This window comes from Lygodium microphyllum, chromosome 15, assembly GCF_053477565.2.
Source record: "Lygodium microphyllum isolate KBCC chromosome 15, Lygodium_microphyllum_v1.1.10, whole genome shotgun sequence".
Classification (NCBI taxonomy): Eukaryota; Viridiplantae; Streptophyta; class Polypodiopsida; order Schizaeales; family Lygodiaceae; genus Lygodium; species Lygodium microphyllum.
The window spans coordinates 83,024,442-83,096,530 of NC_141149.1; the positions used below are offsets into that span (position 1 = coordinate 83,024,442).

The 72,089-nt window shown below is 39.1% G+C and overlaps 1 protein-coding gene across 2 annotated transcripts; it reads left to right on the forward strand.

The window, feature by feature from the left end:
* Window positions 1–35,504: 35,504 nt before the first annotated feature.
* LOC148024720 (caffeoylshikimate esterase-like) lies at window positions 35,505–46,805 on the forward strand. 2 transcript variants are annotated; one of them, XM_087693746.1, is made up of 3 exons: window positions 35,505–36,346; window positions 36,605–36,757; window positions 46,640–46,805. In XM_087693746.1, the coding sequence occupies exons 1-3, from the start codon at window positions 35,542–35,544 to the stop codon at window positions 46,648–46,650; spliced, it is 969 nt and encodes a 322-aa protein (XP_087549872.1). In that variant the 5' UTR covers window positions 35,505–35,541; the 3' UTR covers window positions 46,651–46,805. The 2 variants fall into 2 exon arrangements, with proteins under 2 accessions (XP_087549872.1, XP_087549871.1); XM_087693745.1 differs by lacking the exon at window positions 46,640–46,805 and adding an exon at window positions 40,413–40,790.
* The last annotated feature ends 25,284 nt before the right edge of the window (window positions 46,806–72,089 follow it).

Consider the following 72,089-nt stretch of genomic DNA (forward strand, 5'->3'; position numbering starts at 1 on the left):
TGTTGCTTAATCATAACAAATATGTAGATCTCCAATTGGATTTTGTGCTAACTTTCACTATATAATGCCACTCTTAAATAATTGGAGAGCTTCATTAGGGTTGTCTAATAGAATCTTTGTGTTTTATTTTCTACCATGTGTACAATCCCTATTAAGTTGGCGAAGATAGCCTCTTTTATAGACTTGCATATGAGACACTCCAATGGCCGTATATTTGTTGATAATCCAAATGTTATCTTTCAAGTAGACTTCAAGTTGGTGAAGATAGCTTCTTTTGCAAACTTGCATATGAGACACTCCAATGGCGGTATATTTGTTGATGCTCTAGATGTTATCTTTCATGTAGACTTGCTTTTACCTTTTGTTAGGCCACTTCAAGTACAAAAAGTGTGAATTGGTGACTAGTTTCTGTTAGATGTGTGCTCAACTTGGCCACTTCTACCCGGTGGTCCTTAACTTTATCTTGAATCTTGTTTATGGTAGCCTCTTGCTCGTTGAGCTGATCTTGGAGCTTCTTAAGTGCTAAGTCATGCTCCTTTAATTAAGTGTGAAGTTATTGCATATGTTTTTCTTGAAGTTCTTTAAGCAGCATGTGACACTCCTTTAGTTGGCTTTAGAGATCCTTAAGAACTGAGTCGCACTCCTTTAGTTGATTCTGAAACTCATGCTCTTGCTTCTCTTATAGTTCCTTAAGTGCTTTATCGTATTCCTTTAGTTGAGCTTGGAGATCCTCAACCTAATTTTCATATTCTACTAAGAGGTTTTGTATTCATCTTATAGCCTTTCTAACCTACCTTGGAGCTCTTGATCAACCTTGAGTGCATTTTCCTTATCTTCTTTAATCTCTTCACAAAGCCACTCTAGGGGTCCTACTCTTCTTGTTGTGCTCTACCCCTTAGAAGATTCTTGTGCATTTTTTTGAGTTATCTCTTGGACGAGGGCTCTCTTCTGGATTAGTAACGGTGACTTCAAGCATGGGTCTTGTTTTGTTAACTCATTGATTTGCATCACTTGCATGGTTCCTATTTGAGCCTTCAACTCACTGAGGGTTGTTGCATTAGTGGTTGGTTCTTCTGTCTCCTTCTGCTTCCCCTTACTAGTGCTACTTTCTCCTTTTTAGGCTATGAGCTTTGCTATCTGTTATGCAATGGTTTGGTCCTTGCTACTTATGGATTCTTCTATAGATGCTCTAATGGTCCTCTTGTACTCTTACTATGTCTACTTGATTTTGGTCTCTAATATTCTCCATTCCTTCTTTGACATCTTCTTACTAGCATGGTGGTAAGATCTCATGGAGGGGCATTCCTACAATGACAGCAATGACTTGAGTGAGTGTGTTGCAATAATTGATGATCCTATGCTTGGCATCCATGCAATTAAGCTTTACTTTAGAGTCCTTTGGAATGACGTATTGCACCTTGGCTAGGGATTCAATGACACATTCCAACCATAGAGAACTTTAAGTCATGCTTAATTTGGTTTTTTGTCAATATATCCTCCAAGAGCTATTTAGGGATTTTGGTTGGGTTGGTTGAGGTTTTGTTGTAGGTAAAGAGATCAAGCAACTACATTACCATCAACTGTTCTTCTCATATTACTCTCAAGAGAACTATTGATCTCAAGAGAATTATTGCACTTAGAAGAAATCCTTCATTGGCCACTATCTTTACCAAGGCTCCATCAATTCTCATCATTGAAGTTTCATCCCATTTAATGTACTTTCCTATTCCAATCTTGATGCCCAAGGTCTCTTCTACTAACTTCAGGGTGAAATCAATGCATGCCTCTTGTTCAGTACTATAATTCTCATAAGCTTTTAGGTTGTACATGAATTTACTTGATTTAGTGACTCAGTTGTAATTTTAAATCAGTCCAGTGTAGGTTAAGAAGTGGATGTAGGTTGATGTGGCTTTGATGTAGTCTAGTGCAAGTCATGAGGTGGATGTAGGTTGATGCGGCTTTGATGTAGTCACCAAGGCTACAATTGGCTATAAGTTCCTTGGCAATCTGATATTTCTCAACCAAGTTCTCAAGGTTGGTCAGAACATAAATTAGTGCATGTCCCACAAACCACGTCTCTAAATTCATTTCACATCTCTACTAGGTAGAGAACACTAGATTATCCTAATTTAGTGGGTCTTTGATAGGTACATGCTACAATGTGGCTAAGAGGAATGGTACTTGTGCGGTTGCAATGTGTAAAATGAAGGAGTATCCATTAGACATATTTATAACTAAAAAATTAAACATTTAATTTACTTATCTCTTCCTTTACTCGTTTTTACCTTTACCACACAATTGTTACTTCGATTGAAGGTCAGGGTTGCCATGATGGGCATTTTTTCATGTGGAGGAGCTGATGGTCACTTCTCTTACATGGAGGAGTTGAAAGAATTGGAGAATGCTTGAAGCTCTCCTCTCCCCCTGTAAAAAGAATGCAAACTTCCAAGCTTGGGAACTTGCTACAATGTGTTAGGGATTTTTGAGGGTTTGGTCAACAATTAATTATAGTTTTGTTGATATTTATAGTAGTATGGTTTTGTTTATGTACATCCATCAATCTTAGAAATCTAGATTGTATTTAAGCTCGGCAAGAGAGTCCAAATTTATTGGTTGAACCATTAAGATGCACAAATATGAAGTAATCTCACTAAGTAGAGAGGGTTTATTGAGGAGACTAACAACGTGAAGTTCCTCTTCAATTAGTGTCTTGACTAGTAGTAGGCGATGTAGCAACTCCTTTGATGCATTGAGATTGTGGAATTCAAGGATAGACCAGAGGATCTAGAGTCATAATATGTGGGGTTTCTCTTTAGCAAGCACACTATACAATGTTGTTCGGCCAAGGGGAAGAGGCAGCTACCTTGAGTGTCCATGTCATGGTGCAATTGATACCAACTCCATGTGAAACAATCGGGAGAGATAGCTAGTAGTTTGAGTGTTGCCACTTGGAATGGGTCTTTAAGTTGCATAATTGTTACTTATGTCACGAGGATTTCACATTTTTGTAGCTGTGCTTTAGAGAGTTATTGTGAAAATTTCTCTTGAATTAGGATGCTTTACAATATGAATGCTCTTTCTCTTCCTATGTGGGATGCCATTAGGAGGGGAGCATAACCATGTGAGCATCAGTTGAATCATGGGATGGAGTTGAGAGAAAAGAAGAGATTTTAGGATGATCATAGACAAGATAAGCCATAAGTTTGAGAAAGCAAAGAAATCTTCACACGTTGCATAGAGCTTGCTTCTTCAAATAGGCACATAAGTACATTGGATACATTGTATTGAGTCATCTATGGCTTACCATCTCAAATCCTTATCCATCTAAATCAACATCCTCACCTCTCCACACTCTAAGGTTTAATTCATATTGTGTTGCATACAATTGAAGGCATCACTCTTATATACATACATACAAATATTTCAAGACCCCCCTTGGTGCCTTATTCGGCTACTATAAGGTGGTCAAGTAGTTACATGGGTTATATTGAATGATTGATTGTCTCCCCTCATTAGGTACATTCTATGGCTCTTGCTAGTGGGCGGTCAAGCTCTTTATCTTCAAGTCTTCTTCTTCTTGACTTCAAAAAAGGTATCCTTTTGCCTTTTTGTCTTGGTTTTTTTCCTCCATGAAATTTTATTGCCTTATGAATCTGCATGCATCTTCTTGATGTCCAAACTTCTTATAGTGACTACATTTGGGTGAGTGTTTCAATCTATATTCTATGTTGATGTGTCATTTCCTTCCATAGCAGTAGCATTCCTTGTGATCCTTCCTTGTAAAGAATATAGCATCCTTGCTGTTGATGAGTCAACCTTCCCTTTAAGTTCCTTCTCTTTCAAAAGAATTAAAGATATGCACCCTTCATGGTTAAGTGATTCATGGGTAAGATTTGAATTTTTCAAATATGCATATTCTTTTGGTAGACTTACAAGTAGCATTGCTATTGTGTCCTTTTCAGGGGTTGTGACTTTGATTTCTTCAAGTTGGTTGATTAAAGCCTCTGAATGTTGATACATGTTTTGTAAGTCTTCCCACTCTTCCTTTCATGTTCATTTTATATTAATGTGATGGATAAGGCATTGAGCAATATATAAACCAACTAGATCAAGTGCTTGTTCATCCTTCTCTATCCATTCTCACAATTAATTGTGGTGGTGGGTCATCTTGGACTATAGTCCATAGTTTTTTATGCATGAGTAGAAATTGCATCTGAGTTGCCCAAGCATGATACTTCTCCCTTTTGTAATTTGGGCTATTATTTGAGCTTGAAGATGATTAATACATAAAATACATGCTTTGTGGAGCGCTCACACAAGGCATGGGGGGAAATTGCACCCAATTGGTCTCTTGTTCATGTCGTGCATGCTTTCTACCTTGAGTTTTGTGCAAAAAGTAGAGTTCTTTTGTTCTTGGGGACCTTCCGGCATTCACTATGCACGCTTACGGCATCTGATCTGTGCACCAGTGGTATTAGAGCGAAGCTGAGATCGAGAGCTTCCAATCGCTACCCATCTTGCGCGAAGGCGAAGCTCCTGGAACGATCGAGCTCTACAGCCAGTTTCATCGCGAACGGTCAATACGGGTGGATTCCTGGCAATCAAGAACCTCTTTCTATAGCCTTTGATCGCGAAGGACCGGCCTGAGGAAGTGGAGGACCACTCCTACAACTCTTCTTCCAAGTCGTTTTTCCACAGTCAACACAGATAAGCTCCATATCTTTCAAAAAGCTTAAAAGATTAAAATTAAAGGATAGAAAGCTTAGTATTAAGCTTAAAGAAGCTTAAAAATAAAAATCGTCAACAAACAGCAAGAGGACGTGCTGGGCGGTGATAAATCCGCCGAGGACATGAATATGTCCTAAAAAATCGACGATAGGCTAAGAAGCTTAAAGCTTCTTAGTAATCCAAGTTTACTAAGGCTCTCTAACTCCTCAATTTCAAACTTACTTACTCTACAAGTCCTGTAAGTCACCAAAGATCAAAACTGACTTATCTCAACAACTCCCATAAGGATTGTTCCTGCGCAGAAGCACAGAACTACAAAGTTGTTTCCTGGAAGACTCTGTTCACATATGCAAATTTGCTGAACCAATTTCAGCACACGCAGAAGGTCATACACAGTTTCAAAGAAGACTACAAATCCCGCAACCGCAAAGGACGAAGATCGTGAAAGCCAAACAAAAATCTATAAGCCTTGTATACCCGACTTTGAGCTACGCTCATCCCGGTAATTGGATTTTAAGAGTGTGAGGTCTTTTGGATTTTTACAAGATGACGGAACAAAACATGGACGATTTAATGGCTGAAGATGATCTTCCTGAACCTACGATGGAATAAAAATTGGATTTAATTATGATGCAGCTTGATGACGAACGAAGAGCCCGACAAGCTTTGCAAGTTCAATTGGCCAATTTGCAATGATCGACCACCGACAAAGATGGACCACAACCCGAAGATCTTATCCGACGAACCATCGATGTGACTCTCGAAGCTCAATCCATCCGCAAAGAAATAAAGATAAGTAAAAGAAATTTCAAATTCTGTACTTTCAATGGAACTTGAGATGGAAAGACTGTCCTTGCATTTATCAATCAGTTTGATGATTACTTTCATGAAGAGACATACGTTGAAAAATACAAAATTAAATGTGTCACTAATCACTTAGTTGATCGAGCATCTCTTTGGTGGACCATAGTTCGTAAGAGCATAGATTGTCCCACTACCTGGGAGAGTTTCAAAAAGAAGTTTATGCAGAATTTCCTTCCTCCTCAATTCCATGAAAAAGCCATAAAGCAATGGGATCTTCTTCAGCAAAGAGATCGTGAGCCTATTTCCCAATACACTGAACATTTTTGGAATGCCCTACTGCAACTCCGAATGCTTGAAGACGTATCTAAAGCGACTCACAAGCGCAAGTTTATGTCTGGATTACTTGGGCATTATTACGCTAAAGTTAATATGTTCAAGCCTACAACCCTTGAAGTTGCAATTTCTTTGGCTCATGACATTGAAGACAAGATTCGAGGAAGAGACAAGCGTCCACAACAATTTCAAGCAAATGGTAACTATGGCTCTAAGCAATTCAATTCAAATTTTAGAAGATTCAATCAAAGTCATTTTCCTTATTATCTTTTCGTAAGTCTTGGACAAAACCACATGCTTTGCCATCAAATACCAATCAAAACCCTAAGCCATCCTCACAGCCAAATCCCAATATTCCTAGACTTTCTACCATTGCCAACAATGTATCTAAAGCCAAACCTATAGTGTGTTACAAATGCCATCAACCTGGACATCTAGCAGCCAATTGCCAATTGAAGAAACCACCTGTCCATATCAATTATCTTGGAGCAATGGAAGATGAAGAACGTGAGGAAATGCTTGACTTTACGGAAGATGAGGACGACATTGCTACTCCTTTAGATATTTTATCAGGTATGCCAACTCCACATTCTTTGTTGACAATGAAATGTTTAGTGCATGGAAAAGAAAATATTATTTCGCATGATGATGGAAGTACACATGATTTTATTTCTGCAAAGTTAGTGAAAGAATTGAAATTAAAAACTATTTCTACGCATTATTGCATTAAAGTAGCATTCTTAGGCAGAAGATATAATGGAACACAAGAGGTGCATGACTTAGAAATTAAAATTGGTGAATACATTGAACGAAGGAATTTCCTAGTTGTACCTTTACAGTCCAGTGATATTATCCTAGGTATGCCTTGGCATCATCAGCATAATCCTGACATAGATTATTCCATGCATTTAATTAAAATTCATTTTCAAGGAAAACAAATTACATTGCATGGTATGCACGCATCTAATAATTTTCCACTGCTTACTCATACTCAAGCTAAACGTGCATTACGTAAAAGTAGTAAATCTTATCTAATTTGGGTGAATGAACTTCAAGCTAAAGAAAAACATATGCACCCTAGGCATAAAGAATTCCTTGCATAATTTAAAGATTGTTTTGCATAAGATTTACCACCTGGACTACCTCCTTCACGTCCTGAAGATCACAAAATAGATTTAATTCTTGGTACACAACCACCATGTAAAGCACCATATAGGCATAACCAGATTGAACAGAAAGAAATTCAAAATCAAGTAGATGATTTATTAAATCGAGGATTAATTAGACCTAGTGAGTTGTTTCAAACAGAAATTGAATATCTAGGTCATATTGTGTCATCAGAAGGTATTAAGGTTGACCCTAAGAAGATAGAAGCAATATTAAACTGGCCCATACCTAAAAATGTGCATGAGTTACGTTCTTTTCTAGGTCTTGCTAGTTTCTACAAGAAGTTTGTGCGAAATTTTTCATTACTTGCTTTGCCTTTGACTAAACTTTTAAAGAAAGATATTGTTTATCATTGGTCTGATAATCAACAAAAATCTTTTGATTTATTAAAACATGCATTAACCCATGCTCCTGTATTACAACTACCTGATTTCAATAGACCATTCTTTTTAGTAGTTACTGATGCTAGCGGATTTGGAATAGGAGCCATACTTATGCAAGATAATCATCCCATAGCCTATTCTAGCTGTAAACTGAAACCATCCGAACTTAAATATTCTACATATGATAAAGAATTGTTAGATGTAGTACAAGCATTAAGACAATGGAAACATTACTTAATGGGTTCTGAGTTTATGATTAAGACTAACCAACAAAGCATTAGACATCTCCTTAGTCAACCCCAAATCTCTGACCGATATATCAAATGGGCAGCTTTCATTCAAAGTTTTCATCCCCTTATCCAATATCAACCAGGAAAAGAGAATGTAGTAGCCGATGCTTTAAGTAGAAGACCAACTATTCATAATACCTCTGTCATATCATTTGATTCCCTTATCCCTATGAAAGATACTTATCATCAGGACATTACTTTTCAAGCTGATTGGAATAAATTAGTTGGAAATAACTGGATTCCTATGATGGATTCATGTTTTATGAAAAGAGATTATGTGTTACAGTTCCATTTAGATCTTTTGTTTTGAATGAGATTCATTGTCCTCCATATCAAGGTCATAGAGGTATTATCTCTACTTTGCGTACATTGACTGAAGATTTTTATTGGCCACATATGGACACTGATGTATCTAACTTTGTTTCTGAATGCTTAGTTTGTCAAAGAGTTAAGAGACATCATGGTAAACAATATGGTTTACTAATGCCTTTATCTATTCCATCAAGACCATGGGAACAGATTTCTATGGATTTTATTACGAGTTTACCTAACACTAAAGCTAACCATGATATGATTTGGACTATTGTAAACAGATTTAGCAAACAAGCATATTTCATTCCATGCAAGAAAGCTTTAACAGCATCTCAAGCAGCTCCGTTGTTTTTGAAAACTGTTTTCACTGATCATACTTTACCAAAAGTTATTATTTTTGATCGTGATTCTAGATTCTATAATAATTTTTGGATTACTTTGTTTGCTAACTTAGGAACAAAAATTGATTTCTCATCTTTATTTCATCTTGAAACTAATGGTCAAACAGAAGCTACTAACAGTACTATCTTAGATCTTTTACGTGCTTATACTATTTCAAAACCACAGACATGGGATACACATCTACATTTACTTCAGTTTGCATATAACAATACACCACACACAGCTACAAAGAAAGCACCGTTTGAAGTCATTTATGGTTATAGACTGTCTACACCTGTTGCATCTTTATCAAATAAGATTCAGAGCTGATAATATTGCTACCATGCACGCTACTATTTTTGATGAAGTTAAAGATATGATTGCCAAAGCCCAGCAATCATATACAAAGCAAGCCAATAAGAAAAGACAGGCCATGAATTTCAAAGTTGATGACTATGTTTGGTTAAGAATAGAAAAACGTAGATTACAAAGTGTAGATAAACACTCAGTTGTGAAATTAGCACCTAGATTCTATGGACCATTTAAGATCATTCACAAAATCAATGACAATGCATTTAAGTTAGAACTACCACCACATTGGAAAATTCACAACACCTTTCACATTAGTTTATTATGACCCTTTAGAGGCCAATTACATGTACACCCTGTTTATGAAAACCCAACTTTGTTAGATGAAGAGATTGAAATCCTTGAACCTGAAGCTATCATAGATACTGACTTTATGACCACTAGAACTGGCCGTAGATATTCTAGATATTTGATCAAGTTTTAAAACCATCTTGTTGAAGAGGCTCAATGGATGCATGCTAGAGACCTAAATGTTTTCCCCACTCTGTTAGCTCCACATTGAGCTAATAGCAATTGAGGACAATTGCTATCCCACCCTGGGGGTATGATGCCAGGAGGCATATTACATGGTGGATTCCGTGAGGTTTTATGGTGGATTCCGTAAACTTTGTTTACTAGGGCTCATACAGAAAGTGGATTCTTTGTACGAGAAGTCGATGGGGACACCTATCCTTTTCGGGCATTTCGTTAATTTAGCGTGTACATGGGTGATTCCATAGCGGGTTATTCCGCAAAATACATATTAAATTAATAAACGTTTATGAGTTTAGAGTGCACACTCGTGATAAATTAAGGTTAGGATTGATTTCTAACCAATTGATTTATTTATGTAGCTGAAGACTGCTAGGTATTCACTTTTGTCAGTTTAATTGTATTATTTTACTGACGATTGTGAATGCTTCAATTGATGTGTAGAGATAGCAGCAGTGGTGGAGGAAAGCATTGGAGGATAGCGTGTATTCGAGTTATCACTTATATTTTGATGGGCGCATACCTTAGGCATGGCGCCTATATTTTGTCGCGCCTATTTATTAAGGCGTTGGATATTTATTTATTATTTTTATATGCGCATGGGCACACGATTATGATATTTGTATTTGGACATTGTATTGGGTATGTCTGACTTCTTGGGTGCCCACCCATTAGCTTTATTTCTATTTGGCACTAAAGCAAACTCAAAAGCCAAAAGCGTGCTATTTTATAATTTGGGCTATTATTTGAGCTTGAAGATGATTAATACATAAAATACATGCTTTGTGGAGCGCTCACACAAGGTATGGGGGAAGATTGCACCCAATTGGTCTCTTGTTCATGTCGTGCATGCTTTCTACCTTGAGTTTTGTGCAAAAAGTAGAGTTCTTTTGTTCTTGGGGACCTTCCGGCGTTCACTACACGCGCTTACGGCATCCGATCTGTGCACCACTCCCACCCTTGGATTTTTCAATGCCAAATGAAATGTTGGAAGCTTTGATGGGACCTAAAAAAGGGTGACACTAGCAATAGCACTAGCCGGTCGGCGGACCTCTAACATGCACAAGACAACCCCATGGCCTCGCAGCCAAGAGTGTCTACAGGACATCGTGTTTATAGTCCAACCCTTAACCTTATCAGACTCCTTAGAGGGAGACCCTACACATTTTGGTGTAATTCGCCATGTAGAACAACATAGGAGGCACCCCTCGGTTGATTGACGCAGACCCACAACTGTGACCCTCTTACACCTTAGGGATTGGCCCCTCGATGCGTCGCTAACACATATAACACATATGAAACAAATTTCACTCTTGGTACCAATATTATATTGTTCCAGGAATATACCAGTCCTCACTTACTTGTTCCCTTGGACCCACCATCTAGACCTACAGCTTGGGTGCTTTACTCTCTCCAGCGTGGGTCATTTATACTTCAACCAAGTGCTATGCACGCCAGGAATAGATCCCATGTGTATAATTCATGCAATGGTGAATGCCTTATTGTGCACAAACAATTATGATTTAAAATCAGCCTATGTGTCGTGCAAAAACAACCCTTTCAATGAATTTTCGCTAATACGCAATGCTTCGTTGTAGGAACCTAGCACCAAGGCTAACCTTGTGTTGCAAGATCCATTATTTCTAAATAAACCGCATCCTAAATGTTATGCATAAAGAAAAAAATCAGACTTTTTATTATTTCAGCGTTTAAACTATGGTATAACATCATCCTCCCCCTCACCATTTAGATTTTGCTGCGTTGCATAGGTATAGAGGGTTTTTAATGTCATTTTTTGTATGCAAAAGTAATAAATGTGCACTTTAACACAAAGGACAAGGCCATACTGAGGCTTAACCTCATGCTTCAACCCCGTCAAACATTCACATAAATAGATCTTATTTTTCCATTTTTTTCCAATGCAAGAAACCCTTTTTTCTCTATTTTTTATTTTTTCTATTGATTTTTAATAGAAAATAGGTATTTTTGGTTTTTTTTCTGATGGCTGATCATTTGAACTGAAACTCAACATTTTCCCGTATTTTATCCCATGTCCATTCATTTTTCCCCATTTAAAATCAAACGATCAATTTTCATCAAAATTAGTATTTTTTCAGGTTTTCAGAATTAATAATTGTTGTAAATCAATATGGATTCTTCATAACAGTGATTGCAGCCCTCAAACATAATGCAAGGAACATTCAAATAAAATTTCAGCCCATGTGCACACCATTTAGACCATGAATGATAAAAAACAAGCAAAATTCTTTCATAAAATAGAGCATACCGCCTTTTTTGCATGTTTCGGGTTTCTTGAATAATTAATTGAGACTGTGTACCGACCCACCAGCCATGGATTTCAGCATAGATCTTTAGCCTTCAACCTCCTCAGCCTCTTGGAACAATCCGGTGCCTCCCGGACAAGCATCCATCTCCCGATTCTCTTCTTGATTCTTGCCACATGAAGTGCTTCTATGTAGGAGAGAGATGGAGAAGAGAGAAATACTAGTTTTTAATCTCTTTGCTCAGTGCATCAATTCTTGATCAGATTTTGGCGATGGAGGGCAAAGAATAGAGGCATCTTAGGTCCAAGAGGATTCTCTCTCTCTCTCTCTCTCTCTCTCTCTCTCTCTCTCTCTCTCTCTCTCTCTCTCTCTCTCTCTCTCTCTCTTTGTAGATTAGAAAATGGCCAATCATTGCCAAGATGGGAAGAACAAAAAAAAATGCACCCCCCTCCCCATGGCATTTCATTTCTTGTCATTAAGCTCAAGATTAAGCAAGCTTAAGCTTTAAAGCATAAAGTATCTAGTTCATAGCTTGTGCTTTCACACTTCCAGTAAGTGGTTTTTCTAGTTTTGAGGGGGCAAATGATGTCAGAATTGAGATCCGTTTGGACGGATGGTTCCATGAAGTTGAAATCTACAAAGCTGGGCCCCTTCACAGTCTTCCTAGCTTCCAGATCCAGTAGCCGCTTCACAACTCCGAACCTTGTGGGGATTAAATGGGGGATCAAACAACCTCGGAATGAAGACTCGAGACTTGCATTGGATTCCTAACGTCTTTTTGCATCTAGGAAAACTCAAGCTCGGCCATCCACCACCGTTTGATTTTTCATGCAAATAAGCACTAGCACTCTAGGGACTTGCCGCTTAAAATCGTACTGATTGCAACCGCCACCTTCGATGAAGTCTATTTTTCCCTTGAAATTCAAAATTTTCGACTATTTTTAAGCACTTCTCGGCATAAAAAATCATCTGTCAAGCTTCAGCCACAATTTTTACAAAGAGATCTTACTAGTGACTCACCAGCAATGCCTAACATTGATATTAAAAAAGAGAGAGGATATTTTTGGAGATTACAAAAGATTTTGATCAATGAGAAAACCCACACACAAACATCCACTTATACATTGGCAACTTTTAGAGTATGAAAAACTTTTTTCATGACCAATTGGAATGGGAAATGTGAAGAGGGCTTGTACCACACTGATTTTAAATAGTAATAGTGTGAATTCAACTTACAAATATTCAATTCTAGAATGCTCAATGTGAACAAGGCACAATAATAACTAGTTTATTGAGTGAGGTGGGAAAAGGGCTTGAATACTTATAACCTTTAACCTTTAAAGATAAGAAGATAAGAAAAAGAAGGAAATAGTCATGAAGTAGCCCCCCTTATCAAAAATTGGTGCAAATTATGTGGATCTTGTATGTGTGACAATGACATCAATTCTAACGAGGATGTCTTCTTGCAACAAGTTGAGGATCTTCAAGGCTTCAAGCCAAGGCACAACCTATATCTCGTCTTCTTTGTGTATGATAGAGGAAGCAAGCCTCATGCTTGTCTCCTCAAGTTGCCCCCTTGCTAGTGAGAGAACAAAAGAGATTCAAGGAGGATCATAGAGAAGATAAGCCATAATTTTGAGAAAGCAAAGTAAGCTTCACTATTTGCATAGAGCCTACCTCTTTAAATAGGCACATGAGTACATTGGATACAATCCTCTTTTACTTGCCACCTCAGATCCTTATCCATCTAACTCAACATCCTCATCTCTCCACACTCTAAGGTTGCATATAAATAAGGCACCACTCTTATATACACACATAAAAATGTTTCAACAAGAGTTTCATGAATGTGCCAAAAGTGGAGTCTAGTTGTAAAAGGTACTTGTATGCTTAGTCAGTTGATCGATTCTTTTGTCATCTTGTAGATTAAATGGTAGCATTGGGGCATTTTTAAATGGCTCAAAGGAAGTGATTGGCATGCATTGATCCTAAAGGGAGGCTTGTTGAGGTTAGTCCTGATGAAAATTGGCCAAGTTCAATGGTATCATTTGGTTAAAGGTTGTCAAGTTGTGAGGGTTGGTAGCTACCATTAGTTGTGCTTCTAGGGATTCAAAGTTTAATATGGTTGATTCTTGGGAGGTAACTGTAAGGTTGGGGCATTTGGGTCACTAAACCAAGGTGGGCCTAGAGTAAGAATTCAACATAGTATGTGTGGATGTCTTGGGGTGTGTTTGGGTTGATGGTTTTTGCAGCAGGAATGGCGTAGTGTGATCTGCCTATGATCTCTTGTTAGGAGGAGTAGTGGTTTGGGGCTGCTACTACTACGTTTCTATCTTTGAGGGTTGGTGTTGGCCAGTGTAAAATTCGACAAAGGCTTAGTGATATGATGGCAAGGGCAATGTTTTCTTGGGGAGCTAGACATATTTACAACATTGATAGTATCCTTGGGTGCATAAGAGCCTTGGGGATCCATCAAGGTGTGATGTGTGGCCTATAACAATGCCATCTGTGTGTTTGGATTTTTTGTCAAGAAGAAGGACATTGTTTGATTAGAGATAGATCCTATGTGAGATATATTGGACTTTGGTCTCTACCACTGGAGTTGAGGTAGTGAGGTGAGGTGCTCATAGGTTGGCTCTTTTAAAGTCTATGCAATTACAATTGTGGGGGTGGGGGGGTGTGGAGGTTATGGTGTAGCATCCCTTTTGGGAAAGGGTGTAAAATCAATCCCCTATGGTTGAAAGTTGAGATAACTCTAGCTACTAGAAATTTCATATATATGTGTATATATATATGATTGTTAATGTAGGTTATGTGGCAATCTATGATGAATTTAAATGAGCACCCTAATATGATGTGGATTCCCACTCTTTCCATGCCATAAGAACATAGAAGGAGATAAGAAAAGTGTAAGTTTGGCTTTCATAGGGTTATAGCTTTATATTGGTGGACTATAATGTTGGTTTGCCTAACTCTTACTAGTAATAGTATGGAAGGTTGTTGTAATCAGCAACATCATCAATGAGTACATTGAATGTAAGCTTATTGGCAATAGACAATCTGCTTTGAAGATAAGCGGGTGGAATGATGAAGTCATTCTCTCCTCCCAGATTACTAATAGTGGTAGCTATAACATTAAAGGTTCTTGATAAAAGGATAATCACATGCTAGTTGGTGAACCATGTATATTTTTCGTTCATCCCATGTTTTCTCAATCACTACGATGGCTCATATGGAGTGAGTCTCTTTCATGGGTGGCATGTACAAATAATGGATGAGATGGTAATGCTATTTAACACAATTGCCATTGAAATGGCCAATGCTCTACCCATCCAAAGTTTTTAACTCCACATTATTAGTTTTGTTGATGATGCAAATGTGATAGGAGCTGAGGCCTCAAAGTTTAAATTTTTTCTTATGAACTTTGATCAAATATACCAACACAAGGTCAACTTTCTCAAAGGATCACTACTTGATGTGCTTATTAAATCAGACATTTTGTCTAGCTCTTTGAGTTAAGAGGGCACATGAGTTGCAAGGAGGTGCATTTCTATGAGGCATTCAAGTTTAGCGAGTTGTATGGCTAAGATTTAGTGCATTTTCAATGCTCTTGAATTGCGATATGAAGACTTGGCATAAGAAAATTGATTGGCATAATCACATCGATCCCATATGTTAGCTTGAAGGGAGTTTGCCCCATAGCTATCTTGTATAATATGCAATAAGTCCATAGTGCTACCATGAGATCATGATCCTAGTTTTAACTTTAAGGTTGAGACAATTGTGGTTAAGACACTAACGAGATTTTTATTAGTTGCCTTTGCTTGATTGTTTACTTGAGGGTAGTAAGAGCTAGACTTTTGATATAGGAAAAGAAACAAGGATAGTAGATGTCTTATAACCTTGTTTAAGAAGTGGATTCCTTGGTTACTAACAATCTCAATGGGATAGCCAAATTGTGAGATGACTTTCTCCCATATAAGAACTTTGTCGTAGTTCTATCATCGAGTGTCCTAGCCTCTACCAACTTAGTCATCTAGTCTATGGTGACAATAATGTAGCATGCGTGAGAATATTGGGTAGCATGACTCATTGGTCCCATGAAGTCTATTCCCCACTTTTCAAAGGGTTGGCACATGACAATAGAGTTCCATTTTGTCCTTCTTAATGGAGAGCTTGGTATGTTGGCACTCATCATAATGTTTGATAAAATTGGCCGCATCTTTGAAGAGATTTGGCCACCACAATTGGGAGTATGAAACCTTCCTTGTTGTGACATTTTCATCACCACACCCTAGGTGATATACTTGACTAGTAGTTATCTGATAGGATTGGATCTAGGAGATAGATGAGTCATACATTTTCAATAGATGGAATCCCAAACTCCTCATTTAAGCTCTGCTCAGTGCCATTTGAATCAACATCAACATGAGAGAAACCTGATCACTTGCACTTGGTTGTAGCCTACAAGACCATTCAAAAAGCTATAAGCTTCTTTTCCTATCATGTGGTCAATCATGTAATCTGTGTAAGGTAGTGGATAATAGTCTCATTTGGTGGTAGGGTTTAGCTTCTTGTAGTTGATGGATACTCGGATCTTGCCATTCTTCTTGAATACCATAATGATGGGGTGATACCCAGTCTCATAAATGAATTTGAATTTTTTCAATTTCTCAATCTCTTCTTACACATGGTGCATCTAGTGGCATAGCAAGGATTTATTAGTAGGGAGGTTGGCATCGAATTTCAATGGAATGGTATGTGTTAAGACTTAAGGTGGAATGCCCTTGAGGTTAGAGTAATTCCAAATGAATACATTGTGATAGTCTTTGAATTAGACTGATTAATTGTTGCTTGTCTATTACATTAATGTCCTTGGCTATGTATAATGGTCTAGGGGTTTCTCTTTGTTCAGCAAGGTTAACCTCTTTGACCTTTGTTGGGCCCTCAATGGGCTTGCTAGTTTGTCCTTATCTTTTTGCATCAAGAAATACAATAACTTAATCTTCCTTTTTTTATCGGGTGAATCACTTTGAGATATCCTATGGATTCTTTAGGCTCTTGATTCTAATTCATTCTTACGTTCGATGTTTTTAGGATGCTTGCGCATGAGACAATTTGGTAATTTTGCCTTAGTCTTGTGAGGGTTAGAGAGTGGCAGTGATTTAGGGTCTAAATCATCACCCCCATCTATCTTTGAGTGTGTAGACTCTATTGGTGGGACATCAATTTTTTCTTCAATGTCAATCCCTTGGCACTCTCACATTAGGGTGATGAAGAGACTGTTGTGGTAATCAAACATGACCTTATGAAGGTGCATCCATTGTCATGTGGGGCTAGCAAAGTAATTCTTTGAAGATTAAGAGGTTTTCTTTGGGTTTGTTATGGAAGCAAGGCCTCCACTGGTGTAACAACTTGTGCAATTCAAGTCTACTTATTGGAATGCAAAAACTATTGCGAAAGACTTGTGGTAGAGTCAGGGGCCATCATGAAGAGAGGCATTGAGATGCATTCTAAAGGTTGATCATTTGGACCACAAGGTCTCATGCTCCTCATTGACATAGATCTTTGTGAGCTTCTCTGTATTCAAGTTCCCATGTGAATTGCAACTCTAGAGTGGCAAGTATATGCATCCAATTTTTCTCATCTTTGGGGCGTGGAATGTAGCTTGTGAAAGCTTGTTGGATAGGAGGGTAGCTAGTATCTCTATCAGGACCTAAAATGGATGTGGCACAAGCTCTATGTGGCACTAGCTCAGCCTCTACTACACACCCAAGCTTTTATAAGATCCAAGATACATGCTCGACTTTCTTATATACTTAAAATATATATGGTGAATATTATGCTGGCACAGAGAGAGACATATGAGAGAAAATAAAGATGTAAAGAGAGAGAGAGAGAGAGAGAGAGAGAGAGAGAGAGAGAGAGAGAGAGAGAGAGAGAGAGAGAGAGAGAGAGAGAGAGAGAGAGAGAGAGAGAGAGAGAGAGAGAGAGAGAGAGAGAGATTCACAACACACTAGGGGCTGGAAGATGGGCCAATCCCCCCCCTTGTGGAGTTACATTATTGACAAGGAGCAAGCTTCTCCATCATACATAAACTAGTTCTTACTTGTAGATCTTGGAAACAAGATCACGGTTCCTTGCATGGTATACAACTAGCTAACACTTGCACAACTTGGAAGTTGGCACCTTTTGATCCTTCTTGAGTCTCCTTCTCTCCTACACAATATGTGTAAGGCTCTCCTCTTGGAGCTTGATTTCAGCAGAGCTTCTGCAGCACTTGCACCTTTTGTTCTCCTCTTGGAATTTGATTTTAGTAGAGCTTTTGCAGCTCTTGCACTTTCTCTTCTCCTCTTGGATGCATGCAAAGTGATGCTTCCTTCACCTCTCCCAAACCCAAGGAGAGCCTCCTCTTTTATATGCTTTCAAGAGCTTCTCTTCTTGGAGAGAGACTTGAGTGCCAAGGCTGGAGAGGTTGATCTTTATGTAAGGTATGGCTATTCCAGGACCTACTTTGCATCACCAATTTCGAGATATCTCTCTATGCGTTGCTCAGATGAAAAAATGTCCAACATGAAAGTTGTAGATCTTGTTGTTTCCGATAACCTCCGTGATGTCGTGATGTTATGAGGACACTGTGTGAAAAAGTATAGAATGCATCATCATCCGACTTCTCTATTGATCTAGAGAGTCAATGTGATCTGAGCCATTAGTATTAGTGTGAGTTGCATGGATTATCCGAAAATACTAAATTTTTGGATAATTTTAGTCTATTTTTGATATTATTTATTGTAAAAATCTGAAAAAGTTAGAAAAAGCTTCTAGATTTGGATGGTATGCAAAAAGCTAGTTGCTTTTTCAGCCAATTAGGAGATTTTTCATAAAAAAGACAGATTCACGAAATTGCGCGTCTCGATCGCTGTAAACAGGCTGAAAACTGCAGATTGAACTGAAAGAAGAATGAGTGATATGGGAGATCCGTGATCAAGTGTCTTGCAGTTTTACCCCCCTTTTGGAGCCAACGAAGCCATCAGATTTGGGTCCCGGGCAGCAGAGAAAGAGCTAATTTTTTCGATTCACGTTTTTGGTCTACGAAGGAGCTCCAGGAGAACTAATGCTTGGAGATTGCTTCTAAGTAGTGCAAAGATTCCATGTTCTTTCAATACATATTGAATCAATTCATTGTGATTTGTTTTTGTCATGTTTACCACTTGGGTATTCTCTATCTTCTCTTTCATCTCCTATCTCTACTTCTGATCCCCGGTGGATTCGACCTTTCGGCAAAAACCCCTCCGACATTGGTGAACCCGACGTGAAAAGTCGACACAGAAGAAGGAAATATAAGATGGGAGTTCGAATACATTCTCTAGTGATGTTTTGCAATAGTTGGTGCAAAATATGAATATGCTTATGCAGGTACAACAATAACAACATGTGATGCAAGCTTCAGCTCAAACAGAAAGTGTTGTGATGAATGCTTTGCAAGCAGTTGAGCGTGAGGTGAAGTTATTCAATGGCAGGAATGTATCTGCATATGTACATACCTATGCTCAAAAGATGGAATTATTTGGAGTGGCTCAATCTGCATGGAGCCGGTATTTTGTACATGTTACTGTTCATGAACTGAAAGCATGGATTTCTGAATTATACTTGCAAGATGCAGACTGGGTAGCCTTCAAGAAGACACTTAGGGAAGAATTTTACATTGAGGATACCAGTTTGATTACGTGCAAGACTTTTCAAGAGTGGGTTTTACAACCCAATAAGGGTCTTGTAGCTACGGAATTGTTAAGAGAATTTGAAAGTCGATTTGAGCAGTTGGATCTTGCAGAATAGCAAGCTCTTACAAGTTAGAAAATTGAATTGTTTCTATAGGCAGCTGATCCTAAGCTTCAAGAGAAGCTTGATGATTTGCTTGAGGATCAGACTACAGAGACATGTTTGAAAACAGAGTGGAGACATATCAAGGAAGTTGTTACTGCACTTGTGAAGAAGCATAGAAGAAGAGAAAGATTGCATGTCTCTAGCTTGCCCACTGTTACGAGCAAGACAGTTGATGTATCTAGTAAGCCACCTTCTTCTGTGGCTAACCCTATGGCTATACGAGCTATTGTTCCCTCTGTTAGGGAAGATGTCTTGGATGAATTAGTCAAAGGGATACGAGATCTTCAATTGAAGGTTGCAAAATTGGATGAAAAAGGACAAGAGGAAAGGGGACGGGCAACAGCCCCTAAGCCTGGAAAAAGATGTATGTGGTGTGACAGTTTACAGTACGAGAGAAAATATTGTGCTGCCTATCAGGAGGCCTTGGCACGACAACTTATCTTTTGGAAAGATGGCAAGATCCATGCAGAAGAAATGGGATTGCCTCTTGCTTTGAATTTTGGAAAGGGAGGTATGCAGAAATTGTTGGAAGACTTGGCTGTCCGAAATGCTTATGCGGCAATACATGCTTCTACTTTTGTTCTATAGTTGGATAGAATGCATGGCCAAGTGATGGTTGGTCCAAAGGCTGAAATATGGACACATGCTTTACATGCACCTGAAAAGAGAAAGGTCACTGATAGTGAAATGCCTCATGCAGGGCAAGACATTCGTGGCATAACGGGTTGGGAATCACTGGTAGATGCATGTTCAGTGTATGCATATTTAGCAAAGGTACAAAACACGGATGTACTTGTGGAAGAAAAACGAAAAAGAGATGAAGATATTGCAGGAACATCTAAAAGAATGGCAAAAAGAAGTATGGATCAACCTAAAGTTGCAAATCAGCCACCTCTCGAGCATGTTATGGAAGAGGTCAGCCAGAAGCAAAAACAGAATAACAAACAAGAGGGCAAAAAGAAGGGCAAGCAGCCAGGATATAAGTTCCAATCTGACATTGAGACAACCACAGATCTTAAGAAGGTTCTTGAAGAACGGATCTTAAATAGTCGGGTGGAATTTACCTTGGGAGAGGTACTTGGCATTGCCAAGCGAGAATTTCATGATGAGATCATTGACATAATTAAAAGGAAGCGTCAGTTTCTTGGTGATACCACTAGTGCATTGCTGCAATTTGAAGGGGAAACTGGTTTGTTGGGTATTCGGGCTGAATATGAGCATGAAGTAAGTAGAGGATTGTCTATACAGGATGCTACTAATCAATGGACAACGTGTGGAAAAGAGAAGAAAGTGGCTGAAAATGCATTGTCTTGTAGCAGTATGCATGGTGGAATAAGGCAAATATAACAATATGGAGAAGAGACTCTAGGATTTATTCCTTGAAGTCACTACATAAGAAATCATTGGGCTAGATCTACCACTGAAACGGTAGTGAAAATAGGGGAACGTGAAACTCCTTGTGTTGCTTTACTTGACCATGGGTCTGAGATAAATGTCATTAAGCATGGATTGTATGAAAATGGTACATGGCCTGTAGACATTGATCATGGTTGGCGAATGAGGGCTGCAAATAATTTATCAAGGGAGCTCTATGCTACATGTCCTAATGTAAAAGTGACAATTGGTGATGTACATGAAGAACACCACTTCTTTGTGCAAGATAATTCCTCATATGCATTGATTTTGGGACAGCCCTATATTACAAGTGTGCGTATGGAAACAAAGGTGCTTGATGATGGATCTGCTTATGTAAGAGTCAAAAGCAAAGATGGGAGAAAAACAGTCCAATATCTTACTATTTGTGTTAATCATCCTAGAAATCGTGATACGCTTTGAGAGTCTCCTTTGGTTCTAAATGCAAGGGAATTCAAAGACCTAGATTTTCATTAAGTACTGTTGTAATGCGGGGCTACAGTAGTGCTGCTCAATGGGTGTACTCGCCTCTTGATGAAATGAAGCATGTATTTACTATTGGTAATTCTCAGTTTTTAGCAAACAGTTCATGTTGGTTTAAGCTTATGGAAGCTATGTGTAGGGATGAACTCATATCTATGAAACGGGCTACTAAGAAATTGAGAGCATTGTGGTTGTTAGCTGAAAATGATGGCATTTCAGGCATCTTTTATGGGCTGAATATTACTGACACTATGGCTGAAATTTCAGCAACTATACATGCAAAAAATGAGGCTAAAAACAGAGTGTTGTCAGTATGTTCTTTGGATATGTATGATGTTATAGTATTGTTTGCTCAGCAGGAAGGATTACAATGGGCTGAAGCACTTGTGGAGACAAAGTATAAGACAGTTGACAAAAAGGTGAAACCAATTGCTTTGCCACTTCCACCAGAGAGTGAGGGTATTTATGAAAAAGTGTCAAGGCAGCCAAGCTTACGGGATCCTAAAGATATAGGTCATCAATTTACATCTGAAACATTACAGGAATTGAAAGTTGGTGCAAAAGGGTTTCTTTTGCCTGCTGAGAGAGACTGTTTTATGTGGATGTTGGCTAGACATGGGAAGGCATTTGCATTTCAGCCAAGTGAAATAGGTTGTGTGGATCCAAATGTTGTCTCTCCTATGGTCATATTTACTGTGCCACATGTACCATGGAACTTGAGGCCTATTCCAGTGCCTAAAGCTTACTTGCCAAAGCTGATGGATTTGCTAAATGAAAAGATTCGCATGAAGATCTTGGAGCCTTCTTCAGCCCCGTACTCAAATCGTTGGTTTATTGTGCCCAAAAAGAATGGGGCTTTGAGATTTATTCAAGACATGCAACCGGTCAATAAAGTGACCATAAGAAATGTGGGTGCAGGTCTTGTGGTTGATGAATTTGCAGAGGCTTTTGCAGGCAGAGCGATCTATTCTTTGGGTGATCTTTACTCGGGTTATGATCAGTTTTAGCTTGCAATTGAAAGCAGGGATATCACAACCATGAAGACTCCTTTGGGGTTAGTACGGATGTGTACTCTCCCATAGGGTGCAACAAACTCAGTGGCACAGTGGGTTGTTTTTAGACATCGTCTTTCTATCATGAGATATTTTAAAAATAGATTCACCATGTCTATTTTAAGAAAAATAACTTTTTAAACTATACTCTTAACTTGTGGTCATGCAACCACCTTGAGCCATAGATAAGGAGAATTCATTAGATTGCCTTGGGCCTCAATCTTAAGATTGAATTCCACACAAAAGCTTGTGTCATTTTAGACCTTAGAAAGAGAAAATCACTTCTCTCCTCACTTCCAGAGGATCACATCTCTTGTCTTTCTTAGTGAGAGAATTACCTCTCTCGTCTTTCCTAATGAAAGAAAATACATAGAACCTTGGCTTGTGAGGGACAGGATAACCCCAAATGAATGCAATGCTCATTACACACAAGTAAACATTCCCAGGCGTCCCTAGTGTCGTGATACTATGAGGACATAGTGTGAAAAAGTATGGAATGCATCATCATCCGACTTCTTTATTGATCTAGAGAGTCAATGTGATCTAAGCCATTAGTACTAGTGTGAGTTGCATGGATTATCCAAAAATACTAGATTTTTGGATAATTTTAGCCTATTTTTTATATTATTTATTGTAAAAATCTGAAAAAGTTAGAAAAAAACTTCTAGATTAGGATGGCATGCAAAAAGCTAGTTGCTTTTTCAGCCAATTAGGGGATTTTCACAAGAGGGATAGATTGACGAAATCGCACGCGTCGCAATCACTGTAAACAGGTTGAAAACTGCAGATTGAATTGAAAGAAGAAGAAGGAGTGATCTGGGAGATCTATGATCACGTGTCCTGCAGCTTTACCCCCCTTTCGGAGCCAACAGATCCATTGGATTTAGGTTCCGAGTAGGAGAGAAGGAGCTGTAATTTTTATGCACATTTTATTATACGAAGAAGCTCCAGGAGATCTAATGCCTAGAGATTACTTCTGAGTAGTGCGAAGATTCTAGGTTCTTTCAATACATATTGATTCAATTCATTGTGTTTTGTCTTTGTAGTGTTTACCACTTGGGTATTCTCTATGGTTCTCCTTGGATGTGACTGGTATAGATTTGCCACCCTCTTGTGACAGTGTCGTATCCACTCTTGATTGGTCCATGGGAGTTCCATTGTCGGTGGATTGAGTGTTGCAAGCAGCCATTGATGGTAACAACTACTTTGATTTTTCAGAGCACATAGATGTGTCTGAGGTTTCACCGCTATTAGGAGAGGCATCAATTGGTTCAGTGGTGGATGGACTCGATGCTTTATTCCTCAGCTCTCCAGCGCTCTTTATCTCAATGTTCTTTGGGTCCATAACCACCTGCAACTACTGTTGTTTTCATTGTTTTCTCCTCTTTTTCTTGGTCAGTGAAGGTGTATCTCTCATCGACTCAGGACCCTAGACTAGGTCAATCGTTGATGTGCTTGGTTGGGCCTCAACATTCTCTTTCTCTAGCCAGGTTGTGAGGGTACAACTACCTCCCTTTTTGGAGAGTCTAGCTCTTCAGCCAATTCCCTTATGTTTAACTCCTCCAGCCTAGGCTTTATGCATTTTGGAAGTGCTGGAGTTGTCAAGGAAGTTGGTTGCGACACCTCCTCCACAGGTAAACTACCTAGGATACATTCCACAAGGGGCATTGTCACGGCTAAGGGCTGTGATTGTTGTGATCCCTGATTGGAAGTAGTAGCGGCTAGTCCAGTGGGCTGGCTACTCTTAGTGGATTGCGGTGTCAGGTCCCTAGGGCGATCAGAAGTGGTCGTGTCTTTTGTTGCCCTTTGAGCACTCACTTGTGTAGATCGAGCATGAGTCGATCTAGTCACATTAGGTTACACAGGCATATCCTTGGGTCGAGAGCTACGGCTAGTGTCATGTCTCACCTCTTGGAAATTTGGAAGCTTAGATGGAGATAGAGATTGGGAGTGAGCAGCTGCCCTTGACGACTACTGCTGTGCTTCCTGTGTCCATTTGGAAAAAGAGGGTGTAGGAGATCTAGGACTCTTAGGTGGACTTGGCACTGGCTGAATGATTTGCTCAAGGCTTTTAGACGGTTGTGCCATTTGCTTTGTTGAGCGATCAGCCTTGCCATGAGCAATGTTGTGCCTCTGCTCATTATCCTCTTGAGAAGTCAAAAGCTCCTTAAGCACTAGTGGTCTTTGTGCACGCTCAGTGGTTACATATGACACCTGCTTATTACACATGCTAGGTTGAAGCTCTTTCTTTCGAACACTCATGTTTGGTTTCTTGCCTCGAGACCTGGAGTTTCTCTTAGATTTCCTCCTGTGATTCTTTGCTTTTGATGCAATCTGGACTTCAGTTGATAGAGGTGGTTTAGCAGGGGGTTTTGGTATCCAAATCCATCGGTTACCTGCGTAATACCCTTGAGCACGTAGCAGCGCTTTGGATATCCATCGCGGCGTTGTGATGACCCTCCATCGATGCCTTTGTCTATAAGTCTTGGGCTTCTTTTGGGGTCTTCTACAATGTTTGTAAGTCCAAAGCCCGTCCTTGGCATTGTCTCTTGACCTTCTTGTTTCAGGCATTGCCTCACTCACTAGTTCTCGTTGTTCGACCTGTGCTTGTATCAGTTTTTCCAACAAGTCCTTGCTCTCGTTAGTAGGCTTGATTGTTATGTCAGCACCTTTCTTGCCTTTCCCTCGAGGTTCGATGAGGTCACCCTTGCTAAAGGTTGTGACTATCCTCACACTCGATAGCGTCAGGTGTATCCTCTATGCTACATAGTCAACCTCACACTTGGTCGCCCTTTTGAAGGGTCTTCCTAGGAGGGTTTCTTTCTTGCAGCTAGCACTATTTGGAGGAACATGAAATAGGATAGACAAGCTTTCCGTTTCAATTGTCACAAGGATTTTGCACTTCCCTATGAGTGCTTGTGGGTGTCCCCCATAAGGGCTAAGAGTTGCACTAGTCGGTGTGAGCTTTGTTTGGCCTAGTAGGGTCCATGATTCATATGTCAAGATATTAAAGTCTGCTCCTTCATCAATCAAAGCATCGATAGTATGCTCTCTTTTCGCGGTGAGTTTGACCCTAAGATAAGTAGGTGGTATTATGTCTTCATCTTTCAGGTCTTGGCTTGTAAATTTAAGCCTTTTGACAGATGCCCTTGAGTCCTCAACTGCACGACCAAATGTGGATTCTCCACTGATGTCTTGGATCGTCAGTGCAGTGTTATTCAAGGTACATCTCTCATTAAGAGTGTCATGTCTAGTTATCTTCGCATTTATAGCTTGCTGATGTTGTATTTTGCTCTGACTAGACACGGTCTGAACACAATGTCTTTGTGTTCTCGTGGTGTGGCCTTTTTTCCCTTGATGGCTAGATTGGCATGCTGAGGTTCTAGGGTCTCTGTTTATCTCTATTCAGGTATGGGCTTTTGGTTGCTCTTTTGCAAGTGAGAATCCATGCTCGTGTAGAGCCATTACTACACTAGGGTCTAATTTGAAGGACCTGTCACGACGCGTGTTTTTTCTCCAACTTACTTGGGGGAGGTGCGGAGGGGGCAGAGCCCCCGCGGGGGTCCGGGAGGGGGGGCAGTCCCTCCCGGCCTGCAGGGCCGTTACGGTAAACACCATGCACAATTTGGAGAACCGTTTATAGCCAAATTTTGAACTACTGTCTCTAAGTTTCAGCCTACTGATGGATTTCTGATGTGCCTTTAGCTCTACGTAACCTTTGCGGTCAATTTCGGGGTTCAGATGTATCAAAATTTGTGTTCTAGATACCTGTCCAATTTTGACAGTTTTCTGTCCGATTCTCAGATGTCCGATTTTCAGGAGTCCGATTATCGGAATCGGGCATCCGATTTTGTGTTGGTCCAATCGGCCCAGTGGTCCGATTTTGGTCACGTCCGATTTCTGAAATCGGACGTCCGATTTGGACATGTGCCTGATTTTGAGTGGTTTGATTCCTTGTGTCCAATTTCCAGGGTCCAGTGTCCGATTTTCAAAATCGAATGGGCGAGCGTCCAATCATTCGGACAAGGGCGGTCCGATTTTGGACTGGTTCGATTCCGGGAATCGGATCGGAAGGGTGGTCTGATTTTAAGAGTCGGACGGTTTTTGGAGAGGTTCAATTTTCGGATTCGGACGATCCGACTCCCAGTCCGACTCTAGAGATAGGGCAATCCTATTCCGGGACTCGGAAGAACTGGTCCGCCGACTGCGCGGCCGACGGCCTGGAGTTGCACGCGACGTCTCTAGGCTGACGTCCACTTCACCAAATCATGCTGTGCCACCTAATTAGATGCAAAGCCACAGAGGGAAACTCCTGGCATACCTGAAACTGGTGTGGCGCTCGAATCGATCGATCTCCTTGCAGGTCTCTCTCTACACACAAGCATGAGCTTCTCATTCACTTTTTAACTTTATATACAAAACCCTAAATCCCTTTTGGGCGATCATCCCCTTTTCCCCTTTTTTACATGGCCAGCCATAGCCTAGGCCCTTTTTCCCATTGCCCTTCTATCTTCCTAGCTTCCTTTCCACCACTCGTCTACATTTACAAATTGCACGGGTGAGAGCCCGGTGCTCCTTGAATTAAACCATGACATGCTTGCACTCTTTTACTAAAGTATTGACTTGCATTTTTCCTTGCGCGCCTTTCTCCCTTATTTAGGACTTTTCTCCTTGTGTGTCTTTGTCTTCCGTTTCTCTTTGCCTTGGCCTTTGTCTTTGCCTTATGCTTTAGCTTTTCCGACTCTTCCACCTTCGTTCATTTGAGGATTAACATTGTATACCATGCAAGGAACTGTGATCTTGTTCCCAAGATCTACAAGTTAAGAACTGATTTATGTGTAATGGAGGAGCTTGCTCCTTGTCAATAATATAACTCCACAAGGGGGGGGATTGGCCCATCTTCCAATCCCTAGTGTGTTATCGATCTCTCTCTCTTTCTCTCTACATCTTTCTTTTCTCTAATATATTCTCTCTCTACACCAGCATAATATTCACCATATATCTTTTAAGTATATAAGAAGGTTGAGCGTGTATCTCAAATCTTATAACAGTAGTATCAGAGCAGATCTCTTTGCTTTTCTCAAAGTAAAGGTGATCCTTGCAAGAAGAAGGTAAAGATGGAAATTGATAAAGTGCCTACAAGTGAGCAATTATAGGCTCAATTGATAGAGTATCGTAGCTTGTTGGAAATTCTTGAAGTACTCAATTGATCGACAGCTCAAGGGCAAGGGAAGAAGCTACTTATGAGGGACCGAATACTCCAAAAGATAGTGATATTGGAGGAAACACCATTGCACCAATTGATCGTGAAGGTGCCAAGCATCCAATTGCTGAGAAGCTTCCTAGAAGGAAGAAGGACTCTCGGGTCAAGAAGAGTAAAAAGACCTCACCTCGAGTGAGGCAGATAAGGAGGAAGTCATCTCCCTCAGCAACCAGCTACTCCCCTGATTACTCAAGTTCCTCCTCCTCCTCATCATCTTCTCATTCCTACTCCCTTGGTTCTAAGCCTCATGCAATCTGCAAACGGACAAAGAGGGACTATAAGAGGAGCAAGCTTAAGAAGACTAAGATTTTCAAGTCTGGGGATAAGGACATAAAGCTTGACTCTTACTCTGGTAAGAGAGATCCTACTAAGGCGTTAGCCTTTGTCAGGAAATTTGAAGTTGCTTTTTCTAATGGTAATTTCTCAGAAAAGTCCAAGCTCAAGCATTTAGGCATGCACTTGAAAGACACTACTAGCAATTGGTGGTTGACTCTCATTTTGGAGGGAAGGAAATCTATGACTTGGGAAAAGTTCAAGGAGAAGTTTTATGCTCAGTTCTTGCCTCCTGATTTTGAGAATGATGTCAAGAAGGACTGGGATTGGCTAGGCCAGAAAGAGCATGAGAAGGTCACTAGTTATGTGGACAAGTTTTGGTCTACTCTTCTCAAGGTTACTCCTTTCATGGAGATCAGTGATGAAGAGAAGAAAAGGAAGTTTGAAGCTGGCCTACTCCCTTATTTACACATAACCATGAAGGTGTATCCACATGAAACCTTATCTCGCATGATGGAGTTTGCCATCATAGCTGAAAGTTTGCATACACCTAGTACATCTTGAAAGTTGGAGAGATAAGTTCTTATAGAGCTAGACAAGAGCAGCTCTATGATCAACCAAGAGACAGGACTAATCAAAGAAGACCTATCTTTACCCATAACCAATATTCAAAGTCAGAGGGTAATAAGAAGAACCACAAGTATCTCTCACCCTCTGAGATACAAAAGTACAAAGAGGAAGGAAGGTGCTTTCTTTGTGGTGAGTTAGGGCTTATGAAGCCTTATTATCCTCACAAAAGGAAGGAAGAAAATGTGATTAAAGATCCTCCTCCTCCATCCTTAAATTCTATTCTGGATGTGTAAGCTAACACTCATTCAAATGAGAAGAAGAGACAACTCTTAAAGGGTTGGGGGACACTCAACAATCAACAAGTTTTGATACTCTTTGATCCAGGGTCCACATATAATTTTGTGTTAGTAGATACTGTTGAAAGGCTAGAAATTCCACCGGATCGATTGAAAATACCAATTGGATCAGGTTCGTCATTTGAAGGACTTACAACCAATTCTACTCCTATCCAGGGGAAGTTGAACCTTAGAATTGGGGACTACCACGAGCAAGAATATTTTCTACTTGCACCCATTGGTAAATGTGATGTTATCTTAGGTATGCCTTGGCATTACAAGATTATACCTCTTCTTGATTTTGTTAAGAAGACCCTTGCATTTCAATTCAAGGGTCTGAACATAGTATGCATTGCTAATGCCAGAGATTGGCCTATGCCAATGGTTAGTCATGTTAGCATTTCTAAAGAAATGAAGAAAGCTATTTCTGCGTACATGATTTTTGTGAGAGAGTTAAAAGAAGCTAATGATTCAAGGGCACTTGATGCCTCTAATGAACACACAATACCGACTAATGCTTCTAAGTCTCAGAATTTAAAAGAACCCCTCTCTTTAATTGATTAAGCTAGACATGATTTTGTTAAACAATATGAAGATTGTTTTGGTGATTCACTCCTAGGAGAGTTACCTCCTAAGCACTCGAAAGATCACACAATTGATATTATCCCAGGCATTTCACTACCTAACACACCACCTTATCAAGTAAGTGCAAGTCAGCAAGAGGAGATCCTAAAACAAGTAAACAAACTATTGGCAAAAGGGTTAGTTCATAACCTAGCTCTTCTCCATACTGCTCTCTAGTCTTACTTGTTCAAAAGAAAGACCGTTCTTTCTGTATGTGCATAGACTATAGATCTTTGGACAAGATCACAATCAAGAATCATTTTCCTATCCCAAGGATAGATGATATCTTGGATAAGTTGCAAGGGGCTAGTATCTTTAGTTGCATTAATCTCAAGAGGCACCAGATATGGATAACACCTAAAGATGTTCATAAGATAGCTTTTCCTACAATGTTTGGACTATACGAGTTCTTAGTCATGTCATTTGGTCTGACTAATGTACCTGACACATTCAATCGAATGATGGAGAGAATTTTCATACCTCACTCAAAGTTCACATGTGTCTTCTTTGATGACATTCTAATATTTTCACGGTCTGAAGAAGAGCATAGAAAACATCTATCTATTGTTTTTCAAGAGCTTCATAAGCATAGACTACAGGTCAATGCTAAGAAGAGTAAATTTTTCCTTTCCGAAATTCATTACTTGGGCTATGTTATTTCTCACAATCTAGTGAGAATGGATCCTAAGAAGATTCGAGCCATTGTTGAATGGCCTACACCTACTTCTGTACATGAAGTTATAAGTTTCTTGGGCCTATGTTCATACTATAGGAGGTTCATATGAGGTTTTGTGTATATTGCATCTTCTCTACATGACCTTACTAAGAAAAGAATGCCTTTTCGCTGGGGATCAAGGTAACTATAAGCCTTTGAAAGAATTAAGTTTCTTGTGACTCAAGAACCATTTCTCATAGTTCCAGATCTTCAAAAACCTTTTGAAGTTCACTATGATGCTTCTAGGTATTGCATTGGAGTTGTGCTTAACCAAGAGCATCATGCAGTAGCGTTTGAGAGTCGACGCCTCAAGGATCAAGAGCTACATGCTTCAGTATATGAGAAAGAGCTTATGGCGGTGGTACATGCTCTTTAAGTATGGAAACAATATTTACTTGGTGTAGATTTTGTTATTAAAATAGATCACCAAAGTCTAAGATACTTCCTCACTCAGAAGAAGCTCTCAGAGAAACATATGCGTTGGGCAAATTTCTTATCTATGTTTCACTTTCAAATCCTTCACACATCTGGAACTAAGAATGTGGTAGTAGATGCTTTATCACAACAACCTCGAGTGAACACAACCACAACTGTTTACCATAACGAGTTCATGGATTTACCCAAAATGTATGCAACTGATTTTGACTTCTCAACCATATGGGATCAGCTTAACTCAGGTCAATCGATTACACCTTACTCGATTTAAGATGGTTATTTATATCATCATCAAGCAATTTGTTTAGCATTACCATTGCAACACAAGGTAATGGATGAAGCACATGCATCTCCATATGCTGGATATAGGGGTATTTTACCTACTACTCAAGCATTGGAAATATATTTGTTTTGGCCCACTCTTAGAGTTGACATTGAAAGATATGTCTGCGAGTGCAAGATATGCAAAAAAGTAAAGTATGACAGGCATAACTACTTGGTCTACTAAAGCCATTAGCTATTCCCAATGAGCCTTGGGAAAGTATAGCCATGGACTTTATCATGGAGCTTTCTCACACACAAGCAGGCAATGATGCAATCTGGAACATCATTGATAGATTCAGTAAGCAAGCACAATTTATACCTGTGTGAAAGACAATCAAAGCCAATCATATGGCTAAGCTATTCATTGCTCATATTTTCAAGCATCATGGTATGCCTAAATCTATTATAAGTGATCAAGATCCCCGCATAACTAGCCTTTTTTGGCAAGCTCTCTTTAAGAACGTGAGGACTCGGTTAAAGTTTTCATCCTCTTATCATCCTCAAATGGATGGGTAGAGCGAAAGTGCTAATTCTACTATTCTGGACCTTTTGAAATCCTCTGTCTCTGATAATAAAAAAGAATCTGAAAAGTATTTGCCTTTAGTAGAGTTTGTATACAATAACATGGTGCACTCTAGTACTGGTAAGGCACCCTTTGAGATCATCTATGCTAAGCCTCATTTACCACCCATTCTTCTTAGAAAGGACAAGATCTTTGCAGTAGATGAGTTTATTAGAGACATTGATACATCTTTCACTCAAGTAAAAGTTGCTATCCAAAGGACACAAGAGAAGCATAAACACGAAGCTGATAAGCATCATCATAAGTTAGATCTCAAGTTGGGATAGTATGTTCTTCTTAAGTTTGAGAAGGCTCGCTTGAAGAAGAAAAAAGGTCAAAAGAGTAAAGTGGTTAAGCTTTCTAATCGCTATTATAGCCCTTTTAAGATCACAGATAAGATAAACGATGTGACTTTTTGTTTGGATCTACCAAGTCATTTGAACATTCATATTACTTTCCATATAAGTTTGCTACGTCCCTATATTGAAGAACCTCCAATGGAACCAATCAAGGAAGGTTTACCTAACATAGAAGAAACAGAAGAATTCCTTATGCCTGAAAGAATTTTACACCATCAGGACAATACTCTAAGGTAAGTAAGGTATTACGGAAGTATTTGGTTAAGTTTAAGAATTATTCTCCATTGGATGCTCAGTTTATGATTGAGAGAAAACTACAAGACTTTCTAGATCTTCTTAAGGACTATGTATCCCCTCTACAGTTGAGGTCAACTGTTTAGAAGCCAAAGGGATGTTACTAAATTGATTGCTTATTACACATTCTCTATTTAGTAAATTTATGTTAATAAATTAATGATTCACTTTTCTTTAAGTGTTGATGATGATCTAGCATGGCCATGAGACCATTTAGAGACCGGTATTCCTAGTGCATCACTTAATGGGGTGATCAGAGCATTGTGACAGGGATATCTAGTACATGCAGTACAAGTTATGAAGGGGAAAGGAAGTGTCTGCCAAGTGTAAGAGTGTACACAAGAACCAAGGATTTACACATAAATGAAGATGGATTGAGTTCTAAGAAGAGGAAGTGCATTAGCATTGTGTATATGTATTTATGCGTGCATCGGGGGACACCTAGGAATATTCACTTGTGTGTAATGAGCATTGCATTCATTTGGGATCATCCTCTCCCTTACAATAAATCAAGGTTTATTAAGGTCTTTTCTCGCTTAATGAATTAGTGAGAGAAGTAATTCTTTCACTAAGAAAAATAAGAGGGGTAATTCTCTCACTAAGAAAGACGAGAGACGTGATCCTCTGGAAGTGATTTTCTATTTCTAAGGTCCAAGATGACACAAGATTTTGTGTGGAAGTCAATCTTAAGGTTGAGGCCTAAGGCAATCTAATAAACTCTCCTTATCTATGGCTCAAGGTGATTGCATGGACCATAAGTTAAGAATAGAGTTTAAAAAGCTACCTTTCTTAAAATAGACATGGTGAATCCATTTTTAAAATATCTCACGATAAAAAGCCGATCTAAAAACGGCTCTTAAGACTTATAAAAAATGGCAAGATCTACAACTTTTGTGTTGGACATTTTTCCATCCGAGTAACACACAGAGAGATATTCCAAAATTGGTGCTATAGAGTAGGTCCTGGAACCACCACATCTTGCATGAAGATCAACCTTTCCAATCTTGGAACTCAAGTCTCTCTCCAAGAAGAGAAGCTCTTGGAGCCTATAAAAGGTAGGCTCTCCTTGGGTGTGTAGGAGGTGAAGGAAGCATCACTTTGCACATATGCAAGAGGAGGAAAGAAGGCGGTTCGAGTCTCACAAAGTGTTGCGGAAGCTCTGCTGATATCAAGTGCCAAGAAGAGAGCCCTATACATATTGTGTAGGAGAGAAAAAGAGAAATCAAGAATATCAAAGGAGCCAACTTCTGAATTGTGCAAGTGCTCGCCGGTTGTATACCGTGCAAGGATCTGTGTAAGTTCAAGCTCGCCAACCCTCCAATTATGCATGTATTGCTGGAATCAAGCTCCAAGAGGAGATCCCTACACATATTGTGTAGGAGAGAAGGAGTGACTCAAGTAGGATCAAAAGGTGCCAACTTCCAATTTATGTAAGTGTTAGCGTGCAAGGAACCGCGATCTTGTTCCCAAGATCTACAAGTTAAGAATTGGTTTATGTGTAACATAGGAGCTTGCTCCTTGTCAATAATATATCTCCACAAGGGGGGGACTGGCCCATCTTCCAGTCCCTAGTGTGTTGTCAATCTCTCTCTCTCTCTCTCTCTGTCTCTCTCTCTCTACATCTTTCTTTTCTCTCATCTGTTCTCTCTCTGCACCAGCATAATATTCACCATATATCTTTTAAGTATATAAGAAGGTCAAGTGTGTATCTCGGATCTTATAACAGGAACCGTCAAAGGCAAATGACTTTTCAGATACCTTACAACAAGAACAAGAATTGATGAACTCTTTCACATAAGAAAGAGGAATGCCATGTTTCCTCATGTTGATACACCACTTGGATTTTATGGAGTAGATTGTAACATTGACACTATCATGAGAACTTGTAATCCTATTTATATGGTTTGCAAGAACAATGCTCTCCCAATCCTCCAAACATGCAATATGCAATGACAGTTTTGATTTCAAGGCCACCAACATCATTCCTGTCAGTGCAAAGACTTTCTTTCAACCTTCTTCACTTCTTCAAGTTGAGCAAATCCTTTTGTTGTGTTTTTTGAGTACCTCCAGTGTGATGGATTTCTCCCCGTTCAAATCACTTAACATCAAGCTATAGCTCTCTCTGTCTCAAAAGAGAAGTACTTTGAAGAGGTAAAACTAAGTGGGCTTGGTGCAATACCACAACATTGTTGTGATGCCATACATTCTCTTTAGCAAAGTATTCATCCATCTCAACCTCATCACTTAATAATCCATTTGACAAATCTTCATCAATGTTGAGGTCCTTAATCTCAAGATTGCTCTCCATACTCCATACCTGCTGACTATACAAACATAAATCCCCAAAAAATCATGACATTGGCACATTGCATCTATTGGAAAACATGACCGAGAGAGAGAGAGAGAGAGAGAGAGAGAGAGAGAGAGAGAGAGAGAGAGAGAGAGAGAGAGAGAGAGAGAGAGAGAGAGAGAGAGAGAGAGAGAGAGAGAGAGAGAAATGCACCTTAATGCAAAAGCCATAGCTGCTGGAATTGTGGTTGGCAACTCTCACCCCAATAGTTTAGGTGTAGGTCAAATAAGAATCTTGGAGCTTCAATTGGGACATTCAGCCAACACAACTGATGTGCAAAGGTTTTCATTTGACAATACCAAGAGCATTTTGGGCATATTGTTTCTAATGACTTTGGATTCCCTGTTGATCGAGTTTACATTCTTTGGCAAGGTTTATTTCATCAGTGGGTTTGCTTTTGTTCTAAGGATATACACGATACAAGGGGAGTACATGGTGGTAGATTTAATGTGGATATGGACCCCACAGAACTTAGAACCGCCACCTAACACATTTGCTAGGGCCCATGCAATACGTGGAGCTTAAAATATCGGCAACCACCGACTCGTTGGGTTTATGTGCTTGGTTGTGTTTACTAAATGGGATGCGTTTACTTTTACACAAAGTATTGGTCACGATAGGCTCAAGCGATTGCGTGCACCTGCAGTCGTCGATCCCAACTCCCCGGATTCCTAAAGACCCCATGGGAGATAGTGTTGAGGGTCGCGGTTGGAGTGCAGCCCTAATCTCCAACAGCGATCCTGAGCCTTGAATCCTGCCATTTTCAGAAAAGGATCCCGACGGCAAAGCCTAAAAATGCAGGACATGCTAATTCCGACCAATAATGTACTCCCGCAGAAGCTGAGGAAAAGTTGGTCTAGTCAGAAGAGGCATATTGGCCGGTAAAAGGACGTAAGAGGGACGTGATAGGCAACGTAGTATGGGTGATAATATTCCATCATGCCAAACGCGCGAGAGTTGGTGAGAAGCCAGGGAGAAATCAGCGTGACTGATGCAAAGACTGTGGTTGAGAGAAAGAGAGAGAGAGAGAGATGTGGTTAAAGAAACGACGTTGAGGACAAGTGCGATAAAGAGAGAGAGAGATGGATGAGAGGCTACCGGTAGAGGACGCAAACGCTGAGAGCATATTCGGGGAGCTGTCGGCGGAGGGCTTCTATGAGAAGCATGGGGTGAGGCACCAGGAAGAATTCATAAGAAACGCCAGGGGCATGCGTCTGTTCACCCAGAGCTGGCAGCCTGCGTTGGCTCACGCAGGCCCCATCAAGGGCGCCGTTGTGGTGCTGCATGGCTATGGCAGCGACAGCAGCTGGATGGTGCAGCTGAGCGCGATCGCCATCGCCAAGCGCGGCTTTCGCGTGCACGCCCTCGATCACGAGGGGCACGGCCTCTCGGACGGCATCCGGGGCCATGTCCCGGACATGTCCAAAGTCATCGACGACTGCGTCCTCTTCCTCGCCCGCGTCGCTGCCGCCGGCCTCCCTGTCTTCCTATACGGCGAGTCCTTGGGCGGCGCCCTCGCCCTGCTCACCCACCTTCGGGCGCCGGCCCACCTGCCCCTCCGCGGCGCCATCCTTAGCGGCACCATGGTCCGCATCGCCCCTGCATTCACCCCGCCCTGGCTCGTTCAACAAGCCCTCCGGCTTGCTAGGACGCTTATACCCCTATGGGAGATTGTCCCTAGCAAGGACATCCCCACGGTGTCCTTCAAAGAGCCCTGGAAGCGCCAACTTGCCCGAGCTAACCCCCGTAGAAACACATCCCAACCTAGGGTTGCCACTGCGGCTGAGCTAGTCAGAACTGCCTCTGAGCTACAGTGTCGCCTCCGTGATGTCCGCATTCCCTTCTTGGCGGTGCATGGCAAAGATGATTGTGTTTGTGATCCTCTAGGTCAGTGCTTATGGAAAATATTTGAGAACCATTGCAAATACCTTCCACTTCAATTTTGGCACGCCTTTTCCAAGGCCGCATGGGCTATGGCATTTCACAAAAGTATAATTAGAATCATTTTAGCTCTATCAACTTCAAAACCTTCTCTCCATACTTTTAGACACCTCTTTCTCTTCCATATTTTAAACATTAGTTCTTTTGATTTTGAAATTAAGTTGATGCTAAACCTAAGTTGGTCTTTCCTGAATGTTGCTCTAGGTGTGAAGACACTCTTTGAGCAAGCATCTAGCATTGATAAGACCCTCAACATCTACCCAAACATGTGGCATCAACTTATTGGAGAACCCAACGAGAATGTCCAAATTGTGTTTCACGACATCTTCAAATGGCTTGATGAACATTGCACAAATGGTTAGAATTTGAACAAGAACATACATCTTGAATTTAAGGGTTGAGATAAATCCTCAAGTTTTTGTGAAAGGATCAGAAGTGCTCCAATATATTCTCAATTTCTTACGTTACTCTCATTCGTTTCCTTACCTCCTAAGCCTTAATGTGAAGAGGAAAGAATAGCTTTCCATGTAAATAAGAAATAGTAGATATATTATTTCAATAATTCAAATAGAACATGTATTGGTTTATCTCTTAATCCCAAATACATAATAAATGGTCTATGGTAGAAGGCCTCCTAAGCCTTAATGCGAAGAGGAAAGAATAGCTTTCCATGTAAATAAGAAATAGTAGATATATTATTTCAATAATTCAAATAGAACATGTATTGGTTTATCTCTTAATCCCAAATACATAATAAATGGTCTATAGTAGAAGGCCTCTCTTCAACTCGTGCTTTCATTTTGACTCACCATCAAAGGCATGAATCAAACTTATAAATGCCTAACTGCTAATTCACATGGTTGTTATCATAACTCTAATAAATTGATAGATGTGACACACATGACCAAGTACATCCCATGCATGCTTCATGAGTCATGGAATCCTTGTCTTGTTATGGGTGTGCATCTTCAAAAACACCAACTTTATGAGGAGGTTGAAGGAAAGGGAAGATGGAGGGTTAAGGGCCACTTAGCCTAGTGTGTGAATTAAAAGGACTTTAAGGCCATTAAGGTCTAATAATTTCCCAAAACACATAGCCAATGTTCCCATGTAATACATTGCATTGGACTAGTTAGAGAACTCCTATATCAAGTGAGTCAAAGAGATCGAGGAGATGTTGAAATGTTTGACAACAGTGTCAAACTAAGATATAGACCCATTTAGCACAAAGGATAGCTCCATGGGTATTCACAAGAGAAAGAGAGAAGAACAAGTGTAGGTGGTGAAGGTAGAAGTGCCTCAATCAAATTGTTACAACACAAGAAAACTCAAAGGGATCCATCAACCAATTATGAAGACGGTGTTCAGCTTTGCACTAAAGCAAACCCCAAAATCATTGGCACTCTACTAGCCAAATATATTAGCAAAAACATGGATGAAAAGCTAAAAGGAGTCTCCTAAAAGGTTACTTTGATTCAGATAAAGTATGTGCTAATGTTCTTCACTTCAGTTCTAAGGATGTGTTGGTCTTTTTCACAAATATACCCCCAAAGCAAATGGGTAGTGTATCTTTCTTCAATTCCATCCTCAAAGACATCAAAGCTCTCAATTAGATTTACTATAGTGGAAATTGTTTTTTTGAAGCGGTTTTTCACAAAAGGGAGGTAGTTAAGAAGGTATTGTTTGTAGGGGGCGTACTTTTGGAGTTAGGATCTCATGTGCATTATGCCATGGTAGTAGTTGATTGAGCTAGGTCAAGACTTGATGAAGGAGGAGTTCCCTCTTTGGGCAGAGATCTCAGCTTTGTCCACCTATCTATGCAATTCACTCCCAAACTTGCCAAAGGGCTTGAGAAGCCACTATATTATGTACCCCCTCTTGTGAGCCAATTCCAATACAAAATTTGCATGTTGTGGGACACTCAAGTCAAGAAGCTAGATGCACTAGTTATGGATATCCCATATATTACTAAACTCAAATTTAAGCTCACATTGAGCGAGTTCATAGGTTTTAGTTTCAATTGTTGCTTATGGGGCCACAAAGAATGTCCTAATGTAAAGGAGAAGCAAAAGGATGAAAAAATGCATTCAAACAAAGGTAGCTAGTCTAATATCATCAAGAGTGTTAAATTAATGTTGGGAGAAATGAAGGTGACAAAAACCATGACATTAAGGGTTGATAAGTAGTAAATCACAAGAACAAGGCTTCATGGGCAAAGCAAAGGTTAGAAGTTCGTGCCAATACTTGGACCAAGCCACCCAAATTTCACAATCTCTAGAGTAAGCCTCCAATACCTAAAATAGCAAGGATTGTGCCAATGCCTTCACCAACCTTAATAGAGTGTTGCTTGCTTAGCTTGACTAAGAATATCCTAGGATTGATGCTAATATTTAGATGGCAATGGTGCACGCTAGCTCGAGGCTACAAGAACCAAGATACAAAAGATGGTTCACTACACAAACTGTTGCTAAAGATTCAAAGCAAATTGAAGGGAGAAGCTTGAGTGAGAGCACAAGAAAACGGAAACAATGGAGGAGTGATCTATGGTAGATGGAGCAAGAGAACAAGAGAGAGAGAGAGAGAGAGAGAGAGAGAGAGAGAGAGAGAGAGAGAGAGAGAGAGAGAGAGAGATGTGGGAACTCCAATAGTCACAATGTGTGATTGGCCTTTCCTTATTGGAACGCCACTGAAAGAATAAAAAATGAAGTGACAGTGATGGGCACTTGACACCTGCAGTGTACAAGTGTACAGGTACTATCAATGTAGTAATATACACGAGGTGTAGGCATAGGTGCCTTTACCCCCAACAATCTACCAATTAAAGGTAAATGTGTTCCTAGTGAGGAGAGAACAAGAAAAAAATGACAAAGTACAAATGTACATAAAGTAAAATAGGATGAGAAAAGGCATCATCTCATCCAATGCCCATCAACTTCCTAAGGAAGGAAAAATGTTCCGTCGAGGGACTTTTAATGAGTATATTTGCATGATTTTGATGAGTTGAGATCTTGACAAGCTCAATGGACTTGTCCTCAATGACCTAGACTTTGATAAAATGGTAACACACCTCAATGTGCTTTATCTTTGCATGGAAGACCAAATTCTTGTCCAAATGAATAGCACTCATAGAATCTAAATGCAATGTAGGAACCATATTAGTAATACCAAGGTCTGCCACCAAATGGCCTAACTAGAGAACCTCCTTACAAGCATTAGTGGTTACAATGTACATTGTCTCTATAGGGGATAGGGTTGTGCATTTCTACACCCTAGACATTCAAGAAATAATATCTCTAGCAAAGGTGAAGATGTAGCCAAAGGTGAACTTCCTACTCTCTGCATGTCCTACATAATCAGAGTCAATGTATCCCACAATTCCTATATCTTGGTCCCCATAACATGTGCATATATATGTAGTGCCTTTAAGATATTTCATGATATCTTTCATGGCATCCCAATACCACCTACTAGATGTAACCATATAGCATGCCAAAACTCCCACTGCAAATGCTATGTTAGGATGTGTGGCTATCATGGCACACATCAAAGTGCCCACTGTGAATGCATAAGGGATCTTGGCCATATTGGCGATCTGCTCAGCAGACTATGGACAATTGACCTAACTAACCTTCACAATGATGCCAGGAGGCATATTCCATGGTGGATTCCGTGCCACGGTGGATTCCGTGAGGTTTTACGGTGGATTCCGTAAACTTAGATGACCGGGGCTCATACACAAAGTGGATTCTTTGTGCGAGAAGTTGATGGGAACGCCTATCCTTTTCGGGCGTTTCATTAATTTAGTGTGTACATGGGTGATTCCATAGCGGGTGATTCCGCAAAATGCATATTAAATTAATAAACGTTTATGAGTTTAGAGTGCGCACTCGTAATAAATTAAGGTTAGGATTTATTTCTAACCAGTTGATTTATTTATGTAGCTGAAAACTGCTAGGTATTCACTTTTGTCGGTTTACTTGTATTATTTTACTAATGATTGTGAATGCTTCAGTTGATGTGTAAAGATAGCAGCAGTGGAGGAGGAAAGCATTGGAGTCTAGCGAGTATTTGACCTTTGGATTATATTTTGATAGGCGCCACGCCTATATTTTGTTATGTCTATTGAGGCATTGATTATTGATTATTATTTTGTATGCGCCTATGCGCACGGATATGTTATTTCTATTTGGACATTGTGTTGGGCGTGCCAGACTCCATGGGCACCGTCCATTAGCTTTATTTCCTATTTTTGTAGAAAGAAAACTCAAAAGCTAAAAGCTTGTCATATTTTTGTAAATTGGGCTATTATTGAGCATGAAGATGAAAATATATATAAAATACATGCTTTGTGAAGCGCTCACACAAGGCATGGGGGGAGATTGAACCCAATTGGTCTCTTGCTTCTTGTCGTTCATGCTTTTACATTGTTTTTTGTGCAAAAAGGTAGAGTTCATTGTTCTTGGGGACCTTCCGGGATTCACTACGTGAGCATACTGTGACCGATCTGCGCACCAGTGGTATCAAAGGGGAGCTGAGATCAAGAGCTTCCAATCGCTACCCATCTCGAGCGAAGGCGGAGCTCCTGGAACGATCGGGATCTAGAGTCAATCTCGTCGCGAACTGTCGATATAGACAGACTTCTGGCGATCAAGAACCCCTGTTTCTACTCTCAGATCGTGAAGGACTAGGCTGTACAGGCGGAGGACCACGCATTCATCTCCTTCATCAAGTCGTCAAAAACCAGAGCTAAGTTTCAATTACAAGCCTAAAAGCTTTAAAAAATCAAAAGTCTTCAAGCTTAGTTAAGCTTTAATAAGCTTAACTTTGAAAATTCATCTCGGGCGGCGTCAATATATTCTCGCCGAGCTCAAACACGTCGTCAACATACTGCGATACCCGAAAATCAGATTTGGCTTGGTAAGCCATAAGTTCCATAACTAAGCTAAGTCATTCAAAGCTCTTAACTCCAGCAAGTCAACAAACTTCAGGTCCTGCGCACCAGAAGTCAAGTTCTGCAAGTCGACTGTAATCAAGTTCTGCAAGTTCACTAAGTTCTGTAAGTCTGTAACTCTGCAAGTCGGCTAAGTCTGCAACTCTGTAAGTCAGACTAGTCAACTGGAGTCAGAACTAACTAGTGCTCAAAACTTCTAGAAGGGCTGTTCCTGCGCAGAAACTCTGAACTGCAAAGTTGTTCGTGGCAAGGTATTCTACCTATCCGCAGGTCCGCTGAAGTATTTTCAGCAAACGAAGAAGGAAATACCAAAAAATACATAGCCTTGTAACCCCGAATTTGAGCTACGCTCATCCCACTAACCTGATTTTGAGTGAGAAAGGTCTTTTGAGTTTTACAGGATGACGAAACTACATATGGATGATCCTATGACTGAAGACGACCTACTTGAGCCTACCATGGAACAAAAGCTGGACCTAATCATGCTGCAATTGGAAGAAGAACGAAGGGCTAGGCAAGCATTGCAAGCGCAATTGACAAAATTACAAAGAGCGTCTACCGACAAAGAAGAACCTCAAGCTAAAGATTTGATTCAACGTACCATCGACGCCACTCTTCAAGCTCAAACCATTCGCAAGGAATCAAAGATAAGTAAACGAAGTTTCAAATTTCGCACTTTCAATGGCATACGAGAAGGACAGACTGTTTTATCATTCATTAGTCAGTTTGATGACTATTTCCATGAGGAAACCTATCCAGAAAAAGATAAAATCAAGTGTGTTACTAATCATTTGGTAGACAGAGCATCACTTTGGTGGACTGTAGTATGCAAGAGCATAGAATGTCCTGCTACTTGGGAAGATTTCAAGAAGAAGTTCATGCAGAATTTCCTTCCACCACAATTTCATGAGAAGGCTATCAAGCAATGGGATTTACTTCAACAATGGGATCGTGAGCCTATTTTATAGTATACAGAGCATTTTTGGAATGCACTCCTACAGCTACGCATGCTTGAAGACGTACCAGAGGCGACACATAAGCGCAAGTATATGTCTGGACTCCTTGGGTACTACTGTGCTGAAGTTAACATGTTCAAGCCTGCTACCCTTGAAGACGCCATTTCACTAGCTCACGACACTGAAGATAAGCTACGAGGTAGAGACAGATGACCACATCAATTCCAAGCCAATGGTAACTATGAATCTAAACAATTCAATTCCAATTTTAGAAGATTCAATCCAAGTTGTTTCTCTTCATCATCTTTCCGCAAAAATTGGGCAAAACCACCTGCATTACCATCCAATGTCAATCAAAACCCTAAGCCTATTCCACAGCCAAATCCTAATGTACCTAGACTTCTCGCCATTGTAAACAATGTAACCAAAGCCAAGCCAATAGTATGCTATAAATGCCACCAGCCTGGACATCTAGCATCAAATTGTCATTCAAAGAAGCCACCAGCTCATATCAACTATCTTGGAGCCATGGACGAAGACGAGCATGAGAATATGCATGATTTCACTGAAGATGATGACGACACTACTACTACTTTCAACACTTTACCAGGTATGCCTACTCCACATTCATTATTGACTATGAAATGTTTGGTGCATGGAAAGGAAAAGACTATCTTGCATGATGACGGTAGTACTCATGACTTTATTTCAGCAAAATTGGTAAAGGTATTGAAATTACAGACTGTACCTACGCATTATCGCATAAAAGCTGCATTTTTAGGTACTAGGTATAATGGTACACAAGAAGTACAAGATTTAGAGATTCAAATAGGTTCATACACTGAAAGAAGAAATTTCTTAGTTGTTCCATTACAGTCAAGTGACATTATTTTAGGAATGCCTTGGTGACATCAGCATAACCCAAATATAGATTATTCCACACACACAATGAATATTAATTTTCAAGGAAAATCTATTACATTATATGGTATGCATGCATCTAATTTTTTTCCACTACTTTTGCATACTCAAGCAAAACGTGCATTACGCAAGAGTACTAAATCATATCTCATTTGGGTGAATGAATTGCAAGCAAAGGAAAATCATATGCATCCTAGACATAAGGAATTTCTTGCATATTTTAAGGACTGTTTTGCAGAAGACCTATCACCAGGTTTACCACCTTCACGTCAAAAAGACCATAAGATTGATTTGATCCCTGGCACACAACCACCTTGCAAAGCACCATATAGGCACAATCAAATAGAGCAAAAAGAAATCCAGAGTCAAGTTGAAGAATTACTAAATAGAGGTTTAATTCGACCTAGCAGTTCTCCATTCGGTGCACCTGTACTCTTAGTCAAGAAAAAGAATAATACCTATCATATGTGTATTGACTACCGAGCTTTAAATAAGATCACTGTAAAGAATAGGTATCCTATACCTAGAGTTGATGACCTTATGGACAAACTGCAAGGATCTTCTATATTTAGTAAAATTGACCTTAAGTCTAGATATCATCAGGTGAGGCTAGATAAATCTGACATATTTAAAACTGCATTCAGAACACAGTTTGGCCATTACGAATTTTTAGTCATGCCATTCGGATTGACTAATGCACCTACAACCTTCAGTAGAATGATGAACCGTATCTTTTTAAAATATCAGTACTGTGTGATTGTTTTCTTTGATGATATTTTGGTGTTTAGTCAAAATGAGAAAGAGCATTATGAGCATTTGTCATTAGTTTTTCAATTACTAAAAGAAAATCAACTGTTTGCAAATCCTGAAAAGAGTGAATTCTTTAAGACAGAAATTGAGTATTTAGGTCATATTGTATCATCTAAAGGAATTAAAGTTGATCCTAAGAAAATTGATGCAATATTGCATTGGCCTGTCCCTAAAAACGTGCATGAGTTATGCTCATTCCTTGGTCTTGCTAGTTTCTATAGGAAGTTTGTACGTAATTTTTCATTACTTGCTTTACCATTAACAAAACTTCTTACGAAAGGAATTGTTTATCAATGGATCGAAAATCAACAGAAATCCTTTGACTTACTGAAACATGCATTAACCAATGCCCCTGTTTTACCGTTGCCTAACTTTAATAGACCATTCTTTCTAGTTGTGACCGATGCTAGCGAATCAGGAATAGGAGCCGTACTAATGCAAGACAATCATCCAATAGCATATTCTAGTTGTAAGCTGAAACCCTTTGAGCTGAAATATTCCACATATGACAAAGAACTATTAGCAGTTGTACAAGCATTAAGACAGTGGAAACACTACTTAATGGGTTCAGAATTCATGATAAAGACCGACCAGCAAAGCATTAGACATTTACTTAGCCAACCCCAAATTTCTGACCGTCATATCAAATGGGCTTCCTTTATTCAAAGTTTTCATCCTATCATTCAATACCAACCTGGAAAAGAAAATGTAGTGGCTGATGCATTGAGTAGAAGACCTGCAATTCATAATATTTCTGTCATATCTTTTGATTCTTTGATTGCTATGAAAGATACATATCACCAGGATATTACTTTTCATTCTGATTGGAATAAATTAGTTCAAAATAATTTCATTCCTGTTGATTCATTGTCATATAATGATGGATTTATGTTTTATGAAAAGAGACTGTGTGTTACTATTCCATTCCGATCTTTTGTTTTGAATGAAATTCATTGTCCCCCATATCAAGGTCATAGAGGTATCATATCTACATTACGTATGTTAACTGAAGATTTTTATTGGCCGCATATGGATACAGATGTATTTAATTTCGTTTCTGAATGTTTGATTTGTCAAAGAGTAAAAAGACATCATGGTAAACAGTATGGATTACTAATGCCTTTGTCTATTCCATCTAAACCTTGGGAACACATTTCTATGGATTTCATTACTAGTTTACCAAATACTAAATCTAATCATGATATGATTTGGACTGTTGTAGATAGATTTAGTAAGCAAGCATGTTTCATTCCATGTAAGAAAACTTTAACAGCATCACAAGCAGCACAATTATTTTTGAAAACTGTTTTTACTAACCATGGATTGCCAAAAGTGATTATTTCAGATCGTGATTCTAGATTTTGTAACAATTTTTGGATTACCCTGTTTGCTTATCTAGGCACAAAAATTGATTTCTCATCTGCATTTCATCCAGAAACAAATGGACAAACAGAAGCCACAAACAACACCATTCTAGATCTTTTACGTGCATATACTATCTCTAAACCTCAGACATGGGACACTCATATGCATTTATTACAGTTTGCATATAACAATACACCGCACACATCTACAAAGAAAGCACCTTTTGAAGTCATTTATGGATATAGATTATCTACACCTGTTGCATCTTTGTCTAATAGAATTCAGAGTGCTGATGATATTGCTAGTATGCATAACAGTATTTTTGATGAGGTTAAGGATATGATTGCTAAAACCCAACAATCATATACCAAACAAGCCAACAAGAAAAGACAAGCCATGAATTTCAAAGTTGATGATTATGTTTGGCTGAGAATAGAAAAACGTAGACTACAAAGTGTAGATAGACATCCAGTTGTCAAACTAGCTCCTAGATTCTATGGACCATTTAGAATCATTCATAAAATTAATGATAATGCATTCAAGTTAGAATTACCATCTCATTGGAAAATTCACAATACATTTCACATTAGTTTATTGAGACCATTTAGAGGCCAATTACCTATCCACCCTGTTTATGAAAACCCAACTTTATTAGAGGAAGAGACTGAAATACTTGAACCAGAAGCCATCATAGACACTGACTATACGACCACTAGAACTGGCCGAAGGTATTCTAGATATCTAGTTAAGTTTAATAACCATCCTGTAGAGGAAGCACAATGGATGCACGCTAGAGACTTAAACACTTTCCCCACTCTGTTAGCTCCACATTGAGCTAATAGCAATTGAGGTCAATTGCTATCCCACCCCGGGGGTATGATGCCAGGAGGCATATTCCACGATGGATTCCGTGAGGTTTTACGGTGGATTCCGTAAACTTAGATGACCGGGACTCATACACAAAGTGGATTCTTTGTGTGAGAAGTTGATGGGGACGCCTGTCCTTTTCGGGTGTTTCATTAATTTAGTGTGTACATGGGTGATTCCATAGCGGGTGATTCTGCAAAATGCATATTAAATTAATAAACGTTTATGAGTTTAGAGTGCGCACTCGTAATAAATTAAGGTTAGGATTTATTTCTAACCAGTTGATTTATTTATGTAGCTGAAGACTGCTAGGTATTCACTTTTGCCGGTTTAATTGTATTATTTTACTAACGATTGTGAATGCTTCAGTTGATGTGTAGAGATAGCAGCAGTGGAGGAGGAAAGCATTGGAGTCTAGCGAGTATTCGACCTTTGGATTATATTTTGATAGGCGCCACGCCTATATTTTGTTATGTCTATTGAGGCATTGATTATTGATTATTATTTTGTATGCGTCTATGCGCACGGATATGTTATTTCTATTTGGACATTGTGTTGGGTGTGCCAGACTCCATGGGCACCATCCATTAGCTTTATTTCCTATTTTTGTAGAAAGCAAACTCAAAAGCTAAAAGCTTGTCATATTTTTGTAAATTGGGCTATTATTGAGCATGAAGATGGAAATATACATAAAATACATGCTTTGTGAAGCGCTCACACAAGGCATGGGGGGAGATTGAACCCAATTGGTCTCTTGCTTCTTGTCGTTCATGCTTTTACATTGTTTTTTGTGCAAAAAGGTAGAGTTCATTGTTCTTGGGGACCTTCCGGGATTCACTACGTGAGCATACTGCGACCGATCTGTGCACCAAACTAACCTTCACATGAGAAGGTATATGATAACCAATAGGCTTAACATCCTGCATATGAAACCGCTCAAGAACCTTCCTAATACACTCCTTCGACAAGTAAAGGAGCCCCTTAGAGTGATCTTATGTGATGTGCATCTGAAGAATATATAGGGTCTATCCCATGCCCTTGATCTCAAAGCTCTGCTTGAGCTAACTTTTCAAGGCAGCCTGCTCATCATGAGCACTCCCAGCAATCAATATATCATCCACATAGAGTACAAAATCATAAGGTTGCCATCATGGGCCTTCTTCTCACTACAGGTTTAGCCCTTGGGGTTAATTTCATTTCATGATCCACATCTCAACTAGGAGGTAGTTTAGCTAAATCTTCCAAGAACACATTTGCATACTTGTTACTAAGACATGCTAGTTCTTCAGGGTCTATAGGTGGATTTTTTAAATTTAATTTGATTAAATAAATAGGTAGCACCTTCCTTAGACCCTTAATTAATTTACTTGCTTTCATTAACTGTAGTCTAGGTGTCCTTGCCTTTTCTTGAGCTTGATATAAAGTTCCATTAATGTTGTTAAAGGTGATTGTCCCTTGTCCATAGTGGATCCTAGCACAATAGACCTAGACAATTCATATCTAAGAGATAATTGTAAGTCCCCAAGGATAGAACCCTAAAGTTTACCTTAGTATATTGATTTCCTAAGTGTAGATCAACATCTTTGATTATTTAATTTGAGTATAATTCTTTCTCATTTTCCAATTCAACTACAAGTTTCCTAGCAGGATTCAAGTTCTAATTGTAATTTCTTAATGCACTTAGGAGACATAAATGAATGAGTAGTACCTAAATCAATAAGAATTGAGAAATATTTACCTTAGTGCTCTATAGGCACTTATGGAATAGTGAATTGGTAGTCGGCCTCTTGATTTTATGATGGCCAGATAATAGTTCCTCTCTCCGATTCTTCATAGAGAGCAATATCGTCTTCCTCTTCTTGTCCCACCAAGGAAACAAGCATGACCACCTATCCCTCATCTTGCTCCTCGTCCCCTCCCTCAATTGTTGAATTTTCCTCTTGCTAGAGGGTTGTGAGGAGGGTTGTCATTAGTTGTATGAATAGGATATTGAGCCCTAAAGCAACCAAACGGTTATATCTAAAGCTACTAAGATTGGGCTATTGGATTGGGATTTGTGGGGTAAGGGTTGTTTTTATTGGTTTGGCAATTTGGGGCATTATGGACAAGGTTGAGGCGGCCTCAATTTTGATTTTCCATTGAAAGATTAATCCAAACCCTCTTTGAATAGGAAAATCCACAGTTTGGGTCGAAGGGGGTAGCCTGAAAGTTCATTCTTAGAAGAAATTCGATCAAAGGTTGAGCCTGTAGCAACACATCTTGAAGGTTAAGAGGTTTCACGTCCTTCAGTTTCCAATTTAGGGGTGGGTTTAAGCCTTGACAAAAGTGTATTGTATCATAGTCATCTTGGGATCATACTTCAAAAGGGAAACAAAATGGGAGCAATACCCTTTCACTCTATTAGGTCTCCCTTAGGCTAAAAAACTCATCCATTCTACAGATTTGATAGGTTGGAGACATGTATCTCCCTTGGACAGCTACCTTGATTTGTTTCCTAGTTTGAGACATCTAAGTGACAATCTTGTTGCAACACCATTATTTCCACCATAATTGGGCGATCATAGCCTAATTGGCTATGCTTGTTCTAGCTGCAAAAAAATAGTATTCCATCTATTCGATCCATGTCGTCTCAATATTTGTTCTATCTATTTACCTTCATTATTAAACTTGAGTAGTTTAGCTTTCTTTTAAGAGAAAAAAAAAATATATTGATCGACAAAGAAATTCATGGCATGGATACCTAAAAGGTGTATGATCATCTTAGATAATATCATTCATGAAAAGATTTTTTACACCATCAAAAGCTCAAGTTGTATTACATCAATATATACATTATGTATGTGTTTGTGAAGAGAACTTTTTGATACATTGAAAAAGGCTTTTAGTCATGAAACTTGGACACATATATCTTTGTATACATGTGGTTTTTCATGGACTATAAGAAGTAGATAATGGTTTGGTTGTTCGGGAAATCCCTTGATAATATGGTCATTCCGTTTTAGTCTACTTAGGTGAGCTATTCTATCAGGAGGTAAGACATCAATAACTCGATCATAGATATACTGATCTTAATGTATTCTTTTATCATTCACAGTTGTTTCAAGATAGGCTAATGTTTCAACATCAATAAAGTAATAGTCGTTATGATGAGTCCATCACCTTTCTTCATAGTCTCCAGGAAGACAATACAATCTTTCCAAGATCTTCATGAAATCTTCTCACCAAGAATAATCTAGTGAATTCATAATGGATTGATACATTGTGTAAAATACCTAGAAGTCATGCCAAGGTTCATCTTGAATCTATATAGGTGACAAGTAGGTTAATTTAATGCAATTATATATATATGCTAGAGATAAAATAACTCATTGGAGATAAAAGAAAATCAATTATATTAATTTTTTATTTATATACAATGCTTCATTTAACTCAAAATTTGCATGATATAAAAATCAACCATGGTACTATTGAATAGAGATAGCTTCAAATTCGGGTGGCTCATTATAGATATCTAGGGCTAGATAGTTGATGGAAAGATTGAAAAATCTGCCTGCTTTATAACTAAAAGAAAAAGATCTATGTGTAAACACAACTCAATTGAGTTGTATAACTTGGATAATCCTACGATACACTCACTAAGCTCACATCATTACCTTGCCCTCATGAAACTCAACAAGACCTAGAGGACCTACATAGAAAGTAAAAAGTTAGACTATGTTGAGCCTCTCAATCTATCCGATCCTCCATAGAAAGTAAAAAGTTAGACTATGTTCAGCCTCTCAATCTATCCGATCCTCCATAGATCATATTCAAGGTTGTTGATGTGGTCAAAGTGCATGCAATAGCTAGTAGACATCTAGTATCAATCCATACACTACATTCACTATCCTGCATGAAAGAACTAGCATTGTGGAGAGTTAAAAATCTAGTCTATCAAGCGAAACACATGCTCTCTCAGGGGTAGGCAGCATAGTGAACCAACTTGATATACCAAAGGGAATATCAAATGGAAGTTCTTCTACACAAAATAACAAGTGGAAGAGAGTATCCTAACTTCTTTTGTCCTTATAAATTTTAGTCACTTATGATGCTCATGAATTACTTAAGGCTATTCTCTTATCAAGGTACAAGTCATAAAGTTTATCTAATTTCATAATTTATTCATTCATTTTGTTTACAAGATGTTAGTTGGCCTAAACTTATATTTTCTTGGCAAATTGAGAGTACTTTAGGAGGATTTCTATATATCCATGGCCAAGAGGGAATAATCGAGGTGACTTGATATGTTTAGATTAGGAATGAAAAAATTATAAGGTTGCAACCCAATGCAATTAGGGCTTACGGCTCTTGTGAGTTGAGAATACACATAGTGTTTTGATTGATCAAATTTTTATCTACAAAAATAAGGGCTTCCAAGTCTTTGGTTTTGAAGAATCAAAAATATGCAACTAAGTTGAGTTCTACAAGAATTGAGACTCTTAAATATCATGTTCAATGTGCTTGACTTTTTTGACATCCACTAGGTAAATTACACAATATCCAACTTCCCTCTTAGATTTCTTGCCAATCTAATCTCCGAGGATGGTCTTGAGTGTAATCAAGCCAACATCATGCCTAAACATAAAATTGTTTGATACACAAGCAATAGTAAAGAATAAAATTTAGTATTTAGTCCATTGATCACATGTTGAATAACTTAACATCTTTATTTACAACTTTAATATAGTGATAGAGAGTAATGAAAAATTAATGCTTTGATATCACATAAAATGTATCTCCACTCTAGTTTAATTTAGGGAAGGTCTCTAGTAGTCATTTAATGACCAATCCTAGTCACCACCATATGTGTTAACTTTGAGCATGCAAACTTTAGATGACTAGGCATTCCCTAGATCTAGCTCACATGTGAAGCATCTGGCCTAATCTCACAAGGATCAACATGCAAGTTTCAGAAGATACAACTATGGTCTCTCTAACAACAATCTAATATCGAACTCGAAATGAACACATTTCATTAATCACCCAAGATCGAGATAGGTAAGCACCACACTTGGTTCAATGAGAGTGAGAAATGAGGTGGAGTTGATGATGCCAAGAGGCATATTTCACGCTGGATTCCGTGAGGTTTTACGGTGGATTCCGTAAACTTTGATGACCGGGGCTCATACACAAAGTGGATTCTTTGTGCGAGAAGTTGATGGGGACGCCTGTCCTTTTCGGGCGTTTCATTAATTTAGTGTGTACACGGGTGATTCCATAGCGGGTGATTCCACAAAATACATATTAAATTAATAAACGTTTATGAGTTTAGAGTGCGCACTCGTAATAAATTAAGGTTAGGATTTATTTCTAACCAGTTGATTTATTTATGTAGCTGAAGGCTGCTAGGTATTCACTTTTGTTGGTTTAATTGTATTATTTTACTAACGATTGTGAATGCTTCAGTTGATGTGTAGAGATAGCAACAGTGGCGGAGGAAAGCATTGGAGGATAGCGAGTATTCGATCTATGGATTATGTTCTGATAGGCGCCATGCCTATATTTTGTCATGTCTATTGAGGCATTGATTATTTATTATTATTTTGTATGCGCCCATGCGCACGGTTATGTTATTTCTATTTAGACATTGTATTGGGCATGCCAGACTCTTTGGGCACCGTCCATTAGCTTTATTCCTATTCTTGTGTTAAAGCAAACTCAAAAGCTAAAAGCTTGACATATTTTTGTAAATTGGGCTATTATTGAGCATGAAGAAGAAATATACATAAAATACATGCTTTGTGAAGCGCTCACACAAGGCATGGGGGGAGATTGCACCCAATTGGTCTCTTGCTCTTGTCGTTCATGCTTTTTACCTTGTAACTTGTGCAAAAAGTAGAGTTCATTGTTCTTAGGGACCTTCTGGCATTCACTACGCGAGCATACAGCGACCGATCTGCGCACCAGTGGTATCAGAGCGGAGCTGAGATCAAGAGCTTCCAATCGCTACCCATCTCATGCGAAGGCGGAGCTCCTGGAACGATTGTGCTCTACGGTCAATCTTGTCGCCAACCGTCGATACAGGCAGACTTCTAGCAATCAAGAACCCCTGTTTCTGTCATTAGATCGCGAAGGATCGGGCTATACAAGCGGAGGACCACTCCTTCATCTCCTTCAACAAGTCGTGGACAACCAGAGAGATAAGTCATTAATTTTCCATTCTTCAAGCTTAAAGCTTTAAAGTTTGGGAAGCTTTAGAGAAGCTTTAAGCTTCAGAATCTAATCGTCACGCATCAGAAGACCTCCGAAAATCACGGCGCCATAAAAAACGGCCCCCCCCACGAAATTCGTCGTTTCCTGATCCTTAAGCCTCCTTAAGCTTAATCCATTAAGCTTAGTCTACTCAAGCAAGTCAATCCTGCAAGTCACCAAACTCCAGGACACACCACAGAAGTCAAGTTTTGCAAGTAATTTCTGATCAAGTTCTGCAAGTTTCTTAAGTCGAATAAGTTCTGCAAGTCTGCAACTCTGCAAGTCACATAAGTCTGCAACTCAGCAAGTTAGACTAGTCAACTAGAGTCAGAACTGACTTGTGCTCAAAACTCCTAGAAGGACTGTTCCTGCGCAGAAACTCCGAATTGCAAAGTTGTTCGTTGGAAGGTACTCTACCCATACGCAGGTTTGCTGAAGCATTTTCAGCATACGAAGAAGGATAAATCGCAGATTTTCAAAGATTGAGAAAGCTATACCCAAAAACACATAAGCCTTGTAACCCCGAACTTGAGCTACGCTCATCTTGCTAACCTGATTTTGAGTGAGAAAGGTCTTTTGAGTTTTACAGGATGACGGAACCACATATGGATGATCTTATGGCTGAAGACGACTTACCTGAGCCTACGATGGAGCAAAAGATGGACTTAATCATGATGCAATTGGAAGAAGAACGAAGGGCTAGGCAAGCATTGCAAGCGCAATTGGCAAAATTACAAAGAGCGTCTACCGACAAAGAAGAACCTCAAGCTGAAGATCTGATTCGAAGTACCATCGATGCAACTCTTGAGGCTCAAACCATTCGCAAGGAATCAAAGATAAGTAAACAAAGTTTCAAATTCCGTACTTTCAATGGCATACGAGAAGGAAAAACTGTTCTACCATTCATTAGTCAGTTTGATGACTATTTCCATGAGGAAACCTATGTAGAAAAAGATAAAATCAAGTGTGTTACTAATCATTTAGTAGATAGAGCATCTCTTTGGTGAACTATAGTACGCAAGAGCATAGAATGTCCTGCTACTTGGGAAGATTTCAAGAAGAAGTTCATGCAGAATTTCCTTCCACCACAATTTCATGAGAAAGCTATTAAGCAATGGGATCTTCTCCAGCAACGGGATCATGAGCCTATTCCTCAGTATACAGAGCGTTTTTGAAATGCACTCCTCCAGCTACGCATGCTTGAAGACGTACCAGAGGCGACACATAAGCGCAAGTATATGTCTGGACTCCTTGGGTACTACTGTGCTGAAGTTAACATGTTCAAGCCTGCTACCCTTGAAGACGCCATTTCACTAGCTCACGACACTGAAGATAAGCTACGAGGTAGAGACAGATGACCACATCAATTCCAAGCCAATGGTAACTATGGATCTAAACAATTCAATTCCAATTTTAGAAGATTCAATCCAAGTTGTTTCTCTTCATCATCTTTCCGCAAAAATTGGGCAAAACCACCTGCATTACCATCCAATGTCAATCAAAACCCTAAGCCTATTCCACAGCCAAATCCTAATGTACCTAGACTTCTCGCCATTGCAAACAATGTAACCAAAGCCAAGCCAATAGTATGCTATAAATGCCACCAGCCTGGACATCTAGCAGCAAATTGTCATTCAAAGAAGCCACCAGCTCATATCAACGACCTTGGAGCAATGGACGAAGACGAACATGAAGATATGCCTGATTTCACTGAAGATGAGGACGACACTACTACTACTTCCAATACTTTACCAGGTATGCCTACTCCACATTCATTATTGACTATGAAATGTTTGGTGCATGGAAAGGAAAAGACTATTTTGCATGATGACGGTAGTACTCATGATTTTATTTCAGTAAAATTGGTAAAAGAATTAAATTTACAGACTGTACCTACGCATTATCGCATAAAAGCTGCATTCTTAGGCACTAGGTATAATGGTACACAGGAAGTGCAAGATTTAGAGATTCAAATTGGTTCATACATTGAAAGAAGAAATTTCTTAGTTGCTCCATTACAGTCGAGTGACATTATTCTAGGTATGCCTTGGCGTCACCAGTATAACCCAGATATAGATTATTCCACACACACAATGAATATTAATTTTCAAGGAAAATCTATTACATTATATGGTATGCATGCATCTAATGTCTTTCCACTGCTTTCGCATACTCAAGCTAAACGTGCATTACGCAAGAGTAGTAAATCCTATCTCATTTGGGTGAATGAATTGCAAGTAAAAGAAAATCATATGCACCCTAGGCATAAAGAATTTCTTACATATTTTAAGGACTGTTTTGCAGAAAACCTACCACCTGGTTTACCTCCTTCACGTCCAGAAGAACATAAGATAGATCTGATCCCTGGCACACAACCACCTTTCAAAGCACCATATAGGCATAACCAGATAGAGCAAAAAGAAATCCAGAGTCAAGTTGAGGAATTACTAAATAGAGGATTGATTAGACCTACCAGTTCTCCATTCGGTGCACCTGTTCTGTTAGTCAAGAAAAAGAATAATACCTATCGTATGTGCATTGACTATCGAGCTTTAAATAAGATCATTGTAAAGAATAGGTATCATATTCCTAAAGTTGATGACCTTATGGACAAAGTGCAAGGATCTGCTATCTTTAGTAAAATTGACCTTAAGTCTGGTTATCATCAGGTGAGACCAGATAAGTCAAACATATTCAAGACTGCATTTAGAACACAGTTTGGTCATTACGAATTTTTAGTCATGCCATTTGGATTGACTAATGTACCTGCTACCTTTAGTAGAATGATGAACCGTATATTTCTGAAATATCAGTATTGTGTAATTGTATTCTTTGATGATATTTTGGTGTTTAGTCAAAATGAGAAAAAACATTATGAGCATTTGTCATTGGTTTTTCAGTTATTGAAAGAAAATCAACTGTATGCAAATCTTGAAAAGAGTGAACTTTAAAACATAAATTGAGTATTTAGGTCATATTGTATCATCTGATGGAATTAAAGTTGATCCTAAGAAAATAGATGCAATATTGAATTGGCCTGTACCTAAAAACGTGCATGAGTTACGCTCATTCCTTGGTCTTGCTAGTTTCTATAGGAAGTTTGTACGTAATTTTTCATTACTTGCTTTACCATTAACCAAACTTCTGAAGAAAGGAATTGTTTATCATTGGACCGAAAATCAACAGAAATCCTTTGACTTACTGAAACATGCATTAACCCATGCCCCTATTCTACAGTTGCCTGACTTTAATAGACAATTTTTTCTAGGAGTGACCGATGCTAGTGGATCAGGAATAGGAGCTGTACTTATGCAAGACAATCATCCCATAGCCTATTCTAGTTGTAAGCTGAAACCTTCTGAGCTGAAATATTCCACATATGACAAAGAACTATTAGCAGTTGTACAAGCATTAAGACAGTGGAAACACTACTTAATGGGTTCAGAATTTATGATTAAGACCGATCAGGAAAGTATTAGACATTTACTTAGCCAACCCCAAATCTCTGACCGTCATATCAAATGGGCCTCCTTTATTCAGAGTTTTCATCCTATCATTCAATACCAACCTAGAAAAGAAAATGTAGTGGCTCATGCATTGAGTAGAAGACTTGCCATTCATAATATTTCTGTCATATCTTTTGATTCTTTGATTGCTATGAAAGATACATATCATCAGGATATTACTTTTCATACTAATTGGAATAAATTAGTTCAAAATAATTTCATTCGTATTGATTCATTGTCATATAATGATGGATTTATGTTTTATGAAAAGAGATTGTGTGTTACAATTCCATTCCGATCTTTTGTTTTGAATGAAATTCATTGTCCCCCATATCAAGGTCATAGAGGTATCATATCTACCTTACGTACATTAACTGAGGATTTTTATTGGCCGCATATGGATGCTGATGTATCTAACTTTGTTTCTGAATGTTTGATTTGTCAAAGAGTTAAGAGACATCATGGTAAACAGTATGGATTACTTATGCCTTTGTCTATTCCATCTAAACCTTGGGAACAAATTTCTATGGATTTCATTACTGGTTTACCTAATACTAAATCTAACCATGATATGATTTGGACAGTTGTAGATAGATTTAGTAAACAATCATATTTTATTCCATGTAAGAAAACTTTAACAGCATCACAAGCAGCACAATTGTTTTTTAAAACCGTTTTTACTAACCATGGATTGCCAAAAGTTATCATTTCAGATCGTGATTCTAGATTTTGTAACAACTTTTAGATTACTCTGTTTGCTAACCTAGGCACAAAGATTGATTTCTCATCTGCATTTCATCCAGAGACTAATGGAAAAACAGAAGCCACTAACAGCACAATTCTAGATCTTTTACGTGCATATACTATCTCTAAACCACAATTATGGGACACACATTTGCATTTATTACAGTTTGCATATACCACACACATCTACAAAGAAAGCACCGTTTGAAGTCATTTATGGATATAGATTATCTACACGTGTTGCATCTTTGTCAAATAGAATTCAGAGTGCTGATGATATTGCTAGTATGCATAACAGTATTTTTGATGAGGTTAAAGATATGATTGCTAAAGCCCAGCAATCATATACCAAACAAGCCAACAAGAAAAGACAAGCAATGAATTTCAAAGTTGATGATTATGTTTGGCTGAGAATAGAAAAACGTAGACTACAAAGTGTAGATAGACATCCAGTTGTCAAATTAGCCCCCAGATTCTATGGACCATTTAGGATCGTTCATAAAATTAATGATAATGCATTCAAGTTAGAATTACCACCTCACTGGAAAATTCACAACACATTTCACATTAGTTTATTGAGACCATTTAGAGGCCAATTACCTGTACACCCTGTTTATGAAAACCCACCTTTGTTAGAGGAAGAGACTGAAATACTTGAACCAGAAGCTATTATAGACACTGACTTTATGGCCACTAGAACTGGCCGAAGGTATTCTAGATATCTAGTTAAACTTAAGAACCATCCTGTAGAGGAAGCACAATGGATGCACGCTAGAGACTTAAATGCTTTCCCCACTCTATTAGCTTCACATTGAGCTAATAGCAATTGAGGTCAATTGCTATCCCACCCCAGGGGTATGATGCCAGGAGGCATATTTCACGGTGGATTCCGTGAGGTTTTACGGTGGATTCCGTAAACTTAGATGACCGGGGCTCATACACAAAGTGGATTCTTTGTGCAAGAAGTTGATGGGGATGCCTGTCCTTTTCGGGCGTTTGATTAATTTAGTGTGTACATGGGTGATTCCATAGTGGGTGATTCCACAAAATACATATTAAATTAATAAACGTTTATGAGTTTAGAGTGCGCACTCGTAATAAATTAAGGTTAGGATTTATTTCTAACCAGTTGATTTATTTATGTAGCTGAAGACTGCTAGGTATTCACTTTTGTTGGTTTAATTGTATTATTTTACTAACGATTATGAATGCTTCAGTTGATGTGTAGAGATAGCAACAGTGGTGGAGGAAAGCATTGGAGGATAGCGAGTATTCGATCTATGGATTATATTCTGATAGGAACCATGCGTATATTTTTTCATGTCTATTGAGGTATCGATTATTTATTATTATTTTGTATGCGCCCATGCGCACGGTTATGTTATTTCTATTTAGACATTGTATTGGGCGTGCCAGACTCTTTGGGCATCGTCCATTAGCTTTATTCCTATTTTTGTATTAAAGCAAACTCAAAAGCTAAAAGCTTGATATATTTTTGTAAATTGGGCTATTATTGAGCATGAAGAAGAAATATACATAAAATACATGCTTTGTGAAGCGCTCACACAAGGCATGGGGGGAGATTGCACCCAATTGGTCTCTTTCTCTTGTCGTTCATGCTTTTTACCTTGTAACTTGTGCAAAAAGTAGAGGTCATTGTTCTTGGGGACCTTTCGGCATTCACTACGCGAGCATACAGCGACCGATTTGCGCACAAGTTGAGCATCAATCCCTCTACCCATAAGACATAGTCTCATACTGATCCCAAGATCGAGGTAGGCAAGCATCACACTTGTTTCAATGAGAGTGAGAAATGAGGGGGAATTGAGCATAGTCTCATATCAACCCCCTAAAATGGTGCTTTTCAAGAGTGACTCATAGGAGGGTCTCAGAGTAACCCCCTAAAATGGTGCTTGCTAAGACTAACTCATAGGAGGGTCTCACTTATTAGTCCCTTTTCTAAACTTGAGGAAAGCCACCGAGTCAACTAGGTCCACCCAACCATAGTGTGATTCCATTGAGAAATCGCATCGAGAATCATTCACCTACTTCCCATCGTATCAAGACGACGTATTTTAATATTCTAAACAAGACATACTATCATGCTATTATAGCATGTAAAAATAGCTTTTTAAATTAGTATTTACACTTTGTTCATTGGCACACCCTTAATTTACAAATATTGAGCAATCCATTTGAAAAGAAGTGTTCTTGATTTTTATTCTTATACATACAATCGCTTCAAAAGTGAACGAATTCAAATCCAGGTTATCATCCTTACTTGTTCATCTCGGGCCTTTCAATGCTACACCACTCTTACTTCCATGATAAAGATTACAAACTCAAACTAGAGCCCTACTAGTTCTCACTTGCCATAAGGGTGAACCTTCCTTACGGGAAAACTAAAACATATCTAGTAGTGGTAAGCCATATTAGATAGTGTGTAATACTCTGGGTGAATAGTAACCGAGGTGACTCTTGGGATGACAACACGTCTCATTCTCATCCAATTGCTCAAGCCATGGAAGTAATTAGTATAATTATATTATACTTAAAGGCAATCACAATCAATTACTAATTTTTCTACCAATTAATCTTCTCAAAACATTTCTAAGAATTCAAAAAATAGGATTTTCCCATGATTTCACAATTACAAAGTTCATCTCGTGCATCTACACGTATTTTATTCTTGTTAAGGAATGGACTGAAGAGAGAAAAAGAGGAGAGAGAAGATTACAAAAGAGAAAAGAAGAAGTGTAGGAGAGAGAGAAAGAGAGTGACGAGGAGAGAGGAAGACTAGAAATAGAGAGAGAAAGACAAAAAGAGGTGGGAAGCCATAGAAGCTATGAGCAAGGTAGTGAAGAAAGTTACTGTAATGTATTAATGTTTCCAAAAGATGTGAAAATTTTCATGTCTATCCCTTTTATACATATGTCAGTGTGACATGTTATTACTATTATTTCTACACTAAACATCTCTTCTTCCCAACTTCTTACAAATTTCCATGCATGTGAATACACCTCCTTTACTATCTACTACTCATGGAAATAAACCAAGTATTTTCTTGCATGTGAACGTATCTTATGAGCATATTTTAGTTTCATGCATATAAACACAACTTATTTCTTATTTTTAGTTTATGAAAATAAACCAAATATGAATGTATTTTAGTTATCATACATATGGGCACATCTTAAAGAAATATGGAGAGCTAACTTAATTTTTTAATGTGAACCAAACAATAATTTTAGCAATTTGAGTTTCTATCCTAATTTAAGCAAGCAACCATAATATAACAAAAATAACATTTTCTAAGGGAAATGTGAATTTTAAGATTTTTTTAATTATAAAAATAAATAAAAATTATAAATTAATATTTATTTGAAATCAGAGTACTTTTAAATTCAACATAGTTATTCTAAAAATCTTAACTCTTTATCATTAATAAATAATAAAATATTATATCTCAATTATACTAATAGCCAAAATTCTAGCATCATGGCTGCTCAAGGGCCTCGCTATGTTAATGCATCGAGGAGGGGCCACTATGGATGAGAAGGATAAGAAAATAAAAGAATTCAAGATAAGGGGACAGTGTGCAAATAGTTTCTAGCTTCTTCATGCAAAGTTTCCTCACCTCTAACTCATGATTATCGCTCCCTACCTCACTCAAAAGAGTTGGCTCGTCGCCATTGTGTGTTGAAAATTGTAAGAGACTAGAACTAATAATGTGAGAAAATACTAGTTACACTGGCTAGTATATAAGATATAAGAGACTTTTATTTTTCACCATTTAGTTAATACAAAAGTCTCTTCATCTTACATCTTCTTTCTCTCAACTTCCATGGCTTTCTTCTCTCTCTTCCTCTCTCTCTCCTTTACTCTTATATTCTCTCTCTTTTGCAACCTTATCTCCTATTTCTCTCTCCTTGCACACTCCATTACATAAATACATCCCAATTCTCCACTAGTATGTTCTTTTTCTTAATGTACCATTGGCAAGTATGTGTGAACTCTTCCAAGTGTAATGTGGCAAAGTGAATTTTCATATCATCACTCCTAGGGAATATGTCAAAAATATAACTCCAACTTTGAAATCCATTCCTCTAGGTCCAATGGCGAAGATAATTGCCCATTTTACTTTGCCAACACTGTTTTATCTCTTAACTTTCGTTCATTAAAAGGTTGTCCCAAAATAGGCTAATCATAGCTTACACCTATTGGGCTTCCAAAATTCGATGCAACTCTTCCATAGAGTGGCTAAGAATTCATTTGAAATCTTCTCGAAGGAAAAGGACCCCTTGGTACTTGGGAATTGAGCCCATGAACTTGGGGATGACCACCATGAATGCTACCCAAATAGTCATCATTCCTTTGTAAAGTCTCTCCTATTTCATATTGACTATTGGATATCTTTGTCATCCAATAATGCCTTGGCTTTAAGAATTAGGATTGGGTGGTTGAAGTGGAGCTGAAGGTTCACTATTTGGCTAACATTTTTCTCGTGCATCCTTGTTTCCCATTTATATTTGCATCCATTGGGTGAATTGAGCCATAATTTGTGTATTGAACTCCATTAACTTGTCAATTGAACCCTTTGTTTGAGTTATTGAATCCACTAGTTTGTCAATAGGATTTCATTGCCAAATATAATCAACTATTGAAAGTAATTTTGCATATCTATGAGTATGCCTAGTCTCATGTTTACACATAGTATGATTGAGAGCACTAACTTCTCCTTACAATTGATGCTCTTTGGAGATTTCTCGGGGTGTATTTTCCAACATGGAATCTATGATTTGTTGAGTAGTGTACTTGTAACGTGCCTGCTATCATGTTGCTAACTCTAGAGTGCAGCTTTCTTTTTTATCTAGAGAACTAATGCCAAATCAGTCATTAATGTCAGTGCCCACAGTGTGGATGGTTCAAAAATACTAGATTTTTGGACAAGTTTAATCAATTTTTGATATTTTAGATATTACCTCTCATAAAAATCCAAAAAACTGTAGAAAACTTCTAGAATAAGATGACATGTAAAAGAAAGCAGGTATCTTTCAATCGTTTTGGGAGGATTTTATGTGAAAAGAAGGATTCGCAAAATCACATGATGCACGATCGCAGCTTATAGGTAGAAAACAACACTCTGAACGGGGAGAAGAAGGAGTGATCTAGGATTATTCTGGCCGAGTGTGCTAATATTTTACCCCTCTTTCGAAGCCAATGGAAGCATCAGATTGGTGGTCTAAGCATCATAGAGGAAGGTATTGTTTTATGCACGTTTTTGTCTAAAAGAGATTTATCTTCTCATAATGCAGAAATAAATTGATAGTCTTCACCTCTATGAGTACTCTTCTACATCTTCTATTTCTTTAAACCCCTTCTCTTTTGTCTACTCCTCTCCGTGAATCTCCCTTAACCCTGATGTCTCTTACCCATGCGGTAGACTTTCGACCCTAAACGCTCCGACAGTGGTAAACCGTGAAATTTGGCAGCATGTGTATAAAAATGGGGGATTCTGCTGGTTCAAGTGGTGGTGATGCTTTACAATAGATGATTGCTTTGTTGCAGCAGCAGCAACAACAACAGTTGTTGTTACAACAACAGATGCAAACTCGGTAGAAAGTAGAAAGAATTGATTCCTCAGCTGTGAATGCATTGCAGCAGGCAGTGTGACAAGAATTGAAACAGTTTAAAGGTCAAAATGTTTCAGCCTTCATCCGGTTGAATGAAAAAAAGATGTTATTTCATGGGGTATTGCAGTATGCATGGAGTCGGTATTTCTTGCATTTGGCCATGCATGCTTTGCACGATTGGATTGATAAGTTACATAGAAGAGATGTTGATTGGGCAGCTTTTAAGAAAGCTTCGAGAGAAGAGTTTTTCTTGGAAGATACATGATTGGTAACTAAAAAGACATTTATATATTAGATTGAAAAGCCCAATAAATGGTTGGCTGCTACAACTTTGCTCTGTGAATTTGAAAGTTGGTATGCATAGTTGGATGTCGATGAGTAGCAATCATTGGAGAGTCATAAAATTGAGTTGTTTATAAAGGTTACAGATCCTGTCTTGCAGGAGAGGCTGACTGATTGTTTAGAAGTTGCCTCTTGTGAAACAAGATTGAAATTAAATTGGGCTAATGTAGCTAAAGCTGTGCATATGTTGGTAAAGAGAGAGTAGATGAAATAAAGATGGGGTACATGCACCACACCTGCTAGTGCTCAGAAGGGGGCTAAAATTGCAGCCAAGGTGCCTATGGCTATAGGAGAACAATCGGCTATACCTGTTGGTTCGGCTCTTAAAGGTGATGATGTGGATGAATTAATCAAAGGCATGTGTGATTTGAGGCTAAGTTTGACACAAATCTATACAAAGATAAAAAATTTAGATGCCAAGGTAGAAGAGAAGGGTCGGCGGGCAACAGCCCAAAGGCCATATAGAGAAGGATACAAGAGGAGATGCATTTGGTGTGAGTTTACAGCATGAAAAGCAAGATTGTACATCCTACCATGAAGAGGAAGAAAAAAGGTTAGTCTTTTGGAAAGATGGCAAAATACATGCAACAGAAATTGGTCTTCCAATAGAGCCAAATTTTGGAAATGGTGGCATGTAGAAAAGGTTGGAAGAGATGGTTGTCAGGACAACATTTGTTGCCATAGATGCAACCACATATGGGTTGAGAATTGAAAGGATTGATGAAGCTCGTATGGCTAAAGAAAAATCTTGCATTTGGATGCAAGCATTAGATTGCATGGAAAAGGGCAAGACAACAAAGTCTGAATTGGTTGATGCAAGTCAAAATATACGAAGGAGAATAGGATGGAGTGTGCCAATGGATTCATTTTCAGCCTATGCTTATTTGGCTGAGGTTCATAATCAAGAAGCTATTGTGGAAGAAAAGAGAAGAAGAGATGAGGACATTGTTGGTCTTTCCTCTTCAGGTCCATCTAAATGCATAACACGAAGTAAAATGGAGTAGCAAAAAGAGGCTGAAAAAGTCATACTTGAGCATGTTATGGAGGATGCATCTCAAGAGAAGAAACAAGGGAAGAAAAGGGGCAAGCAGCCTGGTTACAGGTTAGAATAGAATCTTGAGACTGCTACAAACCTTAAAAAAGTCTTGAAAGATTGCATACTTGGCAGTAGAGTGGAATTCAAACTTGGCGAAGTTCTTAGAATCGCGAAGCATGAATTTCATGATGCAATCATTGATATGCTGAAACAATAAATACACTTTGATGGTGAAGTTTTGCAAGCATTGATGCAGGTTAACAAAGACATAGAGAAACATCTTCATAGGGAATATGATGACGCATATAATGCTATTTTGGAGCAGGCTGATGTTGGAAATGGGTTAAATGGGAGTATAAACAACAAGCTTGTGGCTAAAAATGGTATTATGGGTAGTACTAAGCATAGAGAGGAGGCTATGTATAATGGGGATGTCCATCAACAAGCACATGAAGAGGAATATGCTCATTTTATTCCAAGAAGTTATTATTCACGAAAACATTGGGCTCATGCTACAACAAAGACAATTGTTAAAGTGGGAGAAAGAGAGATGCCTTGCATAGCTCTCTTGGATCATGTGGTTCTAAAATCAATGTTATGGCGCGTATCTTGTATGAGAATGGAGGTTGGCCGATTGATGTAGATCCGAGATGGCGCATGCAAGCAACAAACAATTCATCAGGGGATCTTTATGCAACTTGTCCAAATGTAACCATGACTATTGGAGATGTTAGGGATAGATGTGCAAGATTCATGTATTTATCCGGTGATTTTGGGGCAGCCCTATATTTCGAAATCAAGGCTGGAAACAAAAGCCTTAGATGATGGTTCTTCATATACTCAAGTTTCGAGTAAAGACAATACAAAGGCAGTTCACTTTCTCACTGTTTGTGTGAATCATCCCCGCAATCAGGATAGGCTGCGGGATAATCCTATGCCACCTAATGCACGAGAGTTTAAGGATTTTTAGACAGCACTGCTATAAGTGGAGGCTATGGCAATGCCTCTAGGAAGGCAATTATGCCTCAAAGAAAGGGGAAAACTATTTTTGTGTATGGATTGTAGGAATGGATAGCATGTAGTCTTGGCAGTTTTAAGAATATTTCAGCCATATGTGCAAGGTTGAAAATAAATATGTAGGATGGGCTGCAAAAGAACTGAGGACATACGGTTTTATGGCTACAACTAAAGATATTTTAGGGATGGTTGATGTTGATACAATGGATGAGATTTTTGCAGTAATTAATGTTGAAAACATGACATAAAAATAGGTTATTTATGTTGACACTTTAGAGATGTATGAAGTCATTCAAGAGTTTGTCAAGCATGAATATGAGAATATGGAAGAAGAAGAGGTAGAAGATGAAGACATAGAAATGGCAGAGGATACTTCTTCTGACACTACAAATCCATAAAACTTTGGCACATGTCGAAGGATTTGCAAGTTAGGAGCGGATGGATGTCATACCGCTACGCGGTCACAGTATGAAAAACTCTAGAGTGCGACTTTCTTATTGATCTAAAAATCCAATGCCATATTAGTCATTAATGGCAGTGCCCATAGTATGGATGTTTCAAAAATACTAGAATTTTGGACAAGTTTAGCCAATTTTTGATATTTTAGATTTTATCTGTCAAGAATCGCATGGTGGGGGGACTTGCTCAAGATGCTGCACCGAACACACACAGAATGCACAAGGAGAAGCTCACTCAAGAGACAAGAAGAGAGATGGAGGCCAAAACGTTTTCTTGTTGGTTTCTTCTTATTCTTCCACGCTCTTTTCAATGTACACAAAGTATAGATAAGATACAACATAAAGGAAAGTGGCCTACTAAGTCAAACAATGCATAACCAACTACACTAGTCGACTGGCGCTATAACTATGCCAGTTGTAAATAGGTGTAACAACCTGAATATAATAAGTAATGAGTCAGTGGCCATGTGAGAGTCATAATGACCACCAACGTGCTAAGTGTAGACGTGTGGACCCATCTAACCAAGCGGTCCATCATTAATGTCTGCATGTGTTGAGCTTGTCATCTCAACACTCCCCCTCAAGCTCAACTGCATCTCTGCAACTCCAAGTAAGCTTCGAAACTTTTGAAGCTTCTCTGTACCCAATGCCTTCATGAAGATGTCAACTATCTGATCTTGTGTGCTGACATACACCAAGTCAATCTCACCTGCTAGTACATTCTCTCTCACAAAGTGGTAGTGTACCTCAATATGTTTTGTCCTGGCATGGAACACATGGTTCCTAGCCAACTGTATATTGCTCATGTTGTCACAATAAATGACAATTGGGCCTTCCACTTGCACATCTAAATCAGCCAATAACTTTTGCAGCCATACTACCTCACATGCTGCAACAACAGCACCTCTATACTCAGCCTCTGTACTCGACAAAGCAACTATAGATTGCTTTTTGCTGCTCCAAGTAACTGCTGCACTATCAAGAGAGAACATGTATCCGCTTGTAGATCTTCTATCAGATATACTACCAGCCCAATCTGCATCTATGTATCCAAACACCTGTACATCTGTACCTGCCTTATAGAAAAGTCCATAATGTAATGTGGACTTCACATATCTCAATATGCATCTGACTGCATCCAAATGTGGCTTTCTAGGTACTTCCATAAACTGACTCACAAGACCAACAACATAGCTCAAGTCTGGCCTTGTAATGGTCATATAGATCAAACTCCCCACACCTGTACATCTGTACCTGCCTCATAGAAAAGTCCATAATGTAATGTGGACTTCACATATCTCAATATCCATCTGACTGCATCCAAATGTGGCTTTCTAGGTACTTGCATAAACTGACTCACAAGACCAACAACATAGCTCAAGTCTGGCCTTGTAATGGTCATATAGATCAAACTCCCCACTATCCTCCTGAACGTAGTAGGGTCTTCTATCTCATCTCCAACATTAGCACTCAACTTTACATTCTGCTCCAACGGGACTGAAAGTGGTTTGCATGCTGTCATACCATACTTGGACAACATATCCAAGCCATACTGTCTTTGGGACAACCATATACCATCATCACATCTGATCACCTCAATGCCAAGGAAGTACCTTAGCTCACCTAAATCCTTCATCTCAAACTTCTTCTTCAAAAAGTCCTTGACTTTGACGAAGGAAATTCGGTATGGCAGCCTCTATACTATGCCAAACTCCCTTCTGCCACAAAGTGAATGAGATAAGGGCACCACCTAGTCATGGAAGAGCGGACTAGGACGCTATGCAAGAGGGAGAGGAGATTGTAAGGGAGAAAAGATGGAAACTAAGAGAGGAAGAGAGAGAGAGTGAGTGAGAATGAGAGAACTATGAAAAAATAGATGAATCAATAAACTTAAGAAATGGAGAAACCTCAGGACATAACTAATATACACAATATGGACGCCAATATCTTGGGCTTATTACATTGTAGAGCACACATAAGCTATAGTAAGAGAAGGAATTCCATAAGCTCATGAAGGTGAATGGGGAAGGCTCAATAGGGCTGAAGGAGGCCTCTTTGCTCTCTCTTTTCTTGCAAATTACAAAGGAGAAGGCCTCTTTATATAGGCCTTGAGGGTGTTTAGGGAGGAGGTTAAGATGTAATAGGAATTAACACCACCAAAGCTGCATTAAGGCGGTTTCACCAATATGGAAGCTCCATCTAGATGTTTTGTTGACCAATTTGTACTTAATCAAGCTCCATCATAGGTGAGTTGTCTCCATTCCCCCCCCCCATAGCTTGAGTCCAAGAGCTCTCCTATAAAAAAATATAGAGAATCTTCATAAAATAAGATCATATCTAGCAATAATAGAGAGAGAGTAATGAGAGTTCATACATTACTACTACAACTAAGGATGATTTGAGGGTGATTTAGGAGGGGAATTCTAATGGTTTATTAGCTTGAGAGAGAGAATAAGAGAGGGGAAAGGGTTGGGGTCTAATGAATGGTGTTTTATGGAAGTGTTAAGTGTGGGGAAGAAAGTATGGATGTGTATTAAATTGGGAGGTGGTCTCCACTGCAGTTGGAAAAAGTTGGCATCCACCATTTTGGCCATATCTCCCGAGTCGTAGCTCCAAAAAATTATAAAAAAATACCAGCCAAAACTTCAGCTCACGCGCTACAACTTTCATGTTGAAAAGTTTTTTTGGATCGGAGTGGAAGTATTTTTAAAAAATCTTACAAAATCATGTGCCTGATTTTTCTTCCACTAATGCTTCCAAGAAGGGTCCCATTTGGTTGAATTGTCATAAGGCTCCAAAGTCATGACATTATGAGCCTCACATGCCCTTTGGATGGCTCCAAATCCATTTCATATCTTTCCTTTTCACATTATACATTTTCCCTTCACCTTCCTCCATTGATCTTTACTCTTCACCCCCCTTGGTAAACCGGTCTATAAAATATTTTCATCCAGTGATGTCTTGGATTTCCCAAGAGGTTGTTCCCACCCTCTTCTTTATTTCAAAGCTCCAAATGTGCAAAAAAACAACAAAATGTTAGACAAATATTTTTTTGTGATTTTCTCGGATCATATAGCCCCTCCCCAACCTGGCTAGAGGTATTTATGCCTCTAGACACTCTTTGGTATCTTGAGCTAACCCCACCCTGATATGATAGGGTTTTAAGCGCCATCCATTTACATTGGTCTTGTGAACTTTTCCCTCAATGTCTTGAAGTTTGTAGGAGTCATTGTTGAATTTTTTTGTGACCCAAAACGGTCCCTCCCACCGGTAGAGAAACTTGCCATCCTTTCTTTTATCAAAGCGATTGTCATATCGAAGCACTAAAGATCCCTCCTTGATGTTTTTATCTGTTAGCTTCTTGTTGAAATTTTCTCTACGCTTCTCAGCTTCCTGGGAGTAGTGGTTGATGGCTTCTTCACGATCCAATTGTAGCCTCTCTAGGTCCAGTAATCTTTGATGTAACTTCTCCTTTTGAGAGCCTACTGTGCCACCTAATACTCGAAGGCTAGCTAATTTTACCTCAATAGGCAAAAGAGCCTCTTGTCCATAAACTAATGAAAAGGTGTGAACCCTAACATGGTTTTGAAGGAGGTTCTATAAGCCCATAGAGCTCCACTAAGGTGCTTGTCCCAATCCCGGGGCCTTGAATGTACCTGTTTGCTGATGATTTTACAAATCATTCCATTTACCTTTTCAACCAATCCATTGCATTGAGGGTAGTAAGGGGTAGAGTGTCGTCGTTGAATATTTAGCTTTTGCATGAGTTCACCCACCACATTAGCTCTAAACCCTGGTCCTCTATCTGATAGTATTTCAACAGGGGTACCAAACCTACAACAAATGTGGTCAAAGATGAATTTACTCACTTCCTTAGCAGTGATTCTTCTAGTTGGCATAGCCTCGACCCATCTAGTCATGTAATCTACCCCCATGATAATATACTCTTTTCCTGATGGAGTGCGTGGTAGAGGCCCTATGGCATCAATTCCCCACTTCTCAAAGGGTCCATAGACCTTGATTGGGGTTTGGGGTTCTGCTATGAGCCGTCGTGGTCCTGATTTCTGACATTCTTCACATGTTTGACACCAATATTTGACATCTCGGTGTAGACTGGGCCAAGTAAAGCCGGCTTGTAGAACCTTTCTACTTGTGATGTCGTGTGCAAAGTGGCCTCCACACACATCATCATGGCAAGCTTTTAAGATTTCTTCAATTTCCCATTTGGACGGCACTTTCCTAAGCACACCATCCTTACCAAGACAATACAAACTGTCATTTACTATGCGATATCTTGTAGCCTTCCGAGCTAGCCACTGTCTTTCTCCCTTAGTCAGGTGTTTGGGAGCTTCTCCTTGTTCTAAGAGATGTAGAATATCTTCTAAGTCTTCCTTGCCTTGTCGAAGTGGGGGTTTGATAGCCACTGCTCCCACCATTGACTCATTCAGCTTTGATGATGCTAGATGGTCGGCATCTTTGTTCTGGTCTCTTGGCACATGATGTACTTGTGCCTCCCTAAATCTTCTCATAAGAGATTTGGCCTCTCTCATTTTACTAGAGAGGTTTGTATTTTTGCATGCCCATGTACCTTGCATTTGCCTTACCAATAGCATGGAGTCTCCAAAAGCATTCAATCTCTCGATTGAATTACTAAGACACCAACAAAGACCATGAATTAAAGCTTGATATTCTGCCTCATTGTTAGAGTGGACACCTTCCAAGATGATTCCTTCACAATAGATTTTCTCTCCTAAAGGAGAGAAAACAACAATGCCTGCGGCTGCCTTATCCTTAGTTCTCTTGTATGCACCATCAAAGTAGAGGCTATAAGCATCTACACGAGTTTTTATGGATGGGGGTGGTGGAAGGTTCTTTCTTTTCACCACGAGTTTCTTCTCATAGCACCTATTTGTCAAAATATCAGCCAAGCATGCCCGAGTTGTTTTTTCAACCTGCACTGTATAGTCAAACTCTTGAAGTCGGACCACCCACTTTGCTATTTTGTCAGAGATTTCTATATGTTGTAGTGCATAGGGAAACATATCCTCCACAGTGATGATCACAAACCTCTTTGGAAGTAAATATGGCCGAAATTTGGTTACTGCAAATATGAGGGCCAACACTAGTTGTTCCATGGAGGTGTAAGCCTTCTTTGAGGCTTTCATGAGGCGGCTGGCAAAATACACAGGCCTCATGAAGGATGTTTTTGGATCTTTTTGTAGGAGAGCAGCACCAATGGCCTCTTCTCCCACACTAGGGTTTACAAAGAATGTTTCTTCCCAACAAGGCTGGAGGATTATAGGAAGTGACCCCAACATTTTCTTTATCTCCTTAAAATGTCCTTCACTTTGTTCACTCCATACAAGTGTTTCTTGGCGTGTCAGTTGCTGCAGGGGGTATATGGCCTGAGAGAGTAAGTGTATAAATCTACCTAAATATCTTAGCTTTTGTAAGAAGGAGACCAATTGTTTGATGGAGGTTGGGGAAGGTAGTGCTAGCAATGTTTCTACCTTATTTGGATCTACCTCAATTCCTTCAATTGACACTACATGCCCTAGTAGTGTAACCTTGCTTTCCCCAATGTGACATTTATCCTTATTTAGTTGTCCACCCAACCTAGCTAAGCGAGTAAATCCTTCATCAACCTTGCGTAGATGTATGTTCCTTGGGCTGTAAATACAAAAGTCGTCTATGAAAACCCTTATGGACTTACCAAAGTAAGGTTGGAAAACCATATTCATGAATCGTTGAAAGGTTGCTGGGGCATTTGTGAGACCAAAGGGCATGACCCGAAAGGCAAAACAGCCCCATGGTGTGATGAAAGTGGTCTTCTTTTGATCCTCCTCTGCAATGTGAATCTGGAAGTAGCCAGAGTAGCCATCACACACCCTATACCGCTCATGTCCCGCTACTTCATTCAAGATTTCATCCTGAAATGGGAGAGGGAAGTGGTCCCTCTTTGTTGCAGCATTTAGTGGCTTGTAATCTATGCATACTTGCCACTTACCATTTTTCTTTGGCCTCACTACTACTGGGGAGACCCATTCTGAATCTTCCACTGGGTATATGAATCCTGCATTCAAGAGTCTCTTCACCTCCATCAAGAGTGCATCCTGTTGCACAACTCCCAGCCTTCTCAATCTTTGTACTATAGGTTTGCTTCCTTCTTTGAGTTGGATGTGATGCTTCACTGCAGTGACACCTGTAATGTGAGTATAATCAGAAATAAACAATGATGCATGCTTCTTGAGAACATCCACATAACCCTCCCTTTCTTCATCCTTTATATCCTTGGATATCATCTTCTCTAGGCTAGCATCCCACACATCTTCTCCTTGGATTCTTGGGTTGTCTTCTGATAAGGTAGGTTCTTTTAAGGTGACGCCCATAACTTCGAGAGTGCTATCACTCTCTCCACTTGAACTCTCTCCCTCTTCTACTGATGAGGAACATCCACTTGAGCTCCACTCATCGGCAGACGTTTCTAGTTCAAGGTTCTCTTGACACCCACTCTTCAAGTTGTAAACCACCTTTTGATCGTGGCCACCCACCTTACGTGGCCTCAACTCCAGATCTCCTGTTGCCCAATCTTGCCTAGCTCCGATGCCCATAAGCCAAGGTCTCCCTAGGATGAGGGGATATCCTTCCCCCTTTACTGGCATCACATAAACATCCACTGCTGCAGTGATTCCAAAAACAGAAACTCTCAAAGCTTTCACTACACCCACACATGTGACCGCATCATTGTTGGCCATCTTTGCCCTGAAGGCTGAGGATTCCATTACTTCTAAACCTAATTGATGCATAAGTTTTTCTGTCATGACACAAACCTCTGCTCCACTATCGATGTAT

Excerpts from the sequence above, each read along its gene's own strand:
- LOC148024720 (XM_087693746.1), top strand. The coding sequence starts at position 35,542 with ATGGATGAGAGGCTACCGGTAGAGGACGCAAACGCTGAGAGCATATTC. Across the intron at positions 36,347-36,604 it reads TTGTGTTTGTGATCCTCTAG|GTGTGAAGACACTCTTTGAG; the intron begins GTCAGTGCTTAT and ends ATGTTGCTCTAG.